General features: G+C 30.2%; 5 protein-coding genes and 1 non-coding gene across 13 annotated transcripts in view; 5 read left to right on the top strand and 1 right to left on the bottom strand.

The window, feature by feature from the left end:
• Window positions 1-7,323, top strand: part of LOC126741717 (ecdysone-induced protein 74EF) — a 224,318-nt gene extending 216,995 nt beyond the window's left edge. For 4 of the 6 annotated variants that reach the window (XM_050448260.1, XM_050448257.1, XM_050448258.1 and 1 more), the window contains one exon: window positions 247-7,323. In XM_050448260.1, coding sequence (XP_050304217.1) covers window positions 247-358 — 112 coding nt within the window. In that variant the 3' untranslated portion in view covers window positions 359-7,323. The remainder of the gene's footprint in view (window positions 1-246) is intronic. The other 2 variants (XR_007662298.1, XR_007662297.1) reach the window with 2 other exon arrangements.
• A 10,272-nt stretch (window positions 7,324-17,595) lies between these two features.
• Trnal-caa (transfer RNA leucine (anticodon CAA)) lies at window positions 17,596-17,711 on the top strand. Its single transcript has 2 exons — window positions 17,596-17,633; window positions 17,667-17,711. It is a non-coding gene; the product is annotated as a tRNA-Leu (tRNA).
• A 98-nt stretch (window positions 17,712-17,809) lies between these two features.
• LOC126741543 (serine/threonine-protein kinase mos) lies at window positions 17,810-21,616 on the top strand. Of its 3 annotated transcripts, none has more exons than XM_050448000.1 (5): window positions 17,810-17,996; window positions 20,397-20,656; window positions 20,712-21,115; window positions 21,167-21,337; window positions 21,390-21,616. In XM_050448000.1, exons 1-5 carry the CDS (start codon window positions 17,872-17,874, stop codon window positions 21,531-21,533), a joined length of 1,104 nt encoding a protein of 367 aa, XP_050303957.1. In that variant the 5' UTR covers window positions 17,810-17,871; the 3' UTR covers window positions 21,534-21,616. The 3 variants fall into 3 exon arrangements, with proteins under 3 accessions (XP_050303957.1, XP_050303959.1, XP_050303958.1); XM_050448002.1 differs by having other exon boundaries at window positions 17,811-17,996; window positions 21,167-21,319; window positions 21,380-21,616; XM_050448001.1 differs by having other exon boundaries at window positions 17,811-17,996; window positions 21,167-21,319.
• Window positions 21,617-24,214: 2,598 nt separating this feature from the next.
• LOC126741542 (organic cation transporter-like protein) lies at window positions 24,215-35,544 on the top strand. The gene is made up of 8 exons (XM_050447999.1): window positions 24,215-24,348; window positions 25,664-25,863; window positions 25,916-26,208; window positions 26,257-26,478; window positions 34,283-34,507; window positions 34,559-34,662; window positions 35,011-35,183; window positions 35,234-35,544. The coding sequence occupies exons 1-8, from the start codon at window positions 24,315-24,317 to the stop codon at window positions 35,468-35,470; spliced, it is 1,488 nt and encodes a 495-aa protein (XP_050303956.1). The 5' UTR covers window positions 24,215-24,314; the 3' UTR covers window positions 35,471-35,544.
• Window positions 35,545-46,602: 11,058 nt separating this feature from the next.
• Window positions 46,603-59,404, top strand: LOC126741435 (barH-like 2 homeobox protein). The gene is made up of 4 exons (XM_050447840.1): window positions 46,603-46,857; window positions 51,390-51,591; window positions 58,830-58,925; window positions 58,980-59,404. The coding sequence occupies exons 1-4, from the start codon at window positions 46,788-46,790 to the stop codon at window positions 59,191-59,193; spliced, it is 582 nt and encodes a 193-aa protein (XP_050303797.1). The 5' UTR covers window positions 46,603-46,787; the 3' UTR covers window positions 59,194-59,404.
• Window positions 59,405-66,201: 6,797 nt separating this feature from the next.
• On the bottom strand, window positions 66,202-67,441 carry LOC126741330 (uncharacterized). Its single transcript, XM_050447733.1, has 2 exons — window positions 67,060-67,441; window positions 66,202-66,998 (listed from the first exon to the last, which is right to left on the bottom strand). Exons 1-2 carry the CDS (start codon window positions 67,138-67,140, stop codon window positions 66,663-66,665), a joined length of 417 nt encoding a protein of 138 aa, XP_050303690.1. The 5' UTR covers window positions 67,141-67,441; the 3' UTR covers window positions 66,202-66,662.
• Between the last annotated feature and the right edge of the window lie 4,001 nt (window positions 67,442-71,442).

Raw genomic sequence — 71,442 nt, forward strand, 5'->3', positions numbered from 1 at the left:
TTCGTCTAGGATTAACAGTTTTCGAGTAAAATTGATTTTTCTTCTATTTGTTCAAATATCTCAGTTTCTATTGGTCCTATAAAAAATTCTATAGAGAGACAATTTGTAGAATTGAATATTTACAACAAATTGTTCTAAAGCATTTATGGCCTACACTTACCGCTTTATGAGATATTCAAGTCCTAAAAACCTAACTCTCCAGTTCTACCTGTAAACCATTAAAAAATCAATTTTCTTCCCTTTCAGATACTACTACCAAAGGGGTATTTTAGCCAAAGTGGATGGGCAACGTCTCGTATACCAATTCGTAGAAGTACCAAAAGACATCGTAGAAATAGACTGTACGGGGGCGGCGTGAACTTAAAAACACAACTGCCAATAACTGCCCTAATACTCAGCCCTACTACTAAATCTGCCCAGTCGAAAGTACAATTATGGTTCTTAAAGACTATTTTGATAAGCATAGTTTACATACAACGTAGCGGCAAATTGTGAATCTTACAACGAATTAAGAGGATCCAGAGTTTATTTAGGAGAATTTCTTGATGGAGGGATATCGTGGGCCCTGTTGACCATCTACCACCCCTCCTAACGCCCGGAAGACTGCAAAAAAGAATTTTACGTAGAAGATTTTTTTGTACTGTAGATCTCCTTATTTATAACAAGTAACGCGGTTCGAAAAGTGTGAGACGAAAAATATTGATGAATTTTACTATTAAAGGTTGTGGTAATTTATAAGAGTTTAATCATTTGTTTTTTATGGGTTTGTTACTGGATGGATGTCTGAGGACCAAAATGCGTTTTTTTCCTTGTCAGCCCGTGAGTATATTAGATAAATATATATTTTTTGGAAATGTGGTTTAACAAAAAGGTGAATTTTTGAATTATTTTTTGTGTGGTTCTCATATTTAGAGCACCCTATTATATTGTTTAAAAAATAAATTATTGTAAAAAGGATTTTCCAGTTTCGATAAGAGTATTTTTAAAGTGTTGGCAGTTCCGGTCATAACAGAAATAGGAGCTAACTTCCTTATTTTAAATAAGAGGCTGTATATATTTGTGCATTTTTGGATTCTCCGTAAAATTCTAAGACATTTAATGGTCACATGATATACTTTGGAGAAGTACTTTTTGAGATATATTGTATTAAAGAAATATCATATTTTATAAGTTGACGTTGGTTTTCGGTATAATTGTAGTATGCTGTTTTTAATGTTATTAAATAGTGTTTTTCAAGGTGGCCTGAATAATTAACAAAATTTTCAAATTAGTAGCACTTCCGGTTTTACCGGAAATAGGTGCTTAATTTCCTATTTTTAATAGGAGACTCTATATATTTAGATCTATATATATTTGGCTTCTACATGAAATTTCATGAAGTGTATGACGTTTATTTCCAGTTTATCAATATTATAGACATTTCAAAAATTCCTAAAAAATAAGTTTAGGTCCAAGTAAAGACCCAGAAATTAAGAGTCAAAATTACCCGATGAAAAAAATTATAATTGACAAAAACGCTTTTGAAAATTCTCAAAAAAAATATTTAGGACCGCTGTATAGGATTGAAATTTTGTATGTTTTAGCCAAGGGCTTATACTAACTTTTTTTAAAGAATCATTTTTTTCTAAATCTACAGGATGTCCCAGAAATTAAGAGTCAAATTTATCCAATGAAAAAAATACAATTGACAAAAGCACTTTTGAAAATTTTCAAAAAAAATTATTTAGGACTGCTGTATAGTGTTGAAATTTTAGTATGTTTTAGTCAAGGGGTTATACTAACTTTTTTTTCAAAACCAAATTTTTCTAAATGTACAGGATGTTCCAGAAATTAAGGGTTAAAGTTATCCAATGAAAAAAACTACAATTGACAAAAGAACTTTTGAAAATTCTCAAAAAAAAAATAATGGGACCGCTGTACAGGGTTGAGATTTTAGTATGTTTTAGACAAAGGGTTATACTAACTTTTCTTTTAAAATCACATTTTTTCTAAATGTACAGGATGTCCCAGAAATTAAGGGTCAAAATTATCCATTGAAAAAAACTACAATTGACAAAAGCACTTTTGAAAAATTCTCAAAAAAATATTTAGGACTGCTGTACAGGGTTGTAATTTTAGTATGTTTTAGTCAAGGGCTTATACTAACTTTTCTTAATGAATCAATTTTTTTCTTAATCTACAGGAGGTCCCAGAAATTAAGGGTCAAATTTATCGACTGAAAAAAACTACAATTGACAAAAGCACTTTTAAAAATTCTCAAAAAAATATTTAGGACCGCTGTACACGATTAAAATTTTAGTATGTTTTAGTCCAGGGCTTATACTATTTTTCTTAAAGAATTACTTTTTTTCTAAATGTACAGCATGTCCCAGAAATTAAGGGTCAAATTTATCCAATGAAAAAAACTACAATTGACAAAAACACTTTTGAAAATTCTCAAAAAAATATATTTAGGACCCCTGAACAGGGTTAAAATCTTAGTATGTTTTAGTCAAGGGCTTATGCTAACTTTTTTTAAAAAATTTTTTTTTTCCTAATGTACAGGATGTCCCAGAAATTAAGGGTCAAATTTATCCAATGAAAAAAACTACAATTGACAAGAGCACTTTTGAAAATTAAAAAAAATATATATTTAGGACTGCTGTACAGGGTTGAAATTTTAGTATGTTTTAGTCAAGGGTTTATACTAGTTTCTCCATAAGAATTAATTTTTTTTATGTACAAGATGCCCCAGAAATTAAGAGTCAAAGTTATCCAATGAAAAAACTACAATTGACAAGAGCACTTTTGAAAAATTTTAAAAAAATATTTAAGACCGCTGTACAGGGTTAAAATTTTAGTATGTTTTAGCCAAGGGCTTATACTAACTTTTCTTAAAGAATCATTTTTTTTCTAAATCTACAGGATGTCCCAGAAATTAAGGGTCAAATTTATCCCTTGAAAAAAACTACAATTGACAAAAGCACTTTTGAAAGTTTAAAAAAAAATATTTGGGACTGCTGTACAGGGTTGAAATTTTAGTATGTTTTAGTCAAGGGTTTATACTAACTTTTTTTTAAAACAAAATTTTTCTAAATGTACAGGATGTCTCAGAAATTAAAGGTCAAAGTTATCCAATGAAAAAAACTACAATTGACAAAAGCACTTTTGAAAATTCTCAAAAAAATATTTAGGACCACTGTACAGGATTGAAATTTTAGTATGTTTTAGCCAAGGGCTTATACTTACTTTTCGTAAAGAATCAATTTTTTTCTAAATCTATAGGATGTCCCAGAAATTAAGGGTCAAATTTATCCAATGAAAAAAACTACAATTGACAAAAGCACTTTTGAAACTTCTCAAAAAAAATTATTTAGGACTGCTGTATAGGGTTGAAATTTTAGTATGTTTTAGTCAAGGGGTTGTACAAACTTTTTTTTTAAAACCAAATTTATCTAAATATACAGGATGTCCCAGAAATGAAGGGTCAAAGTTATCCAATGAAAAAAAACTACAATTGACAAAAGAACTTTTGAAAATTCTCAAAAAAAATATTTGGGACCGCTGTACAGGGTTGAGATTTTAGTATGTTTTAGTCAAGGGTTTATACTAACTTTTTTTTAAAACAAAATTTTTTCTAAATGTATAGGATATCCCAGAAATTAAGGGTCAAAATTACCGAATGAAAAAAACTATAATTGACAAAAGCACTTTCGAAAAATTTAAAAAAAAAAATATTTAGGACCGCTGTACAGGGTTGAAATTTTAGTATGCTTTAGTCAAGGGCTTATACTAACTTCTCTTTAAAACTAAATTTTTTTTAAATATACAGGATGTGCCAGAAATTAAGGGTCAAAGTTATCCAATGAAAAAAACTACAATTGAAAAAAGCACTTTTGAAAATTCTCAAAAAAATATTTAGGACCGCTGTACAGGATTGAAATTTTAGTATGTTTTAGCCAAGGGCTTATACTAACTTTTCGTAACGAATCAATTTTTTTTTAATCTACAGGATGTCCCAGAAATTAAGGGTCAAATTTATCCAATGAAAAAAACTACAATTGACAAAAGCACTTTTGAAACTTCTCAAAAAAAATTATTTAGGACTGCTGTATAGGGTTGAAATTTTAGTATGTTTTAATCAAGGGGTTATACTAACTTTTTTTTTAAAACCAAATTTATCTAAATGTACAGGATGTCCCAGAAATGAAGGGTCAAAGTTATCCAATGAAAAAAAACTACAATTGACAAAAGAACTTTTGAAAATTCTCAAAAAAAATATTTGGGACCGCTGTACAGGGTTGAGATTTTAGTATGTTTTAGTCAAGGGCTTATACTAACTTCTCTTTAAAACTAAATTTTTTTTTAAATATACAGGATGTGCCAGAAATTAAGGGTCAAAGTTATCCAATGAAAAAAACTACAATTGAAAAAAGCACTTTTGAAAATTCTCAAAAAAATATTTAGGACCGCTGTACAGGATTGAAATTTTAGTATGTTTTAGCCAAGGGCTTATACTAACTTTTCGTAAAGAATCAATTTTTTTCTAAATCTATAGGATGTCCCAGAAATTAAGGGTCAAATTTATCCAATGAAAAAAACTACAATTGACAAAAGCACTTTTGAAACTTCTCAAAAAAAATTATTTACGACTGCTGTATAGGGTTGAAATTTTAGTATGTTTTAGCCAAGGGCTTATACTAACTTTTCGTAACAAATCAATTTTTTTTTAATCTACAGGATGTCCCAGAAATTAAGGGTCAAATTTATCCAATGAAAAAAACTACAATTGACAAAAGCACTTTTGAAAATTCTCAAAAAAATATATTTAGGACCGCTGTACAGGGTTGAGATATTAGTATGTTATAGACAAAGGGTTATACTAACTTTTCTTTAAAAATCACATTTTTTCTAAATGTACAGGATGTTCCAGAAATTAAGGGTCAAATTTATCCATTGAAAAAAACTACAATTGACAAAAACACTTTTGAAAAATTAAAAAAAAAATATTTAGGACTGCTGTACAGGGTTAAAATTTTAGTATGTTTTAGTCAAGGGGTTATACTAACTTTTTTTTTTTAAACAAAATTTTTCTAAATGTACAGGATGTTCCAGAAATTAAGGGTCAAATTTATCCAATGAAAAAAACTACAACTGACAAAAGCACTTTTGAAAATTTTCAAAAAAAAATATTTAGGACCGCTGTACAGGGTTAAAATTTTAGTATGTTTTAGTCAAGGGCTTATGCTAACTTTTTTTTAGAAAAATTTTTTTTCCTAATGTACAGGATATCCAAAAAATTAAGGGTCAAAATTCATCATGTATCGCATGTGACCCCTCTCATTAGAATTTCACGTAGTAAAAATATACACGGTGTCGATTTAAAAATAACAAAGTTGCCATTTACTTTCTGTTTATCAACATTATATGTTAATTTCTAAAGGCAAATAAAAATGTTTAAAAGATCGCCTGTTCTATTTACATCATTTTCAAGAAAACAGCTATTCCAGAAATACGTGCTAACTTCCTTATTCTATATAGTACACCTTGTATATTTTTACATATTTGGATTCTACGTGAAATTTTAAGAAATCTGATGGGTCACATCACATACTTTGGCAAAATGGTTTTTGAGATAAAAACAGTTGAAAACCATAAATGTTTTAAAATTTTTCCAAAAACAACTTTTTAATTTAATTAAAATCCGGATTAGTAAATAATTGCTAAAAATAAACATGAAAACTATTGCTTACTTCTTTAAAACAATTCGATTTTATAACCTTTAATTTTTTTAAAATTAATTATATCTCGCAAACTCTTTGAGTAAAGTATGGCATGTGACCCCTCAAATTTTTTAAAATTTTACGTAGAAACCGAAGATACTAAAATAAATACGGTTTTACAAAGACAATTTCGAAATTAACTAGTTTCTTCCAGTAAAAAAATATTATTTTTACTGGATTACCTTATATATTAATACGTCTTCATATTCTATGTAAAATTCCATTAATTTTGAGGGGTCACTCGATATACTTTAATAGACGGGTTTTTAAGATATAAGTCCTTTTTATGATTTTTAACCGCTTATATCTCCTGAACCGTTTGACGAAAGTATATCATGTGACCCATCAAATTTCTTGGCATTTCACGTAGAATCCAAAAATGCAAAAATATACAAAGTGTACTATATAAAATAAAAGAGTTAGCACCTGTTTTCTGTATATCAGAAAGTGTTGCATAAAAATCTAATAACATATAAGGTGTCCCATATAAAATAATCCAATTTTCTACTAATAAAGTTTCAAAAAAAAATGTTTGTTAAACCACATTGTACGTGCAATATACATACATTACTAACTTATAGTCCATAAAACTACTTAAAGTACAAAACCAAGTCAAATTAAGTTCATCCACAGTTTTTTTGGTGCTCGGTTTAGGAAATTTTACAAAATGGAAATTAGACTGCGTCGGTGCCTACGGAATGAAACAAAAAAAACTTATAGGAAGATTGTTAGGTTACGATATTATTAATAATGATTATTGCTCTCTTTTCACTCAATGAATTTAGAAAAAGAAAAAAAAATGATCTCCCTTATAAAAATGTACATAAATGTGTACTTATTCATGTCATGTCAATGTCTAAAATTGTTCTTTTTATTTGTTTATTTATGTGATGGTACTGCCACGATTTAAATATTTTTGTATATTCTTGTATAGTATTTATTAATTTTTTTTATTTAAAAGGTGAATTTTCAAATTAGCAGCCCCCCCTTCACTCTCACCATACGTACCTAAAAACGTGTCTTTTTTAGAGAAATTTACCCCAGCAAATCGACAAAAGTTCAAATTAAAAATCAGGTGTTTTTTATATAATAAATTATATCGAGAAACGTTTTTTATACATAATGATAGATTTAGTAACTGTTAAATGTTCTAAATATAATGTGTTACTTAAATGGGATCTAATATACAAAATTTAAACCCATAAATGTTGTCCTCTATATCTATACAATGTCCCATTTTCGATGTTACGATGGAATATTCCTAAGTGTCCCTACTATATTATAAATTAATTAAATGAAGATTGCTAAATGTAAATTTATATCGGTGATAAATGTTATATATAAATAATTGTTTGTAAATATTAGATAGATTTTTATCGTATTGCAAAAACAGAACACTATTTTTCAGTACGTTTTATTTTTGTGGACGGACGAGAGGTGAATAATTGCGTTTTTAAATAACTATTGTAAATGTTTATATTTAAATTAAGTGAGTACTTTTATTATATATATAGTTTATGTAATATTTTTGTCTTTACAAAATAAATAACACTAGAAAGTACTTCTGTTCTTTTTTTTGAACATTCTTCCAACCGTTACCAAAAATTTTCAATACTTTTACGGCAAAATGACGATAAATATAAATAAATAAACCCAATAATAATTTCACATTTTTCTTAGTAATTGTATTTATAAAAATAAAAATAAAATAAACTTTATTGTATGACATAAAATAAGAATACCATACAAAGGTGGAAAGTACCGGTACGCGTATTTTAATAACCACCGTGCTTAAATATCTAAACCTAAAACTAAGACTGCTAATATTCCTACCTATTTATTCATACATATGTATGTAAGAAGGAGCAATAAATAAAAATAAAAAATAAACTGCTTCACCAACGATCTATTTAAAAAAAAAAGTAATTTAAACTTAAAAGTTCCTATATCATATTATAGGCTAAACATAAACAAAGACATCTAAAGCTAAAAGGTCGAAAACTATAAATCTTTCAATAAAAGTTCGTCAGCACATCACTTGAATACCCACTAGAAAATCCAAATAGAGGTTCTTTTGTCGTTTCTTTTGCCTGCTTGACGCCCAAGTTCTATAAAATGCTCACACGGCCAGACTGACAGAAAATTCGCTCTCGAGTTTTCCCTCATTTCTAGCAACATTGCCAGAATGAGAGACCTGCAAACCTCGCCTTGAAGATTAGACTTCAACATCTGTAAAAGAAAAGATTTCCGCACAGCTAATGTTATAACAAGCACAAGGAAAAACAATGTTTGGCGCATAGCAATAGAATTACCAAACTATTTTAGCATAATATAGCGATTTGACATACCAAAATAAAATTTTTAGCACACAGCAATAAGAAAAGATATTTGCACTCAGCAAAATAAAATTTTAGCACACAGCAAAATACAATTTAAGCACACAGCAATAAAAAAAATATTTGCACACAGCAAAAATAAAATTTAGCACACAGCAATAAATAAAAATAATTGCACTCAGCAAAATAAAATTTTAGCACACAGCAATAAAATAAAAAACGTTTGTTGTTACTCTAGTACAAATAAATAAATGCTCACACAGAACATCTGACTGTCAGCTCACACAGAACAGCAGTCGTATCTTCCGAGAATTCACCGGGTCAAGTACGAATCATGTCGATCGCCACAACTCTTTTCTTATTCGTTGCTAAGTTTTTTAATTCAAATCGTTCGTTTGGAAGAACTGCCGTTACTTCAAATGGACCATCATATTTTGCATCCAATTTAGCCAGGTAAGAGTTACCAGAAGGATGGTAAACAAAATCGCCAACCTTTATTTCTTTAGCGCATTTTCGTTTTTTATCAAATAACTTCTTTGAGTACTCAGCCTGTTGCTTCATATGTTCGTATGCCAGTTTTCTGTCGCTCTCCAATGCGGAGTTATTTTCAGCCCTTACGGCAAAATGTTCTGTTATAGCCTTTATGTTTTTATCGTCGCCGTTTTCACCCGTCAATAAATAAAATGGAGAAAATCCAGTACTTTTTTGTTTAGTTGAATTTAAAGTATGCTGCAGTTTTGCAATAACGTTTGGCCATTCTGCCTTATTTTCAATTTCAGTTCGTATTAGATTTAAAACGGTTGAAACATACCTCTCAACCTGACCATTACCGCGAGGGGCACTTTTAGCAATAAGATGTTGATTTATTTTTAAGTCTGATAATAACCCTTTTACCGACCGATCTGTAAAATTTGTGCCCCGATCAGAAATAAATCTGCTAGTATTTCCAAAAATATTTAAATAGATCTTTAACTGGCAGCACATTTCCGCTCCAGAGAGGGACTTAAGCGGGACAAGAAAAATGTATTTTGTAAAAGCGTCAATTAGGAGTAAAAGGTACTTATACCCTTCAATTGATTCTGGGAATGGCCCAACACAATCGGCATGCACGGTGTGAAAAGGAACAGGGAGTTTATGAATGGGATGCAACTGCCCTTGTTTTGGGCCAGAATATTGTGTTAGTTTTAAGGAATTACAATCCGTCACTATTTTAAAAGGAATCCCTGTCAGGTAAATTCTAAAGTGTTTAACGGAATAAAACACAGCAAGCGTTTCGAGCTCGTACGAGTGGTAATTTGACTCATCCCTAGAAGCACGCTTAGAAAAATATGAAACAACTTTTAGCTCTTTCCCATGACGTTGAAATAAAATTGCTCCATAACCTATTGAACTAGCATCTGTGTGTAGCTCTGTTTCCAACTCCGTATTAAAAACTGCTAAGAGAGGTCTCTGACTAAGAAAGGCACAAACATAGCTTTTTGCTACTTCCTGTTCTACCCCCCAATTAAATTTTACATTATTTTTTTGTCAAATTTGTAATATAGGCTGTACGAGATGCAAATTCTGGGATGTATTTCCTAAAATATCCAGCTAGGCCCATAAATTGCCTTACCTGCTTTACATTCTTAGGGTCTGGGGCATTTAAAAGTGCATTGACCTTATGTTGCCCTGGTCGGACACCACTAGCCGATATTTTTTGACTGATGTTTCAAAAAAACGACATTTTTTGATGTTTAAAGAGAAACCAGCAGTTGCTAAGGCTGTTAAAACTCGCTCTAGCTTTATTAATTTTTCCTCGATCGTAAGAGAAGTAATTAAAATATCATCTAAATAAATTAAGCAGTCTTTATCCCGCAATTTTCCTAAAGCATTACAAATGGCACGCTGAAACACAGCGGGTGCATTCGAAAGGCCAAAAGGGACCCTCAGGTACTCATAGTGGCCATCTGGGTTAATAAGCGCGGTTTTCTCGATAGAGCCCTTGGCCACCGGAATTTGGTGGAACCCAGAAGCCATATCAAGTGTAGTAAAATACTTATTTTGACCTAGCCTGTCAAGTTGTTCATCGATTCTGGGAAAGGGCCACTTATCTTTTATTGTAATTTTATTGAGAGCTCGATAATCACAGTACAATCGGGAACTACCATCCTTTTTATGGACTAAAATAACAGGGCTGGCATAAGGAGAATTGCTTTCACGAATAATTTTATTTTTTAATAAATCGTCTATTATAGTCTTAAGTATCTCCCTTTCAGAAAGAGGCATACGATAAGGACGATAACAGATTATTTTGTTCTCAGAAGGCTTGATTTCAAATTCGGCAGTTTTTACTGCAGAAACAGAGTTCCCGGTTGTAATATTTGCTGCAAATTTTGTAAGCATTTTCTTTAGGTCTTCTAAATAATTACCTTGCAAAGGCGACAAAATATTGTCAGAAAAATTTGTAAATGAATTTATTGAAATCGAATCGGCTTTACAGGTAGGACTTTCCAAATAGATTCTGGTACCGCTAGATTCGGTGCAAATTTTTACGCCCTTATAATTTAAAAGATCCGTACCTAAAATAGCGTCAAAAGATATGTCGGTGTCATCAACTATACAAAATGTTATTTTAAAGGCAGTCCCATTATTTTCAATATTTATTGTAGTTTTTGCTAGAGATGAAACAAAGCTACCTCCAATTCCCTTTATTAAGGAAAATTTGTCTCCATGTGGCAACTTAATTTACCAGCAATCTCTTTAGAAAGTAAACTACACTCAGCCCCGGTATCAATTAGACAATTTACTTCAAAATCTTGAATTTTAAATTTTGTACAAAATTTGTCATCTAGCTCAATACAAAAAGTAATGATATTAAAACCTTTCTGCTTTTCTTGTTTAAGTTTTTGAAAACATTTATCAGCGGTATGGCCAAGTTTATTGCAAAAATTACATTTTATTTTAGAGATAAATGAGCTATCAGCTTCTTTCTGTATAAAATTTAATTTTGCATTTTCCGGACACTGCCTTTGTAAATGACCAGGCTTACGACAAAAGTAACACAATTTTACACTGGGTCCACTCGTCATACTGTCAGTGTTCGGAAAACGCCGTCAATCGATTGTTAAAATTACTGGTTGTAGATTGAGCAACTTCATATGATGCAAGTAAAGTCAATAAGCTTGAAATTGAATCTAGTCTACTATTAAAAGCAGCAGTCTTAACGTGAATATCATCTAAGTCGCCTATAACCAGTTCCAACAATTGTTTTTTAGTAAAATCAAAATTAAGGGCTTGAATTAAAGAAATTTTTGTTCTGGCATACTCACAATATGAGGTGGCGCTTCGGCTGGTATACAGGCTGGCCTTAAGAAACTTTTCGTTTAGATTCCTCTTTGGAGGATAGAAACTACAAATCTCCTCCCTAAAACTTTCCCATGATTTTTCAATTGGCTGCCACTTGTTATACCACTGTCTCGCTTCTCCCTGAAGTCCAGAAGCTGCTCTCGTTAATTGTTCAAGGGACGACCACTTAAATGTATCACCCAGCTTTTCAATTTGTTCACACCACTTGCTAGCTCCATCGCTATCACTTGGACAAAATTTCGGAATTTCGATAGCGGTCACAGGACTCGAATTACGACACGACACGTCTCTTAGTTCTTTAAGTGTAGCCGCCAACACTTCCGTTAATTGCTCCATTCTCGTAATTATGGTTTAATATAATAAAATTTCAAGTATTTTTCGCGGCCTCTTTATACTTGCGGATTAATACGCGAATTCTATCCCACTTCTGATGTAAGAAGGAGCAATAAATAAAAATAAAAAATAAACTGCTTCACCAACGATCTATTTTAAAAAAAAGGTTATACAAGCCAACTCGCTAATGCGTACAATACGACGTACCGTCTCAATCTGCTTTTTCTTCATCTCGCATGCCTTAAACTTAAAAGTTCCTATATCATATTACAGGCTAAACATAAACAAAAACATCTAAAGCTAAAAGGTCGAAAACTATAAATCTTTCAATAAAAGTTCGTCAGCACATCACTTGAATACCCACTAGAAAATCCAAATAGAGGTTCTTTTGTCGTTTCTTTTGCCTGCTTGACGCCCAAGTTCTATGAAATGCTCACATGTATATATTCAGTAAAATAATTATGTGTCACAATAACTTATTTGATATATTGCTCTCCCTTATATAGTCCTTAACTTTATGCTAAAAGGCAAGATATTATAAGTATAGATCCCTGTGTAGGCAAAACAAGATTTACAAAATTCAGTGCGATACTGAGGAATAGAAAAAATATTTTTATGGCGAAGATCTACTGAATGGGCATCTCCACGGCTCATCAAAAACTCCGACAAATAAGCAGGCTCTTTGAGATTTTTTACTTTATATACTAGACTGCTAAGATTTGCAAATCTTCTCTCTGCCATATTTAAAGTATAAATTTCTGAAACATGCTGACTAACATGATCCCTGCGTGAAAGATCTTTAGTAAACCGCACACATGAATTTTGTATTTTTTGAATTTTATATTTGTTAATTTCAGTTAGGAATGGACCGTATACAATATTAAGGTAGGCAGGTATACTAAGTACTAGGCTTTCAGTAAGAATTTTTTTACTAATTAGGGGTAAGACATTTTTGAATTCATACAGAATTTTGAGTTTGTGATATGATTTTTGACATGAGCATCAAATTGCAACCTGCAATCCATGTGCAAACCAAGGTTTTTTACTTGATTAGTCCAATTAATTTCAGAATCGTTAATTTTAAGTTTTACAGCTGTGGCAGTTTCTAAGTTTATCTCATTTTTAGAAAACAATATAGCCTGTGTTTTTTTAGAATTAATAAATAAGGAGTTTTGACTAGCCCAAAGAGAGATACGCTCCAAGTCATCATTAATGAAGGTTAAAGCAGTGGACAACTCATTAGCCGGGGTTGAACTATAGATTTGTAAATCGTCTGCATACATATGGTATTTACAGTGTTTTATGTGTTGAATCAAATCTGATGTAAAAAGTGTAAATAAAAGTGGCCCCAGGATAGAGCCCTGAGGCACACCCCTGCCCACAACCCTCCAGCTTGAGATGCTCACTGCTCCCTCAGCATCTGTAATTCTTACTGCCTGTTCCCTATTTCCCAGATAGCTGCCAAACCATCCATTAGCCTTTAGGTTATAATGATTTAATTTAGCTACTAAAAGATCAGTGTTTAAAGTATCAAAAGCTTTGGTCATGTCAATGAGCACTGTTGGGCAACAGTGACCATTATCAAAGGACCTTGCGATATCACTAGTTATTTTCAACAAGGCCGTGGCACAACTGTGGTTAGCCCTAAATCCCGACTGATATTTAGGTATTATACATTTAGGAAGAAGATAATCTAGTATTTGGGTTTTTACAATTTTTTCCATTATTTTGGATGGAGTGGGCAGTTGGCAGTAAAAAATGAGGATTCATTTACAAGAATTTTTCCATTTACCTCCTCACCTATAGTGAGGGTAATTATTCATAAAAAATGGCATTTAATAATTCCAGGCACTCCTGTCACGTGTAATACGGTGGAATTTAAAAAATACCTGAGATGCCATAAACCTCCATCTGAGATCCATGAATCCTTGACGATCGCTATGAAAAGATGTTTTACGTCTCTAGTGGGTTTAACTACTTCAGAAAAGTGAAATTTCATGATGATCCAAGGCGTGCATGGACCATGAAATGCGGTAGAAACCAATGAAATGCACTTTTGACCCACTTTTTGAACTTTAGGCCCATCTGAGACTCATGAATCCTTGACGATCGCTATGAAATAGTACTTACGTCTCTAGTGGGTTTAACTACTTCAGAAAATTGAAATTTCATGATGACTCAAGGCGTTCCTGGACCATGAAATCCGATAGAAACGATAAAATTGCTCTTCTTACACACTTTTTGAACTTAAGACCCATCTGAGACTCATGAATCCTTGACGATCGCTATGAAATTATGCTTTACGTCTCTAGTGGGTTTAACTACTTCAGAAAAGTGAAATTTCATGATGATTCAAGGCGTGCCTGGACAATGAAATATGGTAGAAACCCGTAAAATGCATTTTTTACCCACTTTCTGACCCTCAGACCCATCTGAGAATCATGAATCCTGGACGATCGCTATGAAATGATGCTCTACGTCTCTAGTGAGTTTAACTACTTCAGAAAAGTGATATTTCATGAGGATTCATGGCGTGCCTGGACCGTGAAATGCGGTAGAAACCATAAAATTGCACTTTTTACACACTTTTTGAACTTCAGACCCATCTGAGACTCATGAATCCTTGGCGATCGCTATGAAATAATGCTTACGTCTCTAGTGGGTTTAACTACTTCAGAAAAGTGAAATTTCATGATGATCCAAGGCGTGCATGGACCATGAAATGCGGTAGAAACCAATGAAATGCACTTTTGACCCACTTTTTGAACTTTAGGCCCATCTGAGACTCATGAATCCTTAACGATCGCTATAAAAAAATGCTTTACATCTCTAGTGGGTTTAGCTACTTCAGAAAAGTGAAATTTCATGATGATCCAAGGCGTGCATGGACCATGAAGTGTGGTAGAAACCAATGAAATGCACTTTTGACCCACTTTTTGAACTTTAGGCCCATCTGAGACTCATGAATCCTTGACGATCGCTATGAAATAATGCTTACGTCTCTAGTGAGTTTAACTACTTCAGAAAAGTGAAATTTCATGATGATCCAAGGCGTGCATGGACCATGAAATGCGGTAGAAACCAATGAAATGCACTTTTGACCCACTTTTTGAACTTTAGGCCCATCTGAGACTCATGAATCCTTAACGATCGCTATAAAAAAATGCTTTACATCTCTAGTGGGTTTAGCTACTTCAGAAAAGTGAAATTTCATGATGATCCAAGGCGTGCCTGGACCATGAAATGCGGTAGAAATCATAAAAATGCATTTTTTACCCACTTTATGACTTTTAGGCCCATCTGAGACTCATGAATCCTTAACGATCGCTATGAAAAAATGCTTTACATCTCTAGTCGGTTTAGCTACTTCAGAAAAGTGAAATTTCATGATGATTCAAGGTCTGCCTGGACCATGAAGTGTGGTAGAAACCAATGAAATGCACTTTTGACCCACTTTTTGAACTTCAGACCCATCTGAGACTCATGAATCCTTGACGATCGCTATGAAATAATGCTTACGTCTCTAGTGAGTTTAACTACTTCAGAAAAGTGAAATTTCATGATGATCCAAGGCGTGCATGTACCATGAAATGCGGTAGAAACCAATGAAATGCACTTTTGACCCACTTTTTGAACTTTAGGCCCATCTGAGACTCATGAATCCTTAACGATCGCTATAAAAAAATGCTTTACATCTCTAGTGGGTTTAGCTACTTCAGAAAAGTGAAATTTCATGATGATCCAAGGCGTGCATGGACCATGAAATGCGGTAGAAACCAATGAAATGCACTTTTGACCCACTTTTTGAACTTTCGGCCCATCTGAGACTCATGAATCCTTAACGATCGCTATGAAAAAATGCTTTACATCTCTAGTGGGTTTAGCTACTTCAGAAAAGTGAAATTTCATGATGATCCAAGGCGTGCATGGACCATGAAATGCGGTAGAAACCAATGAAATGCACTTTTGACCCACTTTTTGAACTTTAGGCCCATCTGAGACTCATGAATCCTTAACGATCGCTATGAAAAAATGCTTTACATCTCTAGTGGGTTTAGCTACTTCAGAAAAGTGAAATTTCATGATGATCCAAGGCGTGCCTGGACCATGAAATGCGGTAGAAATCATAAAAATGCATTTTTTGCCCACTTATGACCTTTAGACCCATCTGAGACTCATGCATCCTTAACACTCACTACAAGATGATGCTTTACGTGTCTAGTGGTTTTAACTACTTCAGAAAAGTAAAATTTCATGATGATCCAAGGCGTGCATGGACCATGAAATGCGGTAGAAACCAATAAAATGCACTTTTGACCCACTTTTTGAACTTTAGGCCCATCTGAGACGCATGAATCCTTCACGATCGCTATGAAATAATGTTTACGTCTCTAGTGGGTTTAACTACTTGAGAAAAGTCAAATTTCATGATGATTCATAGCGTGCCTGGACCACGAAATGCGGTAGAAACCATAAAATTGAGCTTTTTACACACTTTTTGACCTTCAGACCCATCTGAGGCTCATGCATGTTTGACGATCACTATAAGATGATGCTTTACGTCTCAAGTGGGCTTAACTACTTCAGAAAAGTGAATTTTCATGATGATTCAAGCCGTGCTTAGACCATGAAATGCCATAGAAACCCCAAAAATGCATTTTTTACCCACTTTCTGATTTTCAGACCCATCTGAGACTCATGAATCCTTGACGATCACTATTAAATGATGCTTTACATCTCTAGAGAACTTAACTACTTCAAAAAAGAATAATTTCTTAATTTTTAAGAAAATACTTTAATTCTCTGGAAATTCCTCTAAACATGAAATTTCCACCAACCGCCTGGAGAAAATTTGGAAGTGTACCCACTGCATTTATCCTAGAAAACCGAGATTAATCAAACAATTTTTCTGAATGTTTTCTCTTAATTTCCTATTAAACCCTCAATTTTCAAAGAAAATTCCACAAATTTTCCTGGAAATCGAATGTCCAACTGCCTGGAAAAATTGTTTTTAACTCTTAGACCAATTTCCTCATCATAAAATGGCGGTAGGAAAATATCAAACATTTTCCTCTCTAACTGAACAAAGTTCGCATCTACTTCCGGCCTAACCGGAAATCACCTCAATTCCCTAATTTTCCGCTAGAGGTCTCTCATATGTACCTCAGATTAGGAAAGGCATCTATTTTTCCTCGTCTAAGATATTGACAACTTTCACCTTTCTGTCAAGTGTCAAGTTTGTTATTGTTCTACTATATGAAATGTCAAGATAGTTCAAGGCGTACCTGGACCATGAAATGCGGTAGAAATCGACAAAACCCAACACTTTCCGACCTTCAAACTTGACCTTGATGATCAATATGAATTGATGTTTAACTTAAGTAGGTTTATTTCCGTAAGAACAAACAGATTCGAGCCTTAAATGCGGTAGGAACTCAACCAAAATAAAAAAATTCAGTCAGCGTAACTGGTTGCGCCATCTCATATCGGTTTAATGTATTACATATATATATACATAATAAGGTCAATAATAGTACAGTTTTCTATTTTTCGGTAAGTCGATTAGCTCGAGGATTTCATGGCCAAATAGAGATGGCGCTTCAGAAGTAGGCTGCAGATCTATAAGCTTGTATGGGTTTATTGATTTGAAGCTGCTATATATTGTCAATATTAATAAATAAGCGTCATTGGTGGGTTAGGTTTTAATAGAAATTAATTCTGTTATAATTTAATAATAAAAAATTGAACAATCCATGTGATTTTATTAAGCAAATAACCTCACTTATGATATAAACCAGATTAGTGGAATCGGATTCCATGTCAGGATGGCCGAGCGGTCTAAGGCGCCAGACTCAAGGTTTCCTTGCCTACTCTGTAGGTGTATCGAGCGTTCTGGTCCTCTCTGAGGGCGTGGGTTCGAATCCCACTTCTGACATACTTTTTTTTAAAATTTTTTCTTCTATTAAAACTATTTTTAAATTCTATGCACTTAAACATATTAACACTTTTTTTTGTTAAATATTCGTATTATTGTCCGGTTTATAGTTGTGTTACTTTGTTGGTAAACGTTTTGAAGAGTGTGTGCGTGTGGAAAAATGGCCGCAATGAAGAATATCGCTTCAATATTGTCGCCGAAGTTTTTATCGCCATTATCGCCCTCACGGGGTGTACTCAATGTGACGAAAAGTGAGGGAAAAGTGACCTTAAGGCACCTAGAAAGGTATGTGTGACTTACTATATTATGAGTAAAATAAGAAGTGTTTTTAAGGTTTTCAAGGGTCTCTTTAGGTTCAAAATATTTTGAAACTGATAGTGTGTACTTCCGGTTTACAGGGGTATTTTCGTTATTTCAAATGGGACATGCTACATTTTTTTACATGGCTGAATTCTACGTGAAATTTTATGAATTTTGATGGGTCACATACCATACTTTGGTGGAATAGTTTTAGTGATATACGCACTTAAAAATTGTGTTTTTTTCACTTTAAAGGGCTATAGAGCCAATACTATTTAAGATAGAGAAAAACGGTTTTTACATTTCTGTTTTAACTTTTTAGGAGCTATTTAGTGAAATAGCGGCACTTCCGTATATACCGGAAGTAGATTTTATTTTCGTTATTTTAAAAGTAATCACTACATTTTATTTCATATTTAGATTCTACGTAAAATTTCATGAAATTTGATGGGTCACATGCCATACTTTGGTGCAATAGTTTTAGTGATATATGCACTTAAAATAGTGATTTTTTTACTTTAAACGACTATAGAGCCAAGACTATTGAAGATAGAGCAAAACGGTTTTTACATTTCTGTTTTAACTTTTAAAGAGCTATTTAGTGAAATAGCGGCACTTCCGTATATACCGGAAGTAGATTTTATTTTCGTTATTTTAATAGTAATCACTACATTTTATTTCATGTTTAGATTCTACGTAAAATTCCATGAAATTTGATGGGTCACATGCCATACTTTGGTGAAATAGTTTTAGTGATATATGCACTTAAAATAGTGATTTTTTTACTTTAAACGACTATAGAGCCAAGACTATTGAAGATAGAGCAAAACGGTTTTTACATTTCTGTTTTAACTTTTAAAGAGCTATTTAGTGAAATAGCGGCACTTCCGTATATACCGGAAGTAGATTTTATTTTCGTTATTTTAATAGTAATCACTACATTTTATTTCATGATTAGATTCCACGTAAAATTCCATGAAATTTGATGGGTCACATGCTATACTTTGGTGCAATAGTTTTGGTGATATACGCACTTAAAAATGGTGTTTTTTTTCACTTTAAACAACTATAGAGTCAAGACTATTGAAGATAGGGGGAAACGGTTTTCACTCTTTTATTTTAATTTTTTAAGGCCTATTTAATGGAATAGCGGCACTTCCGTATAAACCGGAAGTAGATTTTATTTTCGTTATTTTAATAGTAATCACTACATTTTATTGCATATTTAGATTCTACGTAAAATTCCATGAAATTTGATGGGTCACATGCCATACTTTGGTGCAATAGTTTTAGTGATATACGCACTTAAAAATTGTGTTTTTTTTCACTTTAAATGACTATAGAGCCAAGACTATTAAAGATAGAGGGAAACGGTTTTCACTTTTTAGTTTTAACTTTTTAAAACCTATTTAAATGCATAGTAACACTTACGTATACAACAGAAGTAGATTTTATTTTCGTTATTTTAATAGTAATCACTACATTTTATTGCATATTTAGATTCTACGTAAAATTTCATGAAATTTGATGGGTCACATGCCATACTTTGGTGCAATAGTTTTGGTGATATACGTAGTCAAAAATTGCCAAAAAACTGTTTCACTAAAATATTGATAAAATAAATTTTTTGAGGAATAATAAAATGCTGAAATATAATAGATGTTCCTCCAGGTTAACCGGTAGTGCCGTGCCATGTTAATAGATTAAATCATTATTTTCAACTTTGTATATCTCCTAAACCGTTTCAGAAAACTATAAAGTGTGACCCCTCAAATCTAATGGAATTTCACGTAGAATCTGAAAATGCTATAATAAATAGGGTGTTCTATTGAAAATAAAGAAGTTAGCAGCTACTTCCGGTATATCCGAAAGTACCAGTAACTTGAAAACATTATAAAATGAAAGAGCGTGTTTCAAAACTTATAACTTATATCTAATTCCTGGAAGAACTCTCTTCAAATGCCTGGAATAAAATTATGCAGAATATTCAAAGCAATTTTCTTATTTAGAGTATATTTTTATATAACGGATTGAAAAACAATTTTATATAATAAAAAATCAAATTTTGTGACTTTGACGTCATTCCAGTACTTCCTCTAAAGAAGAAAAATATGAAAAAATATTCTAAATTCCCGGAGAACTGTATAAAACATAACGTATAAAAATAAATAAAATCACCATTTTCACCGGATATATCTCCCAAACTCTTTCACCAAACTATATCGTGTGACCCTTCAAATTTAATGGAAATTCATAAAGAATCTGAAAATGCAATAATCAATAAGGTGTCCTATTGAAAATACCGAAGTTAGTAGCTATTTCCATTATATTGAAAACACTATAAAACGAAAGATAGACATCGGATTTAGAAATTCTCATTTTTAGACCCAACGTAGTAAAAAAACTAGATTTTTCACAAAAAATCGAAGATCTTTGGCCCACGTCGAACCTAAATGTTCCAAAAATTAAAGTTGAAAAATCAGAGGATCCGGTTATAACTTTAACCAATCCGAGTGCGTTCCTTTTGGATATAAATACCCCGAATAAGAAATATTTGGCTCAAAACGGATTGGACAAGTTCAAAAATCGCACCACGATATTAGGAAAAGGCACCTTTGGGACAGTTTTCAAAGGAAAACATAAAGGTAACATTTCCCTATAAGCCCTTAAAGAAAATTATACATTTTTTATTCATTTTAGACCAAACTGTTGCTGTGAAGCTCATCCCAAGGCATTCCAGCAAACAGGAACAAAACGCCCTCAATTTATATCACGAGAACATCGTACAAACATTAGAAATAATCGAAAATTCTGAATATCAGAATTACTGTTTGGTCATTATGGAATACCTACCGAAAACCAAAAGTTTACAAGACCTTCTCGCGAACTTAAAAGAGTCGAACAGCATTTTTGACCCGAAAATATTCAAAAAAACCACCCAAGACATCACCAAGGGGTTGAAGTTTCTACATGACCACGGGGTGATGCATCTGGACCTGAAACCAAAAAACATCTTAGTAGACCCCGTAGGTCATGCTTGTAAAATTTGTGATTTTGGAAACTCCGCTCGGGTCACCGATCGGATGCAAGAGTTCACTTATAAAGTAAGAAAAATCCACTTTTCACCCCTAAAATGTGACACAAAAACTTTTTAGGGCACAATCATTTATACTGCCCCGGAAATACTTCTGGGCCAACCCCCAACGGTGAAAAGTGATATTTACTCGCTGGGGTTGGTTTTTTGGCAAATCATCTTCTTGGATACACCCTTTAAGGAGTTTGAAAATGTCGAAAGTATTATTTATAATGTAAGTGGAGTAGAGCAAGTAATATCTGTTCTTCTTCCTCTTTCTTCATTTTTTCATTAGTCATTTTTAGGTTGGAAAATTTAATTTAAGACCCAAAATCGATAAAAATCAATGTGATACTGCAATGGAAACAATTCTTACTAAATGTTGGGATAGTTTGCCTGAGTCTAGACCTAATGCTCAAGAGGTCGTAGAGATGCTGTTAAAAGCTTAAGAAGTTTGTTATTGTTTTTATAGTTATATTTATGTTGTTTTATATAGGATAAGTTTAATAAAAATAAATAAATTTCATGAAAATCGAATTTTTGCCTCGGATGCTGACGGTTCAACCGTCAAGGACAAATGGCTGCATATCTTTGTTACTATTGATTTTGTAATGTTTTTGATAATGACTAAAATTGAAGAGAATGGAATTTCTTTTAAAAATAGTTTCCCACATATTCTAAAATAAAGTTTCATGAATTAAATCCCGACTCAAATCGTCAACCTGGACTAATTGCCTGATATCTCAGTTGCTTCTAACAAATAAATAATAATAATAATATCTTTATTTAGCAAGAAGCTACATTCAATAAAAATATAGGTGATATATAAATAAACTAAAAGTGTAACAATGTGATAAGTTTTATAGATATCAAAATTTATGAATATTGAATTTCCTTTAAAAAACTCTTATATAAGTTTTAACTACTATTAATAGTTTTGAAAATATCTTGAAATAAAGTGTGCATGAATTAAATCCTGAGTTAAACCGACAACCTGGACTAATTGCCTGATATCTCAGTTGCTTCTAACACTGTGATAATTTTTATAGATATCAAAATTGATGAATATTGAATTTCCTTTAAAAAACTCTTATAAAGCTTCTAACTACTACCAATAGTTTTAAAAATATCTTGAAACAAAGTTTTCATGAATTAAATCCTGACTTAAACCGACAACCTGGACTAATTGATTGATATCTCAGTTGCTTCTTACACTGTGATATTTTTTATAGATATCAACATTGATTAATATTAAATTTCCTTTAAAAAACTCTTATAAAGCTTCTAACTACTACCAATAGTTTTAAAAATATCTTGAAACAAAGTTTTCATGAATTAAATCCTGACTTAAACCGACAACCTGGATTAATTGCTTGATATCTCAGTTGCTTCTAACACTGTGATATTTTTTATAGATATCAAAATTGATTAATATTAAATTTCCTTTAAAAAACTCTTATAAAGCTTCTAACTACTACCAATAGTTTTAAAAATATCTTGAAACAAAGTTTTCATGAATTAAATCCTGACTTAAACCGTCAATATGGACTAATTGCCTGATATCTCAGTTGCTTCTCACACTGTGATATTTTTTATAGAAATCAAAATTAATGAATTTTAAATTTTCTGTAAAAAACTCTTATAAGGCTTTTCACTACTATTAATAGTTTTAAAAATATCTTGAAATAAAGTTTAGCATGAATTAAATCCTGACTTAAACCGTCAACCTGGACTAATTGCCTGATATCTCAGTTGCTTCTCACACTGTGATATTTTTAATAGATATCAAAATTGATGAATATTAAATTTCCTTTAAAAAACTCTTATAAAGCTTCTAACTACTACCAATAGTTTTAAAAATATCTTGAAACAAAGTTTTCATGAATTAAATCCTGACTTAAACCGACAACCTGGACTAATTGCTTGATATCTCAGTTGCTTCTAACACTGTGATATTTTTTATAGATATCAAAATTGATTAATATTAAATTTCCTTTAAAAAACTTTTATAACACTTTTAACTACGATTAATAGTTTTGAAAATATTCTGAAATAAAGTTTGCATGAATTAAATCCTGACTTAAACCGTCAACCTGGACTAATTGCCTGATATCTCAGTTGCTTCTCACACTGTGATATTTTTTATAGATATCAAAATTGATGATTATTAAATTTCCTTTAAAAAACTCTTATAAAGCTTTTCACTACTAATAATAGTTTTAAAAATATCTTGAAATAAAATTTAGCATGAATTAAATCCTGACTTAAACCGTCAACCTAGACTAATTGCCTGATATCTCAGTTGCTTCTCACACTGTGATATTTTTTATAGATATCAAAATTGATGATTATTAAATTTCCTTTAAAAAACTCTAATAAGACTTTTAACTACGATTAATAGTTTTGAAAATATTCGGAAATAAAGTTTGCATGAATTAAATCCTGACTTAAACCGTCAACCTGGACTAATTGCCTGATATCTCAGTTGCTTCTTACACTGTGATATTTTTTATAGATATCAAAATTGATGATTATTAAATTTCCTTTAAAAAACTCTTATAAAGCTTTTCACTACTAATAATAGTTTTAAAAATATCTTGAAATAAAATTTAGCATGAATTAAATCCTGACTTAAATCGTCAACCTGGACTAATTGCTTGATATCTTAGTTGCTTTTAATTCTATGATATTTTTGCTAGATATCAAAATTAAAGGGTATTAAATTTCCAAAATATTGTCATTTATTGACATGCATTAAGACCCGATTCAAACTTTCAAATATCCATCAATTCAAAAATCCAATAACTCATGGGGTCAGAGGACTATGAGTTCATTAAGACACGAATAATCACGTGCCTTTTAAAAAATAAATTAATCTTTAACCACCCCAATAGCCACTTCGTGGGGTATCAATTGATTTCCAAAGAATAATAACGAGGGTGTATATGCGAGGGATGTTTCTAGCCAATTAGGCATTGATTCGGACATAATTGACGCACACTTTGATCCTTATTCGAAAGGGCAGATGTGAGTAGAAAAGCCCTTAGTATGTTTTTCTTTATTGTCATATGTTTCCATTTTAATTAGGCTTACCTATGGCGCGATGCATACTTTCACTTCCTATCCACCTGTATTGACCATTTTCACTGTCGTCTTATAAGTAGAAAGTGCAATTTGTGCGTGCATTTGTAGGACTTGACTTGTACGGATTTCGGGTGAATTGTGAGGTTATGACTATGCAGGTTGATGAGGTTTTGAGTGAGGGTAAGTGTGCCCTAATAGAAAACAACGTTTAACTCTGGTAGATGGGGAAAAACTTTTAAAGGAAGTGTTTTTATGATAGTAGGACCCAAATGTTTCATAAGAGTTTTTTAAAGGAAATTAAATATTCTTCAATTTTGGTATCTATAAAATATATCATAGGATTAAAAGCAACTCAGATACTAATCAATTAGTCCAGGTTGCTGGTTTGAGTCAGGATTTATTTCAGGTAAACTTTAGTTCAAGATATTTTGGAAACTATTGATGGCACCCAAAAGTTTCATTAGAGTTTTTTAAAGGAAATTTAATATTATTCAATTTTGATATCTATAAAAAATATCATAGGATTAAAAGCAACTGAGATATTAATCAATTAGTGCAGGTTGCCGGTTTGAGTCAGGATTTATTTCAGGCAAACTTTAGTTCAAGATATTTTGGAAACTATTGATGGCACCCAAAAGTTTTATTAGATTGTTTTAAAGGAAATTAATATTATTCAATTTTTATATTTATAAAAAATATTATAGGATTAAAGGCAACTAAAGTATGAAGCAATTAGTCCAGATTGACAGTTTGAGTCAGTATTTAACTTATGCAAACTTCATTTTAGGATATTTTAAAAACTGTTAATGGTGCCGAAAAGTTTTATAAGAGTTTTTTAAAGGAAATTTAATATTCTTCAATTTTGGTATCTATAGAAAATATCATAGGAATTAAAGCAACTGAGATATCAATCAATTAGTCCAGGGTGCCGGTTTGAGTCAGGATTTATTTCATGCTAACTTTAGTTCAAGATATTTCGGAAACTCTTAATGGTACCCAAAAGTTTTATAAAAGCTTTTTAAAGGAAATTTAATATTATTCAATTTTGATATCTATAAAAAATCTCATAGGGTTAGAAGCAACTGAGATATCAAACAATTAGTCCAGATTGATAGTTAGAATCAGAATTTAATTTATGCAAACATCATTTCAGGATATACTGGAAACTATTAATGACACCTAAAAGTTTCATAAAAGTTTTTTAAAGGAAATCTCATTCTCTTCAACTTTGGTCATTATTCATTTCAAATTTTGTTTTTCAACCAGTGGAAAACGATGATTGCTTCATTTTTAAAACGCTGTAGAGCCAAGACTATTTAAGAAAGAGAAAAACAGTTTTCAATTTTCCATTTTTATTTTTTGAAGCAGGACTTCCTTAAATACCAGAAGTTAATATTGTTTTCAATAGGACAAAACACGTATAAATTATGGCATTTTTAGAGTCTGATCTACGAATTTAAATGCAAAGAAGCCTGGAAACTTTTTTTTCTTTTAGAAACAAACTCCTTAAAAGATCAACGTCAGGACGTAATCAAATCAACCGTGGGAGATTTCGGAAGATGGCAATTGAAAATTTCAGTTCTGATGGCATTGGTAAAGTTCCCTATAGCGTGGTTTCAGATGAGCATCGTGTTTTTGGCACCACCGATCACTTTTTGGTGTAAAAAGTCGACGAATTGGTCGGACGACAGTCAAGTAAACCGACTTGATCGTCATAAATTAGTTTTATTATTTCGGAAATTTTTAGCTTGGCTCTTGCCTCGTAAATAATTCAAAATGTGACCAATTTACTTATGACAACTCCTCCATGTTCACCACGACGATCATTACTGAATGGGACTTGGTGTGTGATAAGGAGAAACTGGTTGATGTCTCACAAGTTTCGTTGATGTTTGGTGTTCTTCTGGGCAACATAATATTTGGGATATTGGCTGACAAAAAAGGGAGAAAAACCATTCTGATCCTATGCCTCCTTATGCAGTCAATGTTTGGCGTTTTGGCAGCTTTTAGTCCGTTTTTTTGGCTGTTTTGCGCTTTAAGGTAAATAATAGTCATCCTTTGCCATAATATGTAAATTGATTTTTTAAGGTTCATGCTTGCTTTGGCCAACGGAGGTACCATGGTGACCTCATTTGTTATTTGTATGGAAGTTGTTGGTGGTAAATGGAGAACGATCGTGCCCATTTTGTATCAAATTCCATTTGGGTTTGGATACTCATTGCTATCTTTTTTTGCTTATTTTATACGTGAGTGGAGGTGCTTACACTTGACTTTAAGTGTGCTGTCTATGACTTATTTAGCTCTTTATTGGTAAGTATGTATATAACTCAGAAACTGTGAAACGTACACGAAGAGTTTGGACATAGATTCTTTATAAAAATTGATTTAATACGTGTTGTAGAATTTTTTGAAAAATATCCAAGATTTTGAAGAAAAAATTCTTTTTTAAGGATGAAATTTTTTTTAATACAAAGTTATTGAACTGTCTATAATCAATAAAAAATGAAAGGTACACGTCTGAAAATTTATACATTATAATCTTTCACAAAATATATTGGAAACTTATTCCAGGATTTTTTTTAAATTTTTCAAAATTTTGAAATATATGATGATTTTTTTATATTAAAAATTCAGCAAATTTTTCATAACTCAAATACCATAAAACGTACAAATATGTAAATTTGTACGTAAATTCTTTGATAAAATTGATTGGACACCTATTTTAGGATTTTTTGAAAAAAGCAATTCTTTTTTGGGGATTTTTTTTTTTAATTAAAAATTGTTGCTATGTTCATAATATAAAAACCATGAAAGGTACACGTCTGGAAATTTGTATATAAATTATTTATCAAAATTGACCTATTAGAATTTTTGGAAAAAACTTTTTTTTTGAGGACGTTTTCTTTTAATAAAAATTTAACAAATTGTCCATAACTCAAAAGCCATAAAATTTTTGATTTTTGTCGAAAAATGTAAAATTTAAAAAAATAATGTATTGTGACAAATTTTTTTTCTTTTAAAAAATGGATTAATTATCCATAACTTAAAAACCAATAAACTTACATGTCTGAAAATGTAAACATTGATTTTCTATTAAAATTAGTTGGATACATATTTGAGAATTTTTTAAAAAATATCTGAAATTTCGGGAATTTTTTTTTAAGGAACACATTTTTTTTATTAAAATGTCAACAAACTATTCAAAACTCAAAAAGCATGAAATGTAGTGTACACATATGAAAATTTGTATATAAATTCTTTATCAAAATAGATTATACACCTATTTTTGGATTTTTCAAAAAAAAAATGAAAATTTTGGAAATTTTTTTTTTGAGGACCAATTTTTTTTTTATTGAAAAGTCAACAAACTGTCCATAACTCAAAAACCAGAAAAGGCATTTGTATAAATTCTTTTATTAAATTGATTGGATACCTATTCTACGATTTTTCAAACAAACTCCGAAATTATCTAAAAAACTTTTTTTTTAGTAAAATTTCTTTATTACTAAGTCTGTGTCAAAATTAATTAACTGTCAATAACTTAAAAACCATGAGACGCACATGTCTGAAAATTTTTACGTAAGTTCTTCGATAAAATTGATTAGGCACCTATTTTAGGATTCTTTGAAAAAAAATCAAAATTTTGAAAAAAAAATTTTTTGAGGAAAAAGTTTTTTTGCCTAAAAGTCAACAGTCAACCATAAAACAAAAGCCATAAAAGGTAGATGTTTAAATATTTTTTATATAAATTCTTTAAGAAAATTGATTGGAGAAAATTGAGTCTAGGAATTTTCAATTTGAGTAAAATTTCTTTATTACTAAAAAAATAATTAACTGTCAATAACTTACTATGAAAACTATGAGACGCACATGTCATCTAAAAATGTTTACCTAAGTTCTTCGGAAAAATTTATTAAACGCCTATTTTAGGATTTTTTGAAAAAAACTCAAAAATTTGAAAACAAATTGTTTCAAGGAAGATTTTTTTTAATTAAAAACTCAGCAAATTGTCTATAACTCAAAAACCATAAAATTTACACATATGAAAATGTGTACATAAATTCGTAATCAAAGTTTATTGGATACCTATTCCAATATTTTTCAAAAGAAAAAAAAAATTAAATTATTTAGGACAACTTTTTTCTTTTAAAAATTTGGTAAACTGTCCATAACCTAAAAACCAATAAACTTACCCGTCTAAAAATTTAAATACAGATTTTCTATTAAAATTGAGTGGATACGAAGTTTTGAAAAAGAATTTTTTTTTTACTTAAAAGTAAACACATTATTTGTGACTAAAAAAGTATGAAATGTACATACAGGGTGTTTCAGAACTATGGGATCAAACTTTAGTTCAGTGCAACAGTAGAATCCATTTGAGTATATGAACCCATGTCCGGAAATGCGCCACTACCCCACTACGGCCCTAAGACGCGTTTAAATTTAGAAAAAATATTAATTACCTAAATAGGATCTGATGTATTTATTTTTACCTTTTCTATATGATACCATCACAACAATTGTTCAAAATGTCTTCCTCCAACCTCAATACACCTATTTAAACGCCGCACATGATTTCGGCGGACTACACTAAAAATTTGATCCTCGTTTTGAATGATTTCAAATGCTGCTGTTATTCGTCCAATTAAGTCTAGCTCTGATTCTACTGGAGTTTCGTAGACTAAAGACTTTACATGTCCCCACAAGAAAAAATCGAGCGACGTTAAATCGGGTGACCTAGGAGGCCAAGAAAATGCTCCACCTCTGGCAATCCAACGGTGCCCAAACCCTATACTCGCGTACTTGTACAGCAAAGTGAGCCGGCGCTCCATCATGCTGAAGCCACATTTGCTGTCTAACGTATAGTGGAACATTTTCAAGGAGTTCTGGGAGAACTTTCTCCAAGAAACGCAGTTAAATAGGTCCTGTTAACCGTTCCGGTAGAAGATATGGTCCAATTAAATAATCATCAACAATGCCTGCCCATACGTTGACAGACCAACGATTCTGATGTTTTCTTGGAAAAATTGCATAAGGATTTTCTTCGTCCCAAACATGGCTATTCCTACTATTAAAAATACCGTCTTTTGTGAAAGAGGCTTCATCGGTCCACAAAACATATCGTAAAAAATTTGTTTGTGCAATGATGTGATCCAGAAGCCATCGACAAAATTGAACTCTAGGATGATAATCGGCTGCAGTCATACCTTGAACTTTCTGGAAGTGGTAAGGATGGAGTTGTTGCTCGTGTAGTACCCGCCAGACAAAAGCGTTACTCGTTTTCTAATTGTTAGCGACGTCACGTGTGCTATTTGATGGTTCATCGGCAACTCTTCTTCAAATTCAACCGTTCTTACGGTTCGAGCAACACCAGTATTATGCATCTTGGTCTTAAACATGCCTGTCTCAGCGAGCCGCCGATGAACCGCAATAAACTTTTTGTATCCAGTGCTGTCGTTCGGGATAACGTTTATGATATAACCGCGATGTTGCTCGTGCATTGCAGTTTGTTGCTCCGTATGCCAAATGAAGACCACAGGGAAAAAATGTGCAAAGTCACTATTAATTGAATTTGAGAAAATAAAATTTTAAATTTGAAAACGCTATAAATTTTTTAATAATTTTTTTAAAATTTTGATTTTGGAAACAATTATTATACCGTATACTAGCTTTTTAAATTATGTAATGAAATTAAAAAATATCAATTAGTTTTTTAAATTTTATTACAAAACCAACCAAAGTACAAAAAAAACAGGAAAAAAACGTGCAAAGTCACTTTGTTTTAAATGTTACCGTATTTACTATATTGGTGTTTAGCGCTTATTTTTTGTTGTTTTAACGGGCTTTTCTCTTGTGTTAATTTTAGGGATTTTCTTTGCGGGTAGTACAGGTTTCTTTGCGGGTAGTACAAGATTGTCGTAAAAGAAAAACGTGCTCTCGTCACAAAATTTTTCCAGTTGCTGTAGATCTTTGTATTTTTCTCTTGAAATAGGAATTTTACCTAAAAAAATATTTTATTAACAAAAACACTATTATTTAAAGGAATTACAAAACAAACTTACCATTATAAGCTCGTGGTGGATAGTAAAACTCCTTTTCAGATAAAGGTGGGCCTCGTATGAGTTTGGAGACTGGTTTAGTTACGATGGAAGTAGTCCAAGATCCATTATAGGTTTCACGATGAAGAATCATTCTTGGATGATTCACAGTGACTTCCAACTCTCTTATTGGTCGACTCAGAAACGGACACTTCTTTACATACAAAGGAGACAAAAATGCCTTCCAGTCTCTTATAAGGCTGTCGTTAACATCTTCTATTTTATAAGGTGTTGGTTTAACTCTAGCTTCCTTGAAAACCCGAACCCAGTCTGAAGGTAGTTCGGTCTTGGATTTGCAGTTAATTATACCCATATTTTTGTCACACTCCATAAATGAGTGGCCCCTAATCGGAAATACAACTTTGATAGTTTGAAACCTCTTTTTTTGGTGGACCAGGTAGTGCAAATAGCGAAACACTGGAAAGTTCTTATTTTGTCCTCCACAAGAGTCGCAAAAAATTATTAAAATCTTAACGCTACTAGGAAGATGATGAGTAACATAATCTTCTAAAAAAGAACATACCTCATTAGAACCCTTCTTAGCTACTTCTTCTGAATAGGTATAAAATACTGAATCAGCATCCGAAAGTCTATGGATGTTAAAAGAATAAAAAGATAATTGACGCTTATAATAGACGTCATTAGTCGTTATGTTCGGGACTGGTAAGTTTTTTTGGTAGTCCATGGCCACCGCTTCTATCTCTATTGATTTCCTACTTTGAAGTCGAGCTTGTCTCTTCCTAGCATAAAAGGCTTCTGTTTTTTTCTTATGAAGTTCTTTCTCTAATGTAAGCTTTCTTATTTTGCGATTTAGGAACTCTTTTATTTCCAAAGTGATGTTTTGGGTAAGCCTTAAATTTAGCGACTTTAATCTAGCATTGAATTCATCGCACTTGGAACAGGTGTCAGAGCGGGGATATCCAAAACTGATATTAAAATCAGTCGAAAAAATAGTTCTGTAAGTTTCGTAAGACACAGATTTATCTGGATGTTTTAATTTATACATTGAGTGCATTTTGCGAATGTTCAAATCTTCAGGTAAGTAAATTTTCTTTGACTTTTTATTGCTATAATGACTAGACCTACCCTTAAACGAACGAATATGAGAAATAACACAGTTTTTTATATCTTCTTTAAGTGCACGATGTTTATAGGATTGTTTCCCCCTGTTGTCCTTAGGAGCAACTCCTTTGACTAGAAGTGAAGTGTGAATAGTCTGAACTCTTCTTAGTGTAATTCCAAGTGAACAAAATGCTTTAAGGCATACTGGAATGTCGACTGTTCCTTCATTACGTAGCACTCTTACCTTATAAAAGTAACTAGCCTGCCGGAAGTGACTTTCTTCTTCTGGGCGGCGATTTCTTCGTTGGAAAACAGGACTTAGAAGAATAAGGCCACACAGATAGGCACTTTGTTTGTCCCAAGAACCTATTAAGATGTTTAATAATTTTAGCCCGTTCATTAGGTAAAACTTTTTCAAAGCACTGAAATCGCTTACAATGACAGTCTGGCCCTACTTCATGACTCTGTAAGCGTATTTTTTTTGAAACATTAGACATACGACCAGTTATTTTACGTTTTTTAGATAGTCCACATATTTTTTTATCTAATTCGTCACCACTAGTGTCACTCGCCATGTTCACTCAGTTAAAATAATCGGCAGACTGACCTACGAGCTTAAAAAAACAATATAATTTTCTCAACCCAACACGTTTTTTTCTGACTTAACACGTTTTTATCTAGTATCGCGATGACATTGCACGTTCTTTCCCTGCATAGTTATTTAAAAACTGCAAATATCCAGTGACACAGTGCGTTTCTTGCTGGTATTAATTGGTTATATGAAAATATTCTTTGAAAGGAAACACATAAACGTATTATCTTAATTTTTATAAAATACTGACTTTGCACGTTTTTTCCCTGTACTCTTCAAATGCATATCCGCCAATTCTTGATTGGTAAAGTTTTCCATTAGCCATAAATGTTTAAAAATTGTAAGCTATAAAATTTTTAAACATGACATGGATATGCGTCGATTTTAAACAATAATTGTTGTTATAGTATCATGTACAAAAGGTAAAAATAAATGCAGCAGATCCTATTTAGGTAATTCATGTTTTTTATAAATCTTAACGCGTCTTAGGGCCGTAGTGGCGTAGTGACGCATTTCCGGACATGGGTTCCTATACTCAAATGGATCCTTCTGTTGCACTGAACAACCCCCAGAAGTTTGATCCCATAGTTCTGAAACACCCTGTATATAAAAATTTGTACATAAATTCCTTGTCAAAATTAATTAAATACCTGTTCCAAGATTTTCTCAAAAAAAAATTAAAAATTTTGAAAAAAAAATATTTTTGCTATAAGGAATTTTTTTTTAGAACTGTCTATAATTTCAGAACCAATAAACGTACACGTTTGCAAACTTTAAAGTGGGCTCTTTATTAAAATTTATTAGGATTTTTCGAAAAATATCCGAAATTTTGTAAATTTTTTAAAAAGTCAACAAACTAACTCAAAAAGCGTGAAACATACAGGTCTAGAAATTTACATATATTCTTTGATTTAATTAATTATTATTATTTCATTGGACATCCCAAGCAACACATCATATATGATTATCTTTAAATATATATTTATTCAACGCTTTTTTAGTAATTTTTGGTTCTGGTATATTTCGTCTGGTATATATCGATCGTATATGGTCAAGGTATAATTATTAAACTGTAGAATATACGTATATTATATACGATTCTGTTTACAAAAGGTAGAAAATTACGGCATATAAAAAATGTAAACGGGATTTACATATATAATTTTTAAAGCCGATTACTACACCTGAAATATTTGATAAAATTCGTCTGAAAAATCACTATTTTTCGTCCATATTATCCAATCTAATAACGCTGTTTTTATACTAAATATTTATGTATAAAATTATAATAAATTTAAATAAATTATATAATGAATATTAAATTAAATATTCATTATATATTTTCTGCAAAAACTTTGTTTTTCATCAACACAACCCTTAGCCCCCCACCCACCCCAACATTTGCCCAGTAAGAAATTCTTTTGAAAAATCCCCGTTTTTCGTCCATTATATCCAATCTAATAGCACTGTTTTTGTATTAAATATTTATTAATAAACATTAATAATATTAATATCCAAGTATATTAATAAATATTTAATACAAATAATATTTAATAAACTGTATTATTAGATTAAATTTTAATGATGAAACCAGTTGTTATTCATGTGTATTATTTTGGAAAAAAAAAAATTTTTCAAAACAATTCCTTACTGGTAAGTTGTGTGGGGTGGGTAAGGGTAGGGTTAATAAAAAACGTGTTTTTTTTGTAGAAATAATTTTCATGAGAAAAAATGTTTTTTTTTTTTAAGAAAATTATAGGTGTTAAAAAAATCTATAATTTTCTCTTTTCACGTTTTCGAGTGTTTACGATAAATCTTATTGCTAAACGTTAATCTCCTGATGTCCTCCGAAAAAAATATCTACATCGGTAGTAAAGTTATAAAAACAATCTCATTCCAATAAAAACATTTTTTAATCGTCTTTAAATAGTATACATTATAGCATACATAAACGTTTAACTTTTATGAAATAATAATTGCATAATATTAACATATAATTAACCTTCTTATTAAACGCGAATAAAACATAAACATAATATTAAATTCCTCAACGTATATCACGCGGACATTTTATCAGATATTTATCGTCGAAGTTCAATGTACACTTGATCTAAACTAAATATAAACGTTTATTTAACTATCGTGAGTTGCTTGGGATCTAATTCATGCATTAAAAAAAAAAGCCGGAAATTTTGAAAAAAAATTAACATATTTTCAACTCAAAAACCATAAAACTGACATGCCTGAAATTTTTTACATAAATTCTTTATTAAAATTGATTAGACACCTTTTCCAGGGTTTTTCCAAAAAAGTTTAAATATATACCCATAAATTCCCATTCAAAGTAAAACCCTTTTATTAGGTTCATTCCAGAGTCCCCACGTTGGCTCCTGGCTGTGGGGAAGCACCAGGAAGCTCTAATAATCCTAGAAAATGCCACCAGAGACACCAAAACTGAATGCGATATTAACTTAATCATGACCAATTTATCAAACACTGCATCCACAAGTAGTGGGAAGAGGAGTCTGAAAATGTTGTTTTCACGTGAGGAGTTGAGGAGCCGAAGTCTCTTATTATCTGCCACCTGGTTAGAAATGTTATAATTGTTATACATTTTAATAATTTTTCCTTTTTATAGGTTCATTGCTGGAGTCACTTTTTACGCGTTTATCCAGCACGTCGGCCATATTGGTCATAATTTGTTCCTTACGGTAGCAGTTGGAGGATTCGTTTCTTTACCAGGTGAAAGCTGGAATTTTCAGGTTTTATGAAGAACTTATCAACACAAATCAATGGAATTTTGTGCCAATTTATTTGACGAATAGTTAAATGAACAGTCCAATGAAATCAGGGCACTTAAAGGCATTTTTTATTCGCTGGAAGAAGTTACATAGAAGCAAGATTCCAGACAGTTGATTTCGTTCGAAAAAAATATTGCAAAATGTCTGGGATTTTTATTTATTTACTTTTTCCCAATTTTCTAGAAAAAAAAATCCCAGGCTCTTTTAATTTATTCCCAAACAGTTAAAAACACTTTTTCTAGACACTTCAATGTACTTTTTACTACCTGGAACAATTTCCGTCTTTCAGGAACCCTCCTGTGCGTCCTAATAATAAACAAATTCAGCAGAAGACAAACCATTTGCTCTTCCTGCTTAGTGACAGCATTATCCTCCCTACTGATTCTGGGCTTCCCGAAGGGGGAATACCACCTGGATTGGCCCAGATTGCTGCTCTCCGGAGCAGGAATCATTGGACTTTCAGTAAGTTTTCTCATAACATGTACTCTTAAGAAATGTCCTTTTTCGTTTAGATTTCCATACCTGCCATGTATCTCTTCACCGGTGAGTTGTACCCCACGATATTCCGGAACTCCGGGGTGGGATTGGCGATGATGTTCAGTAGATTGGGTTCTATGGTGGCGCCCCTGTTGATCTCTTTGCAAACCGCTTACGAGATCCTGCCCTTGACGGTTATTGGAGTTTTGGCGTTTCTTCAGGCCGTTTTGGTGCTGGTTTTACCAGAAATGCATGGGACAGAGGACTTTTGAGGATCGAACTCATTTGATATTTTTATTGTATTTTTCTAATATATTATTTGAATTAAAACACTGAATGAGTAGTATGATAAAACTGTCTGGAATATAAGGAGAGCTTACATCTGAAAGCTTTGCAAGAACGTTCAGCGTCTTTGTAGACATAGAACATATTTTTATATAGAAATTAAAATCCTCTAGTCAAAATTTTACTTTCATATAAGGTGTAATATCTTCTTTTTTGATTAACAGATTTGCTTGATTTTGGTCTTGATAGTTTTAGAAGAACTTTCTGCAGCTTTTAAGATATAAATGATTCTTTGACTGACTTTATGTTCAAGTTTATATAAATCATTTAATTGAGCCTCCTTTTTGCATAAAGTACAATATCTTCACCTCTAATTATTAGATTTACTTAATTTTGGCCTTGAAATCTTAAGAGGAACGTTCTGTACCTTTGAAGATATAAATTATTCAAATTGGTTGCATAGAAGTGCTATTACATACAAATTTGTTAAAATCCTTTAGTTAGAACCTAGTCAGCTCCAGTCAGAGATTGGCGCATTAGAAAATAGGAGACTAAGTGGCCTATAATTCCACGATTATCCATCTAGACTATAAAAAATAATAATCAATACTCAATTGAATGTAATAAAAATCACAAGCTTAACAATGACAATTATGTGTCTAAATAATAAATCAATGGTAACTAGAATGAGAAAAATATGTATATGTCTTAATTAATTAATATTCAGCTACCTGGACTATAGAAATCACGAATCAATACCCAATTGCTTGAAATGGGGAGAATTTCGAATGGACTTCAAGACAAGAGAATCAAGCAACTGAATCATTACTTACTTATCTGGAATTAAAAAAAATGATGAATCACAAGCTTAAGAATAACAATTAAGTGTCTGATAATTAATCAATATTTAACTGCCTGGACTATAGAAATCATGAATCGAACCCCAATGGCTTGAAATGAAAAAATCCCCAATCAAGCACTTTAAGATCAGAGAGTCAAAAATTTGAATCATTAATCAATTCCTTGGAATAAACAAAAAGGCCACATATTTACAAATACCTGATTCATGATTCAATACTCAATTATGTAAAATACAGAAATTATGAATCACTACTCAACTGCCTGTAATAAAAAAAACTATGAATTCCAAGCTTGAAAATCATAATTAAATGTCTGAATATTAAATCAATAGTTAACTGCCTGGACTATAGATATTATGAATCAATGTCCCACTACCTGTACTATAAAAATTATTAATCAATATTATACGGATTAATAAGTTATATTAAATTAATAAGTTTATAAGTAATATTAATTAATATTATACGGATCTGGTATTTTTAGGTAATTTAAGTATCTAAATAATGAGTCACGATCTGTCTAGACTATAAAAATTATGAATCAATACTCATTAGGATGGAATAAAAAATTTATCAATCACAAGCTTAAGAACGACAATTATGTGTCTAAATAATGAATCAATACTAGATAATAAATAAAGAATTAAATGCTTGAATCATTTATCAATACTTAATTGCTGGGACTAGAAATATTACGGATCAATACCCGTACTGCCTGTATCATAAAAATTATCAATCGTAAACTTAAGAATAATAATTAAGTGACTAAATAATGCATCAATACTCAAATAATAAACATAAAAAAATAATGAATCAATACTCAATTGTCTGGAATTAATAAAAATCATCAATGATTACTATAGAGCCGGAGAGTCAAGAGTCATTAATGAATAACTGCCTGGAATAAAAAAACTATGAATCCCAAACTTGAGAATAACAATTAAGTGTTTGAATATTTAATCAATATTCAACTGTCTGGACTATAGAAATCACAAATCAATTCTCAATAGTCCTAAATAAAAAACTGATCATTGACTTATAAGGCTCAAGATTTAACTACTTAAATTATTAATCAATACTTAACTGCCTGGACTATAGATATTATCAATCAATATAGTACTACCTGTACTATAAAAATTATTAGTCAATATTCCACTGAATAGAATGGAAAAATTATGAATTACGGATTTGGTATTTTTAGGTAATTTAATAAGTCACGATCTGTCTAGACTATTAAAATTATGAATCAATACTCAATCAGATGGAATAAAAAATTTATCAATCACAAGCTTAAGAGTGACAATTATATGTCTAAATAATGAATCAATACTAATTATAATAAAAAAAATGCCAATTAAGTATCTGAATCAATACTTAACTGCTTATACTATAAAAATTACGAATTACTACTCAATTGCCTGGAATAAAAAATTCATGAATATTGAATATAAGAAATGAAAATTTAATATATATCCAGGTGCCTGGACTATAGAACTCATAAATCAAAACCCCAATGGCTTGAAATGAAAAAATCTCAAATCATGGGCTTTAAGATCGGAGAGTCAAAAACCTGAATTATTAATTAATTCCCTGGAATAAACAAAAATATTAATGCCACATATTCACAAATATCTGATTCATTATTCAATACTTAAATATGTGTAATACAGAAATTATGAATCACTATTCAACTGCCTGGAATAAAAATATCATAAGCATGTTTAAGAATGACGATTTAGTTTTTAAATTATGAATCAATCTTTAACTGCCTGGACTATAGAAATAATGAATCAATATTAAACTAATTGGTCTATGGAATTCATAAACAAATACACAATCATCTGGAATAAAAAATTGATGAATCACTGACTCATGAAGATGGAGAGTTAATTGCTTAAATCATTTATTATTGCTTAATTGCCTGGACTAGAAATATTATGGATCAATACCTAACTGCCTGTATCATAAAAATTATGAATTATAAACTTAAGAATGACAATTAAGTGTTTGAGTTATGAAAAAATCATTAATCAATACTCAATTGCCTGAAATAAATAAAAATCATAAATTAATCGACTATAGACTCGGAGAGTCAAAAGCCTGAGTCATTTATGAATACTTAAATGCGTGGACTAAAAATATTATGAATCAAGGCTGAACTGCCTGAAATAAAAAAACTATGAATCTCAAGGTTAAAAATCATATTTAAATGTCTAAATATTTAATCAATATTCAACTGTCTCGATTATAGAAATCACAAATCAATTTTTAATAGTCTTAAATAGAAAACTGATCATTGACTTATAAGGCTCAAGAGTTAACTACTTAAATTATAAATCAATACTTAACTGCCTGGACTATAGATATTATGAATCAATGACCCACTACCTGTACTATAAAAATTATTAATCAATATTCCACTGAATAGAATGGAAAAATTATGAATTACGGATTTGGTATTTTTAGGTAATTTAATGAGTCACGATCTGTCTAGACTATAAAAATTATGAATCAATACTCAATCAGATGGAATAAAAAATTTATCAATCACAAGCTTAAGAGTGACAATTATATGTCTAAATAATGAATTAATACTAATTATAATTTAAAAAAAAATGCCAATTAAGTGTCTGAATCAATGCTTAACTGCTTATACTATAAAAATTACGAATTACTACTCAATTGCCTGGAATAAAAAATTCATGAATATTGAATATAAGAAATGAAAATTTAATATATATCCAGGTGCCTGGACTATAGAACTCATAAATCAAAACCCCAATGGCTTGAAATGAAAAAATCTCAAATCATGGGCTTTAAGATCGGAGAGTCAAAAACCTGAATTATTAATTAATTCCCTGGAATAAACAAAAATATTAATGCCACATATTCACAAATATCTGATTCATTATTCAATACTTAAATATGTGTAATACAGAAATTATGAATCACTATTCAACTGCCTGGAATAAAAATATCATAAGCATGTTTAAGAATGACGATTTAGTTTTTAAATTATGAATCAATCTTTAACTGCCTGGACTATAGAAATAATGAATCAATATTAAACTAATTGGTCTATGGAATTCATAAACAAATACACAATCATCTGGAATAAAAAATTGATGAATCACTGACTCATGAAGATGGAGAGTTAATTGCTTAAATCATTTATTATTGCTTAATTGCCTGGACTAGAAATATTATGGATCAATACCTAACTGCCTGTATCATAAAAATTATGAATCATAAACTTAAGAATAACAATTAAGTGACTGAGTAATGAAAAAATCATTAATCAATACTCAATTGCCTGAAATAAATAAAAATCATAAATTAATCAACTATAGACTCGGAGAGTCAAGAGCCTCGGTCATTCATGAATACTTAAATGCGTGGACTAAAAATATTATGAATCAAGGCTCAACTGCCTGAAATAAAAAAACTATGAATCCCAAGAATAAAAATCATAAATAAATGTCTAAATATTTAATCAATATTCAACTGTCTCGATTATAGAAATCACAAATCAAATCAATCATTGACTTATAAGGCTCAAGAGTTAACTACTTATAATATTAATCAATATTTAACTGCCTGGACTACATGTATTATGAATCAATGTCCCACTACTATATCCCTATCCTATATTATAAAAATTATGAATCAATACTCAATCGGATGGAATAAATCATATATCGGATCAATCATAAGCTTAAGAATGACAATTATGTGTCTAAATAATGAATCAATACTAGATACCAAATAAAGAATGAAATGCTTCAATCATTTATCAATACTTAATAATTGCCTGGACTAAAAATATTATGAATCAATGGCGAAGTGACTAGAAGGAAAAATTATATAAATTACGGATCAATATTTATATCAATATTTATTTGCCTAAACTATAAAAATTATCAATCAATCCTCAACTGCCTGAAATAAAAAATTGATGAATAATTAACTTATAAGACCAGAGAGTCAATTAGTTGAAGCATTAATCAATACTTAAATGCCTGGACTATAGATATATTATTTAAGTATATTATTATTATTTAAGTGGCTAAAATGAAAAAAATCATGAATCATGAACTTGAAGAAGTTCAATTAAGTATTTGAAAAATGAGTCAACATTCAACTGCCTGGATTAGAAAAATAATTATTTAATTCATATGCCTGGACTATAAAAATTATTAATCAATACTCAACTGCCTATAATATATTACATTATTTATATACATTATCATATTGAAGCCTAATGTATAACATCTTTTAATTTTTTTTAAAAACCTCTTATTTACTTAAATAGTAATCAGAGAAGCTTCGCATATGTACATACCATTTTATTACTTGTATGTGGTTTTGGGAAATTATCTATTAATTTATTAACACATTCCTACTAGAAATTTTATTAGAAACTTCCTATCCTAATATATTTAATAATTCTTTATTCTTTTCGCAGTCACGCCCAATTTTAATAATTAACAAGACTTTTCCCGAATATGCAAATATAAATATTCATGGTACGTTAAATCAATATTCACGCTGAGCATTTAGGTTAACGTACAGGGGGGCCTTCGGTAGCACACTTCGAAATGTTGTTGAAACGTTCCAAATAAGAGAATTCTCGAGGTGTATTTGGATTTTTCCTGGATTTTCCTGGAACCTTTCCAGGCCGACCCTGTAGGGTTAACAGTCGCCCAAAACCACTTACCCACCCAGTTTACTTGTCATTTATATATTCATAGTCTCGGCTGTGCTTTGCTAACTTCTTCAATCCGTATCTATTACCATGTAAATAACGTCATTGGGGATTCATGTTATTCGCAGTCGCGTATTTTACAGCCCCTTCACATTTTAACAGGGGTGCGGTTTGCCCTTACATGAGTACACTTGTACCTTGATTTTTTATTTATTTTTGTTTCCGATTGGCTGTTAATTTCAGGAGCTAATCCAGGCTTTTAACACAGTGTAAATACTGAATATCTTTAATTTATTCGGAAGACTGATGGTCAATAAAGTTATTGATCAATACTCAACTATCAGCAATATCATGAAATTATAATTAAAACTTAAAATTTAATCTTAAAAATGTCTCTTATAACAGTGATACTTTCGCTTTGCCAAGTAGGTTCATAAAAACGTGCAAACATCATTTTTTTAAATCAATTTATGTTTATGAATAAGTTTTTTGATAAATCAATCAACTAGATTTGTGAATTTTTCATTAAATATTTATAATTTTTATAGTCTAGGCAGTTGGGTATTGATTCATAATATTTACATGCAGTTGCCTTTCCGGCCTTATACGTCAATAATTAATGATTTTTTATTCCAGCCAATCGAAGTATTGATTTATAACTTTTTTAGTCTAGGCAATTTAATATTGATTAATAATTTTTATAGTACATGCGGTTAGATATGGATTAATAATATTTACAAGCAGTTAGGTATTGAATAGTGATTTATGTTAGTTGACTTTCTGGCCTTATAAGTCAATGATTCATAAATTTTTTATTTCAGGCAATTGAGTAGTGATTAATTATTTTTATAGCCCAGGCAGTTGACTATTGACTCATTATTCAGACACTTAATTGACGATCCTCAAACCTGTGATTTATGATTTTTTTATTCTAGTACGTTAACTATTGATTAGTAGTTTTTATAGCATAGACAGATGAATATTTATTAATAATTTCTATAGTCCAGGCAGTTAAGTATTATTTAACAATTCAGGCACTTGACTCTCTGGCCTTGCAAGTCTGCATTTTTTATTCTAGGCAATTGAGTATTGATTGCTAATTAATTTTTATAGTTTAGGCAATTGAATATTGATGTGTAATTTTTATAATACAAGCAGATGAATATTGTTTGATGATTCAGGCATTTGACTCTTTGACGTAGCAGTCAATGACTCAAGAATTTGTTATTCCAGGCAATTGAGCGTTAACTTATGATTTCTATAGTTCGATCAGTTGAATATAATTTTTTTATTCATAGTTGTGGTTCATAATTTTTTATTCCAAGTAAGTTGAGTATTGAATATTGATTCATTATTTTTTCAGGCAGTTAGGTATTAATTAATGATTTAAGTAGTTGACTCTCTGGCCTTATAAGTCAATGGTTCATAAAGTTTATAGTCCAGGCAGTTGAATATTCACTCATTATTCAAACACTTAATTGACAATCTTCAAATCCGTGATTTATGATGTTGTCCATTCTAGTATGTTAACTATTGACTAGTAATTTTTGTAGCATAGAGAGATGAATATTGATTAATAATTTCTATAGTCCAGGCAGTTAAGTATTATTTAACAATTCAGGCACTTGACTCTCTGGCCTTGCAAGTCTGCATTTTTTATTCTAGGCAATTGAGTATTGATTGCTAATTAATTTTTATAGTTTAGGCAATTGAATATTGATGTGTAATTTTTATAATACAAGCAGATGAATATTGTTTGATGATTCAGGCATTTGACTCTTTGACGTAGCAGTCAATGACTCAAGAATTTGTTATTCCAGGCAATTGAGCGTTAACTTATGATTTCTATAGTTCGATCAGTTGAATATAATTTTTTTATTCATAGTTGTGGTTCATAATTTTTTATTCCAAGTAAGTTGAGTATTGAATATTGATTCATTATTTTTTCAGGCAGTTAGGTATTAATTAATGATTTAAGTAGTTGACTCTCTGGCCTTATAAGTCAATGGTTCATAAAGTTTATAGTCCAGGCAGTTGAATATTCACTCATTATTCAAACACTTAATTGACAATCTTCAAATCCGTGATTTATGATGTTGTCCATTCTAGTATGTTAACTATTGACTAGTAATTTTTGTAGCATAGAGAGATGAATATTGATTAATAATTTCTATAGTTCAGGCAGTTAAGTATTATTTAAGAATTCAGGCACTTGACTCTCTAGCCTTGTAAGTCTGCATTTTTTATTTTAGGCAATTGAGTATTGATTGCTAATTAATTTTTATAGTTTAGGCAATTGAATATTGATGTGTAATTTTTATAATACAATCAGATGATTATTGCTTGAAGATTCAGGCATTTGACTCTCCGACGTAGCAGTCAATGACTCAAAAATTTGTTATTCCAGGCAATTGAGCATTAACTTATGATTTCTATAGTTTGATCAGTTGAATATAATTTTTTTTATTCATAGTTGTGGTTCATAATTTTTTTATTCCAAATAAGTTAAGTATTGAATATTGATTCATAATTTTTACAGGCAATTAGGTATTAATTAATGATTTAAGTAGTTGACTCTCTGGCCTTATAAGTCAATGATTCATAAATTTTATAGTCCAGGCAGTTGAATATTCACTCATTATTCAGACACTTAATTGACAATCTTCAAATCCGTGATTTATGATTTTTTCCATTCTAGTATGTTAACTATTGACTAGTAATTTTTATAGCATAGACAGATGAATATTTATTAATAATTTCTATAGTCCAGGCAGTTAAGTATTATTTAAGAATTCAGGCACTTGACTCTCTAGCCTTGTAAGTCTGCATTTTTTATTCTAGGCAATTGAGTATTGATTGCTAATTAATTTTTATAGTTTAGGCAGTTGAATATTGATGTTTAATTTTTATAATACAAGCAGATGATTATTGCTTAATGATTCAGGCATTTGACTCTCCGACGTAGCAGTCAATGAATCAAGAATTTGTTATTCCAGGCAATTAAGCGTTAACTTATGATTTCTATAGTTCGATCAGTTGAATATAATTTTTTTTATTCATAGTTGTGGTTTATAATTTTTTATTCCAAATAAATTGAGTATTGAATATTGATTCATAATTTTTACAGGCAATTAGGTATTAATTAATGATTTAAGTAGTTGACTCTCCGGCCTTATAAGTCAATGATTCATAAATTTTATAGTCCAGGCAGTTGAATATTCACTCATTATTCAGACACTTAATTGACAATCTTCAAATCTGTGATTTATGATTTTTTCCATTCGAGTGAGTTTCCTATTGATTAATAGTTTTTATAGCGTAGACAGAAAAATATTGATTTCTATAGTCCAGGCAGTTAAATATTCATTATTGATTCAGGCATTTGACTCTCCGACGTGTAAGTCAATTATTCAAGAGTTTTTTATTCTTAGCAATTGAGTGTTAATTTATGATTTCTATAGTAATTTTTTTTATGGAGATATTTAATTGTTATTTTTAAGCAGGTAATTTAAGATCTTTGAGGCTCCAGCTGAAAGAAAAAATTTGTGTTTGAAACATTAAAATGTCGATAACTCAAAAACCACTAATTTTATAAAAAACTGTAATGATCAAAATTGTAAAATGGAAAATTTTCTATCAAAAGTGTTATAATTTTTCTTATTTTATTTTACATTTTTTGAGAAATTCGAAATTAAAACATTAAAATGTTTATAATTCAAAAACCATTAATCTAACGAAAAAACTGTAATAAGCAAAATTATAGAATGAAAATTTTTCTATCAAAAGTGTCTCTATAATTTTTATCATTATTATAACAGTTTTTGAGAAATTTGACTTTGAAAAATTGAAATGTTTGTAATTCAGAAACCCCTATCCTTATGAAAAAACTGTAATAGCCAAAATCGTACTATGGGAAATTTTCCGTCAAAATTATTTTTATAACTTTTTCTCCCTTGAGTCTTCGGTCTTATTCAGGCAACTGAATATTCATTCCTTATTAATTTTTATCGTTCAGGCAGTTGAACATTGATTCACAACTTTTATAGTCCAGGCAGTTAAATATTAATTAATGATTTATGATTTTAACAGCTTAGGCAATTGAACACTGATTCATAATTTCTATAGTCCAGGCAGTTGAATATTGATTTGTAATTTTTATTTTAACTGATGATTCGGGTATTTGACTCTCTGACGTATAAGTCAATTACTCAAGAACTTAATTTATGATTTCTATAGTTCAATTAATTGAATATAATTTTTTTTATTCAGAGATTCAATTGTCATTCTTAAGCTTGTGGTTCATTTTTCTTTAGTGATTTTTTCATTCCAAGTAAGTGGAGTATTAAATGTTGATTCATAATTTTCAATGATTTCTGAATTTTTTATTCCAGGAAATTTTGACCAGGCAGTTTTGATTATTGATTTCCATAGTACAGCCAGTTGAGCATTGATTCAGGCACTTGACTTTCTAAACCTGAAGTCCTTGATTCAAGATTTCTTTGGTACAGGTAATTCATAGTGCATTCATTATTTAGGTGCCTTAATAGAGAAATCAGAGAAAAAATTATTTAAATACAACTAAATAAAAACCCGTTTTAAAGAAAAACAATTTTCCTTAAAAGGTAGGTGAGAATGAATGTATTGATAGATGTAAACAAAAACATGTATACACTCTATTGTTCTATAAATAATTTATTTAAAATATTATTTGATTGTTGTTATAGAAAAACTTGTTTGTACAAATATTTTGTGAAAGTTATCATGATACAGTGTATTTAAATAATTAGAAAAATATGAATAGCTCAATGCTCAATCCTGGATATCATTTTTCTTGGATCTCGATAGAGTGATTCATATCAGTTAAGTTGATTCATAATTTTTACAGCCTAGGTGGTTGAATATTGATTAAAGACAGGCACTTGAATCTCCGACCTTATGAATCAATGATTAATGAATTTTTTACTCTGGGTAAAAGTATTGATTCAATATTTTTATAGCAGTTCAAAATTGATTCATAATTATTACAGTGTAGCCAGTTGAGTTTAAAAAATGATTTAGGCGCTTGAGTATTGACTTGTGATTTCTATACTTTTAATAGATGAATATTGATTGACTATTTAGTTACTTAATCATCATTCTCAAGCCCGTGATTCATAATTTATGCTTCAATTATGAATTAATTCTTAACTGATTTAAATGAAAAATCTTAAATTTGAACGTCTGTAAAGACAATCTATACTCAATTGCCTGGAATGTAAAAATTACTTTTTACCTAACCTAAAATCTGAGCATCCTAGCTCAACAATCAAAATGGCGGACGAACGCCATATTGAAAAATCAAAAATATATTAACTCAATTTTTTACAATAATATATCGAGTTAACCCTTAAAGAAACAGGATAAAAACAACTCCGTTCCGTATCCACGCGTGGATAAACTGCCCTTAAAAATTTCCATTAAGGCACCCAAGAGTCTCCATTGGTCCTCCACGTACAAACGGGGCGGCGTCACCCGAGTTTAAGGGTGGAGTTTAAGGGTTAGAAACGGGGGAGGGTGAAACAACCCTTAAACGGGATGGTTAAACTCGCATATGGTTTATACGTTAGCGACCGCTTATTTCTCACTTTTCCTGTTTATCCCGGATTTTCCTTGGGGAGGTTTAGTGTCAGTTTTAACGTCGGGGGTGTGTTGTTTTTACGTGAGGAGTTTAAGGTGGTGATTGTGCCAGGGTAAGGCAGGATGCAGGAGAACCACAAGTCGTTCATGATTAAGGATTTGCTCGGGGATGTGTTGACCAATTCGGCTCGGGGTGAGTTTTTTTTTCAAAATTCCAACAAAAAAATGGTTCTTAAAGAAGTTGTCGGTTTTTTCGTGAATTTTTGACTATAGCTGACCTTTTTTGTCTTGTATTTTTTATCAATATTTGTGAGCATGACTTTTTTTAATTAGGTGTAGCGATAGAACATCTTTAACTAAACGAACATATGAGATTCCTTCAACTGCCTGCAAAATATAAAAATTGAATGATTATTCCAGGCAGTTGTAACCTATTTTTAACTTAATGAATTAATTAATCTTTGTGGATGGGTTAAATAAATTAAATGCGATTAAAAGCAAAAAAATGATGAAAAAGAAGACTTTTTTTTCATTTTTCTACCTAAAAGCCCTTTGAGTTGACAATTCTTATTTTTGATTTTGTTCCAAATACGTACTTCTTTTCGATTTAAAAAAATATAAACGAAATGCCTGGAATAAAAGAAAAATGATTTGTATACCTCCAAAGCAACTACTTACCTTTTTTAAAAAAAATAAAAAAATTACTCTGGATGTGATGATAAATCGCGATAGCTGTCAAAAAAGGCCTTAAATTAAAAATGAATAACTTCATGTTCCCTATATGAAATTCCTTCAATAATAATGAATATTCCAGGCAGTTGAAAGGATTTGAGGATTTTCATAAAACAAAAAGCATAATAGCTACAAATATTATCAAGATTCTTAAGTAGTAGTTTCTAAGAAGTCAGTTTGGTCTTCACTTGATTCATTTTATCGGTAATCTTCAATCTATGAATCAAGTTTTCTTCTAAAACCCAGGCAGTTGTAGAGTGATTCAGTCGATTGACTCTCTGACCTTAAAATCAGTGATTTTTTATTTTTTTATCCCTTACTATTAGGTTATTGAATAATCAGTCACTTGATTATCATTCTTAAGGCTACCAATCATAATCTTTTTATTCGAGGCAGTTAAGTATTGATTAATAATTCATATAGTCCAGGCAGTTGGCTATTAATCAATGATTCATAATTTTTATAATTCAAGAACTTGAATATTGATAAATTATTCAAGCACTTTTTATTCCGGACAATTGAATATTGTCTCTAATATGAGGTTTCTATCGACTAATAGTTTTTATAGCGTAGACAGATAAATATTGATTTCCATAGTCCAGGCAGTTAACTATTCATTCAGGCATTTGACTCTCTGACGTGTAAGTCAATCATTCAAGAGTTTTTTATTTATAGCAATTGAGTGTTAATTTATGATTTCTATAGTAATGTTTTTTATTGAGATACATAATTGTTATTTTATTATTATATTTAATTATTATTTTTATTAGGGAGTTAATTAATTTATGATTTCTGTAGTAGAGGCATTTGAATATTGATTAACGTTTCATCAATTCTATAGTTCAAGCAGTTGAGTTAATATTTACAAGTTCATTGAATCGTGATGTTTTTGGGTATTTGAATATTGATTATTGATTCATATTTTATACAGTCCAAGCAGTTGAGTTTGGTTGGATTAATTATTCAAACAATTTTTAAATGCAATAATTTATTGTATTTTTATTCCAGGCAGTTTAGTATTGATTCATAACTTTAATAATTCAAGCAATTTATTATTTTTGTTTAATGATTGAGAATGTCTATAATCCAAGCAGTTGATCATTGAATAATATTTAAACATTCCATTGATTCATATTTTTTTTATTCCAAGCCGTTGAATATTGATTCACTTTATCGCTATTCTTAAGCCAATGATTCATTTTGACTCCAGGTAATTAAAAATTGATTCATAGTTTTTCTAGCCCACATAGTGGAGTATTTATTTTATTGTCGTAATTTATAAGCCTATGATTCAAAATGTTGTAATTGAGGGCCGTTGAGTATTGATTATTAATTCAGAGTTTTTGCTGTGCCAGAGTTAAATATTGAACCTTATCATAATTTTTAAATCAATAAATTCATCATCTTTTTAAGCGAGGCAGTTGAATATTGATTCACTTTATTGTCAGGCCTACAATTTAAAATGTTGTAATTCGAAGTATTAATCAAAATCAATGGTTCATGATTTCTCATTTCAGGATATTGATTGATTGATATAGTTCAGGCAGTTCAATATTGATTTATTAATGATTTTCGATTTTTACAGTCCAGGAAGTTGAGTATTAATTAATTATTTAATGTTGACTCTCCTGCCTGAATATCCGTGATTCTTAATTTTATTATTACAGGTTGTACAATATTGATTAATTAGACTCAGACACATAATCGTCATTATTAAATCTATTGAATAATCATCTTTTTTTTATTATGATTTAAGATTTTGTAAAGGTATGCCATTAAGTATTGATAAACATTTATTATTTATGATTTTTTATAGGAGGTAGGAACTTGATTTATTTTTGATTAATATATTCCAGGAGGCTGAATAATTGAAGAATGATTTAAAATTATAACAATCCAAATAGTTCAGTACTGATTTGCTTTATCGTCTTTCTTGAGGACGCCATTAACAATTGATTATTCTGATATTTTGTTCTAGAAAGTTGATTAATTTATGATTTTCGTAGTCCAGGCAGTTGAATATTGATTAATTATTTCTTTAGAATTTCCACAATCTAGGCAGTCGAGTATTAGTTAACTATTCAATCACTTCACTTTCCGGACCTAAAATCCGTGATTCTGAAATTAATTATTATAGGCCGTTGAATATTGATTGATAAATGATTCAGAATATCCATAGTCCAGAGAGTTGAGTATTGATCGATTATTCAGATAGTTTATCGCAATGTTTAAATCAATTGATTCATACTTTTTATGGCCTAGGCTGTCGGATATTAATTTATGGTTTATCATGTCTATAGTCCAAGAAGTTAAGTATTGATAAATAATTCACCATTAGACACTTAATGGTTATATTTAAGTCAATTGATTTTTTTTATTACAGACAGTGTTGAGTATTGATTCATGATTTGCATATTCCAGGCAGTTAAATATTAATTATTAATGATTAAGATTCTCTAGAGTCTAAGTGGTCAAATATTAATTAATTCAGATACTTAATTGTCATTTTTAAATCTATTGATTCATGATATTTTTATTATAGGCAGTGGAACTTTGATTCAATTTATTGATTACATTAAGTCTTTGAATTTCTTTTTTTTATATTTTAAACAGTTTAATATTGATTTATGGTTTCTATAGTCGAGGCAGTTAAATATTGATTAATGATTTAGAATTTTTACTCTCTAAGCAGTTGACAAGTATTGACTTACTTTATCGTTATTCTTAACCCTATGATTCATGATAGTTTTATTCCAAAAACATAAATATTGATCTGCTTTTTCGTTAATAGTCTGTGAATCAAGACTTTTATATCCAAAAGAGTTGAATATTGATTTATGACTACTATTGTCCAGACCGTGAATCATTGATTAATTATTCAGATTAGTTATCATATAATTTTTAATTTATTTGAATCTTGATCATTATTTAAAATATTCTAGGAAGTTGAGTATTGATTAATCATTTATTATTTTCATAATCCAATAGTTGGGTATTGATTAATTATTAGTAACAAATATATTACAATTTTTAGGTAGTGATGTTTAAGAACAATATTTCATCGTCAAGGTAACCGCTCACTTCAAAGTCCAAAATCTCAAGAACTATTGAGGCTATTCTCATGAAATAAAAAGCATAATATTCAGAAAAATATTCTTAACAAATATTGATAAAGGTTCAAACTAGTTTAAACAAAATTTACAAAAATATTTTAATTCTTAGGCAATGATGCACGACAGTCCAATATAGCCGTTAATTAAATTCTCCAAATATCACAGTACATGCATCTCTGTGATAAATCTTTCAATATCTCCAAGTCTTGTGAAAAAAAATATCAATGATTTCTTGAATAACTGTTAAAGAAAACTTAAAAGATTCCAGTAATTCAAGAATCAAATGTATAAAAGAAACGAGTAGTTGAGTAGTGATTCTTAAGCTTGTGCTTCAACATTTTAATATTTGAGACCATTATATATATAATTTGTTTTTTTCTAATAGGTGATTATTGATTAATGAATCAAAATGTCTATAGTCGTAGATATTGATTTTGTCATTGATTTATAATGCAGGCACATTAGTAGAATTTTATTGATTTTCAAAATTTTTTGATATATGTATGTTCTTTTATTTTTTGCTTATGCAGCTTTTTGAAAAAAAATTACAGGGTGTCAAAAAACACGTAAATTATTCTTAATAAAATTATAATCTTTGATACGAAACTAGACGTTTCAGCCCTCTTTTACCAACCCTACACAAAGCAAATTGTCTTAACATTAAAACAACCGAGAGCACCAAGGGACTTGAGGCTAAAAAGAGCTAAAAACAAAGCGAATTACCCCACAAGACATAAAAAAAATCCTCGTTTTAATTGGATCGCATTTCTATTGTCACACTTGTCTATTGTTAGGGTTGTTACCACCTCGTTTTGTCTTTGTGGTTTCCGGGAGGGTCTAAAGGGTCAAAAAGAGAAGCAAAAAAATCTTTTTATTGTAGATTTTGACTTGGACTCTGAACCGTCATCTATAGACGAGCAGCATATCACGATAAACCATGAGGCTTTAACAGGGGACGAAAGTCAGTTTCTTCCCATCCAGATTGGGGGAGATAATGTGGATATGGTGAAGTCGAGGAAGCCCAGAAGACGAAGAACTGCATTCACGCATGCCCAGTTGGCTTTTTTAGAAAGAAAGTTCAGGTAAGAAGATCTCTAGTAATAAATATTGAGTAAAGTTCACTTGGTAAGTTCGAAAATGCATTATTTTATTGAAAACGTCATGATTTTTGTTTAGAGTTAGGGAGGTGTCTTAATTAAGAAGGTAACTTTTATGCATCAATGAAAATTTTTAAGAACTTAATAGTTCTTTAAAAAAAATCGTAATAAACTTCTTTCCTCATCAATTTAGTGATTTTTTTTTAAATTTTGAAAAACTCTCAGAAGTTTTTTGATTTTAGAGATTGAGAGTGCTTTAAAGATATGGCCAATTGCCTAAGATAATGCATCAATATTATTATTATATGATTTTAGAGATAAAGCTTTCATTTAGAAATTAGCAAATGCCTCAAATAATGAAGCAATTTTTATTAGTCAATATGTTGTTTTTTAATCAATAATTTTTTATTAATGTCGAGATTAAAAATCAATATTTATTAAATCATAATTTGTTGTTTGTCTATTATTTCAGTGTTTTAAAGAATCTTAAAAAAAATATTATAGAGAAGTTCTTTGTTCTTAGAAATAGTGACGTGATTTAAAAAAAAACCCAAATTCTCTAACCAATAAATTAACTTTGATGCATCAGTGATTTTTTTTTGAAAAATCAATAGTTTTTGAGAAACGTTACTAATTTTTCCTGTTTTGTGAGATTTTGTGAAAATGTCAAAAATTTATTGATTTTAAAAATATAGCTTTATTTAGAAATTATCAAATGTTTTAATTATGGAAATAACTTTGATGCATCAATAAATTTTTCTGAGAAATCAATAGTTTTTGACAAAAATTTAAATTTGCTTTCCTTTCTTGTCATTTTAATGTTCTGCGAAATTATTATGTAAAAAGTCTTCACTTTCAAATTCAAAAAGCAAAGATTTTAAAGTTAGAGCCCTGATTTAAAAATTAACAAGTGCTCAATTAATGAAGCAACTTTTATGCATCAATAAATTTTTTTTATAAATCAATAGTTCTTAAGAAAAATTACAATTTACTTTTGTCTCAAGTTATTATTTTCAAAAACGTCAACGAAACGTCAAAATAAAGTTTGTTGAAAAATCAATAGTTTTATAGGAAAATCATTGCTTTTTTTTCAGTACTTTGTAAAAATGTCTGTAGAGATTTTGTAAAAACGTCTTTGCTTTTAAAGGTAGAGCCCTAATTTAAAAATTAGCAAGTGCCTCAATTAATGAATCAACTTTTATGCATCAATAAATTTTCTCTATAAATCAATAGTTCTAAAGAAAAATCACACATTAATTTTGATGCGTCAATAAAGTTTGTTGAAAAATCAATATTTTTATAGAAAAATCATTCCATTTTTTCAGTATTTTAGTGTCTTAAAGATTTTTGAAGAAAGATCAGAAGCTTTTGTTTTTGAAATACAGCGTGATATAAAAGAAAATAAATATTTCAGTCAATAAATTAATGATGCATCAATAAATCAATTTTTTTGAGAAATCAACAGTTATTGAGAAAAATCAAAATTTGCCTTTTCTTCTTGATGTTTCAGGAGATTTTGCAAAAAACGTCTTAAATGCTTTGCTTTTAAAAATAGAGCCCTGATTTAGAAACAAGCAAGTGCCTCAATTTATGAAGCAACTTTTATGCATCAATAAATTTTTTTTCAAAAATCAATAGTTCTTAAAAAAAATATCAATTTACTTTTTTCTCTCAATTTAGTGTTTTAAAAAATTTCGACGAAACATCTAAAGTTCCTTGCTTTTAGAGATAGAGACGTTATTTAAAGACAAGCAAATGCTCCAATTAATAAATTAACTGTAATAAATTAATAATTTTTTTTTGAGAAATCAATATATTTTGAAAAAATCACGATTTGCATTTTTAAAAACTATTTTAGGATTTCAAGGAAATTTAAAGGGGTCCAAAGTTGTTTGCTTTTTTAAAATAGAGATGTGATTTAAAGGCAAGTAAGTCCATAATCAAGAAATTAAATTTGATGCATCAATAAAATCTGTTAAAAATCAATAAATTTTTAGGAAAATCATTGCTTTTTTTCATTTCATTTCAGTGTCTTAAGGTAATTTGAAAAATGTTCAGAAACTTGTTTTTAAAATAACCCCGTGATATAAAAAAAATAAATAGTTTAATCAAAAAATGAAACTTGATGCATCAATAATTAAAAAAAATCAATAGTTTTGAAAATTAGAAATTGCTAACTTTTTCTGCTTTAGGATATTTTGAGAAAACGTGCCTCAAATATATAAGCAACTTTTATGTATCAATAATTTTTTTTCAAAAATCAATAGTTTTTGAGAAAAATCACAATATACTTAGAGATAGAGACGTAATTTAAAGAAAAGCAAATCCTCCAATCAATAATTTCATTTTGATGCATCAATAATTTTTTTCAAAAATCAATAGTTTTTGAGAAAAATCACAATATACTGTTTTTTCTCAATTTAGTATTTTAGAAAATGTCGACAAAAAAACGACGAGCAAATGCTCCAATTAATAAATTAACTGTAATAAATCAATATTTTTTTTTTGAGAAATCAATAGTTTTTGAAAAAACCACGATTTGCATTTTTAAAAACTATTTTAGAGTTTTAAAGAGGTCTAAAGTTGCTTGCTTTTTTAAAATATAGATGTGATTTAAAGGCAAGTAAGTACCCCAATCAATAAATTAAATTTGATGCATCAATAAAATCTGTTAAAAAATCAATAAATTTTTAGGAAAATCATTGCTTTTTTTTCATTATTTCAGTGTCTTAAGGAAATTTGAAGAATGATCAGAAACCTTTTGCTTTTAAAATAACGCCCTGATATAAAAAAAAACAAATACTTTAATCAATAAATGAAATTTGATGCATCAATAATTAAAAAAAAAGAAATCAATAGTTTTTGAAAATTACAAGTTGCCAACTTTTTTTGATTTAGGATATTTTGAGAAAATGCGCCGCAATTATATAAGCAACTTTTATGTATCAATAAATATTTTTCACAAATCAATAGTTTTTGAGAAAAATCACAATATACTTAGAGATAGAGACGTTATTTAAAGACAAGCAAATCCTCCAATCAATAATTTAATTTTGATGCATCAATAATTTTTTTTCAAAAATCAATAATTTTTGAGAAAAATCACAATATACTGTTTTTTCCCAATTTAGTATTTTAGAAAATGTCGACGAAAAAACGACGAGCAAATGCTCCAATTAATAAATGAACTGTAATAAATCAATATTTTTTTTTTGAGAAATCAATAGTTTTTGAAAAAACCACTATTTGCGTTTTTAAAAACTATTTTAAAGTTTTAAAGAAATTTAAAGAGGTCTCAAGTTGCTTGCTTTTTTAAAATACAGATGTGATTTGAAGGCAAGTAAGTGCCCCAATCAATAAATTAAATTTGATGCATCAATAAAATCTGTTAAAAAATCAATAAATTTTTAGGAAAATTATTACTTTTTGTCATTATTTCAATGTCTTAAGGAAATTTGAAGAATGATCAGAAACTTTTTGTTTTTAAAATAACGCTGTGATATAAAAAACAAAACTTTAATCAATAAATTAAATTTGATGCATCAATATTTAAAAAAAAATCAATAGTTTTTGAAAATTACAAATTGCCAACTTTTTCTGCTTTAGGATATTTTGAGAAAACGTGCCACAATTATATAAGCAACTTTTATGTATCAATAAAGTTTTTTCAAAAATCAATAGTTTTTATGAAAAATCACAATATACTGTTATTTCTTAATTTAGTATTTTAGAAAATGTCGACGAAAAAACGACGAGCAAATGCTCCAATTAATAAATTAACTGTAATAAATCAATATTTTTTTTTGAGAAATCAATAATTTTTGAAAAAACCACCATTTGTATTTTTAAAAACTATTTTAGAGTTTTAAAGAGGTCTAACGTTGCTTGCTTTTTTAACATATAGATGTGATTTAAAGCAAGTAAGTGCCCCAATCAAAAAATTAAATTTGATGCATCAATAAAATCTGTTAAAAAATCAATAAATTTTTAGGAAAATCGTTGCTTTTTTTTCATTATTTCAGTGTCTTAAGGAAATTTGAAGAATGATCAGAAACTTTTTGTTTTTAAAATAACGCTGTGAAATAAAAAACAAATACTTTAATCAATAGTTTTTGAAAATTACAAATTGCCAAGTTTTTCAGCTTTGAGATATTTTGAGAAAACATGCCTCAATGATATAAGCAACTTTTATGTATCAATAATTTTTTTTCAAAAATCAATAGTTTTTAAGAAAAATCACAATATACTGTTTTTTCTCAATTTAGTATTTTAGAAAATGTCGATAAAAAAACGACGAGCAAATGCTTCAATTCATAAATTAACTGTAATAAATCAATATTTTTTTTTTGAGAAATCAATAGTTTTTGAAAAAACTACGATTTGCATTTTTAAAAACTATTTTAGGGTTTCAAGGAAATTTAAAGAGGTCTAAAGTTGCTTGGTTTTTTAAAATAGAGATAAGATTTAAAGGCAAGTTAGTGCCCCAATCAATAAATTAAATTTGATGCATCAATAAAATCTGTTAAAAAATCAATAAATTTTTAGGAAAATCGTTGCTTTTTTTTTCATTATTTCAGTGTCTTAAGGAAATTTGTAGAATGATCAGAAACTTTTTGTTTTTAAAATAACGCCGTGATATACAAAAACAAATACTTTAATCAATAAATGAAATTTTATGCATCAATAATTAAAAAAAAATCAATAGTTTTTGAAAATTACAAATTGCCAAGTTTTTCAGCTTTGAGATATTTTGAGAAAAACTGCCTCAATGATATAAGCAACTTTTATGTATCAATAATTTTTTTTCAAAAATCAATAGTTTTTGAGAAAAATCACAATATACTGTTTTTTCTCAATTTAGTATTTTAGAAAATGTCGACAAAAAAACGACGAGCAAATGCTTCAATTCATAAATTAACTGTAATAAATCAATATTTTTTTTTTGAGAAATCAATAGTTTTTGAAAAAATTACGATTTGCATTTTTAAAAACTATTTTAGAGTTTTAAAGAGGTCTAAAGTTGCTTGCTTTTTTAAAATATAGATGTGATTTAAAGGCAAGTAAGTGCCCCAATCAATAAATTAAATTTGATGCATCAATAAAATCTGTTAAAAAATCAATAAATTTTTAGGAAAATCGTTGTTTTTTTTCATTATTTCAGTGTCTTAAGGAAATTTGAAGAATGATCAGAAACTTTTTGTTTTTAAAATAACGCCTTGATGTAAAAAAGAACAAATACTTTAATCAATGAATGAAATTTGATGCATCAATAATTAAAAAAAAATCAATAGTTTTTGAGAAAAATCACAATATACTGTTTTTTCTCAATTTAGTATTTTAGAAAATGTCGACAAAAAAACGACGAGCAAATGCTTCAATTCATAAATTTACTGTAATAAATCAATATTTTTTTTTTGAGAAATCAATAGTTTTTGAAAAAACTACGATTTGCATTTTTAAAAACTATTTTAGAGTTTTAAAGAAATTTAAAGAGGTCTAAAATTTAAAGAGTTGCTTGCTTTTTTTAAATAGAGATGTGATTTAAAGGCAAGTAAGTGCCAAAATCGCATTAATAAAATCTGTTAAAAATCAATACATTTTTAGGAAAATCATTGCTTTTTTTCATTATTTTAGTGTCTTAAGGAAATTTGAAGAAAGATCAGCAACTTTCTGTTTTTAAAATAACGTCGTGATATAAAAAAAAACAAATATTTCAATCAATAAATGAAATTGAATGCATCAATAATGTTTTCAATAGTTTTTGAAAATTACAAGTTGCCAACTTTTTCTGTTTTAGGATAGTTTGAGAAAACGTCATAACTTCATTAAATTTAAAGATCAGACTCTGATTCAAAAATAGGCAAGAGCCTCAATTATGTAAGCAACTTTTATGTATCAATAAATTTTTTTCAAAAATCAATAGTTTTTAAGAAAAATCACAAAATACTTTTTTCTCTCAATTTACTATTTTAAAAAATGTCGACGAAACTTCAAAAGTTTTTTGCTTTTAGAGATAGAGACGTTATTTAAAGATAAGCAAATCCTCCAATCAATAATTTTTTGATGCATCAATAAAATTTTTTAAAAAATCAATAGTTTTATAGGTAAATCATTGCTCTGGTTTTGGTATTTTGTAAAAATGTCGGTTAAGATTTGATAAAAACGTCTTAACTTTTTTGCTTTTAAAGGTAGACTCCTGATTCAAAAACTAGCAAGTGACTCAATTAATGAAACAAGTTTTGTGCATTTACAATTTTTTTTCAAAAATCAATAGTTTTTGAGAAAAATCACAATATACTTTTTTCTCTCATCTTTAGTGTTTTAAAAAATATTGACGAAACGTCAAAAGTTCTTTACTTCTAGAACTAGAGACGTTATTTAAAGACAAATGCTGCAATCAATATATCATCATGATTTGCTTTTTTAAAAATTATTTTAGAGTTGATTGCTTTTTTAAAATATAGATATGATTTAAACGCAAGTAAGTGTTCCAATCAATATACTAATTATTACTATTAATTAGGATGCATCAATAAAATTTGTTGAAAAATCAATAGATTTTTAGGAAAATCGTTGCTTTTTTAATTTACTGAAGTAATTTTGAAGAAAAATCAAAAGATTTTTGTTTCTGAAATAAAGTGGTGATATAAAAAAACAAATAATTTAATCAAAAAATTAAATTCTATGCATCAATGATTTATTTTTACAAAATCAATACTTTTTGAGAAAAAACCATAATTTGCCTTTCTTTGTCTGTCACTTTAGTGTTTCACGAGATATTGGAAAATTTATATTATTTTGATAGATAAAGCCTGACACAAAATTTATCAAAGGCCTCAATTAATGAAGCAACTTTTACACATTAATAATTTTTTTTTGAGAAAATAACAAGTTGCCAACTTTTTCTGGTTTAGGATATTTTGTAAACACATCATTATAGATTTTAAAGATAATGCTCTGATTTAAAAATTAGCAATTATAGAGGCAATTTTTGTGCATCAATTTTTTGGGAGAATTTTCTGTTATTTTAGGAGATTTTGTAAAATCGTCTTTATAAAACTAGCGAGTGCCTCTTTAATTCATAAGCAACTTTTATGCAAATTTTTTCAAAAATCAATACTTTTTACGAAAAACTCATAATCTCATAATATAATGAATTTTCAAACTAAGCAATGTAATGTGAACTATAGTAATAAATGCAATTCTCAATTCCCCTATAATAGGTGCCAAAAATACTTATCGGTGGCAGACCGAAGCGATGTGGCAGACGCCCTAAACCTGAGCGAAACCCAAGTTAAAACCTGGTATCAGAACCGAAGGTAAGTCATCTCTTACCTCACAAAAGTAAGTTTAACCCAAGGTGTTTTTTCAAGGACAAAATGGAAAAGACAGAACCAACTGAGACTGGAACAGTTGCGTCATCAGACGTCAGTGGAAAAAGAACTTTTGAACGTCCGGAAACCTACGGATCAGCAAATCTGTTGCCCTCCGGTACGTTATGGAGCACAAAGTCCTTGCAGTTTTCTCAGTTCTGCTGCTGCCGCTATTTTTCATAACGTCACTTACGTCCACGGATGCCCTTTATAATAAATGGGAATCAAAAATCTTTATTTGTTTTTTTTATGTTTAGTAGCAAGTACCAATTATTAGCTTTAGATAATTTTATATGTATTAGGTTGTTTCAGTGCTCGTTTGTTAATTTTATTGTTATTTTGTTAAGGAAATTGTATATATTAAGATAGAATTGTATATAAATTCAATGATATTTAATAAAATAATTATTTTAGTTGGGTTTTAAGGGCTTATTTTATGGTTCCTGAATATCATCAGTTTCTCCCATACACATCAATACACGGCCTTTATTTACACATTTAAACTACTATAAACAGAGATAAATTAAATATGTTGACGATTACTAACTGCATCTCAAATATTTGATAAAATGATTCGATATCACATAAATGCCACTATGTAGCATACAATACACCTAATAGTAATAATGAAATATCATTCACAGGGAAATTTAGTAGAAAAAAGGAGAAAATGCATTAACGTGTATGACACACAAAAATATACCACGCCGCGTCAGTAAGGTATGTGTAAGTTATTTTATAATAGTTTTAAGTGCAACAACCATGGTATATAGTAACAAAAGTATAAACAGGTGAGTTCCTTTTATGTTTTCTGTTTATAGTAATCGGTTCCTTTCGCCTTTTTCAATTTTCATCCACATTATTTTTATTATTCTTATTGCACCCAACAATTGGTTTTATAACACGGTATAAAATAAAACAAAAATACACACAATATACAACCCATACTATTTCAATAAGGATATTTTCCTTAGTTTGATTAGGCTTGTTATTTTTTGCAACATCTTATGTTCGATGTCCTCAATAATTATGAAATTCTAAAATACATCCAGAGGGATTTAAGGGAGGTGTTCAAGTTAAAATTATAAAACAGATTTTTTTTTAAATTGTCTAATGTCCTCTTTTATGCCTAATACTGGACCCAATTTTTTATGTGTTACTGCACTTATGAAATTATAGAAAATTATTATTTAACAATGATTTCTAATTTTGGGTTTCAAGGATGTTTTAGATATATTAACTTAAAAAAAGAACACACATTATCCTTTTTTGGATCTGCTTTTATAGATTTTTCCATTGTTTTGAAAATTTACTGCATAAGAACACCCTGCACAAGTACTTATACCAGTGTCTCAAGTAGAGGTATTAACATTTTTTATTATTACTTTAAAAAATATTTTAGTTTTTATTTTATTGACAATTGGGCAAAAAGATATGTCTTGAATTAAGGTTCGATGGCTTTAAACCGTAATAACCTTAATATTACTAATGCAAAAATTGGTCGTATAAACGTTAGATCTTTAATTCCTAAATTTCAGCTTATCAAAGACTATATCCCAAGTAACAATTTAGGTTCTAAAAAGGTTATGAATAACTCCTAGAACCTGTTTAAGAAAAATTATTGACTATGCCATTAAGCACAAACAAAGTTATTTATTAGCCCGCATAACCTCCTGTAGTAAAAAAAGGCCCAGCCCTAAAGAGGTTGTCGTTGCCAATAGGCCCTGGCCAATTTGAAACCAGATCGCATATCACAGAACCTATAAAGCTAATAGAAATAACCTTTATCGAACCCGAAGATGCCTAAAAGTAACCTGTGTAGAACCTGAAAGCTTTTACGCCTACCTGTTTACAACTCTTTAGCAAAGTCCTTTTAGACTTTTAGGTGGTTATATAGTTTAGCCTGTTCGCCGGCTTTTGGCATTTTAGATACATATTGAAGTATTAAAATTTTGCCATTTAGTTTTAAATATTATACAGCCAGGGTAAAAATAAGACAAATCCAAAATAAAAAGCAATGGCGACATTTTCAGTAAGTATGACTTTATTTTAGAAAAAAATATATTATACTGGAATAGATGACCGATTTTCATTGCGCACACCAGTTTCTTGAAAAAGTTGGGTGTAATTTAACTGTAAAACACGCGCGCCTTTGATATCTTACAAATTAAACATTATTCAGTGCCAATAAAAAAATAAAAAATTAATATATTTTTATTTCTGAGATGCTTTAGTGATAATATGTACCTAAATGCTCCAGTGTCTTTATATATTATCTAAATTGTTTACATATTACATTATTTTTGCCTGTATTTGAATAGCTTATAAAAATGGAAGAATTACATTTTTTCTTCAAAATAGACGCCTAGCAGGGTATGCTTTTAAGCTACTATAATAACTTAAGTAAGTACCAAAAGCTATGTCGTAGGACAAAAGGCTTAAAAAAATGCCAGTGGGTTTTAAAAAAAGCTAAAACAGGGCTAACTAGCATCTTCCAGGACTTATAGGCCACTTTTAATAACCAATTAGCTGGCAAAGTCTGGGCGAATTTCAATAAATGGCTTTTAGGCATTTAGTAGGATCTATTGGCGGGTCATTCTCATTTAACTTTGATATTTGATGTCTTCAAGAATTTTTTCTTCAGGTTTTGTTTGTTAGTGTCGATTAGATGTTTTAAAATAAAAACTAAACACGGATTAATCACATGTTTAGGAAATAATATATCTTGATTTTATCAATGTAATTTTATTTCATTTTAAAGTCACAAAATGTCAAGGTTCGTCACGGTCTCTTTCTTAGTTGCTTTCATACTATCATGATTTTTCGTTAAGGAATTGTTTTTTACTTAGGCTTTACTTAGATAACTAAAAAATATTGATTTAATTTTTAACTTTTCGCCTATAGGAAACACGTCTTTGCTTTTCGTATTTATTAAATTCTTTCAAAGTATTGTCTCTAAAAAATATGTCAGGTTCGTCACTACTATTAAGAAAGCGTAAAATTCTTATATGGACCAATTTACTATTTCCAGTTAACCACCTGCTTGCTAAATGAAACCATAGTGTCGCTACGCAGTGTAAAGAAAGTGTTTTTTTAGTTAAATACTGTGTTTAAAAAAGTGTTTTCTTGTGACTTTAAGGTGAGTATGTTTATTGCTTGTCAGTTACGTCACGCAAATAACTTTAAATTTCTTTATATTTTCTTAAAACTAATTATTGTATTTTGTTAACCAAAGCAAACTAAAAGTTAGGTTATGTTTACAATAAAATACCGGTCGCCGGTCATAGTCAAATAGTCTTATTTTTAATAAAATGTCAGGTTCGTCACGGTCAGCTGCGTTACTATTCTTTCGTAACGCAGCTGACAAGTTCGTGACGAACCTGACGTTAAAAGTAGTAAAGTAGACATTATTTTCAGCAATGCCGTTAACACCGGCTGAACGTGCAAGGCGTTATAGAGAAAAACTGAAAGAAAACCCCGAAAAAAGACAAGAATATTTGGAAAAAAGCCGAAAGAGGGCAAAGAAGTCCAAAAAGTCTATAGAAGAACTTTCCGATAGGGAGCAGCGTTACCAAAGAAAAAAATGGAGATTGTACCAACAGAAAAGTCGGCTGATAAAAAAACATGAACGTGAACAGGACCAATTTCTTCAGCAAAATACTCCACCGGGAAGTCCGATACCCCTGCCCGATCATATTCCTATGGAAGATGTTGGAATAGTAAATGAACCTCCAAGAAATCAATCTTACTTAGAGGCTAACAGGTCTTCCGGAAGAAAGAGACTTCGCAAGGACAGAACTGCTGCATACAGGAAAATCAAGCGCTTGGAAAAGGACTTGGAAAAAACAAAGCAGTCTTTACGGAAGTATAAGAAACGTTGCCAGCGATACCAGAAAAAGAATGTTGTGGCAGGGAGTCAGAAAAGTGAAACAGCTAGTCCTTACAGTAAAGCCATCCAAGATACCAAAGGATATAATGTTCCTGAAACTGTAAAAAAAACTCTAGTTTTTCATAATGCACTAGTTGCACAAATAAAAGACAATTACTCAAAAACAAACAACGAAAAAGAAAAGCAAATTATTTCTAGAGCCACTAGTGGAACCATTGTCAAAAAATATAAATTTTTAACAAGAACTAAAAAGGTACTCCAATGTCATTCTTCAACTACAATGTCAAAAGGGAAAGGAAGATGTCGACTTACTTTACATCCACTTCATAAAAAAATACGAGACTTTTTTAATAGAGATGACATAACTACGTTAACACCGGAAAAAAAACAAACAGTAACACGAGGCAAGATCAAATATCAGAAAAGATTGCTAAAGGAAACCCTTAAAAATCTTTATGAAAAGTTTTGCAAAGAGTTTCCTTGTAGTAAAATTAGTTTTGCGACATTTTGCAGGCATAGACCTTGTTGGGTTGTGAAACCAAAACTTTCCGATAGAGATTCTTGCTTGTGCAAAAAACATTCCAATATACAGCATAAACTGGATACTTTAGTAAAAGAAAAAATATGCACAGAACGCAACATCGAAAACGTATGTAAGCTGGTTACGGGTGATGTAAAATCAAAAGATTGCATGAAAAATATCTGCCCAAAATGCCAAGATCAGGCCGCTATAATCCTCGCGGATATTAAAGATCCAAATAAATTAGTTAATTGGAACTTTTGGAGACTTGAAAAAGAGGAAAGGAGCAAATCAGGCAAAACATTTTTTGTTAATAAAACAAAGCTTATCCGTGAATCTGGAATGCTAAAGAACCTATGCACAAATTTTAATGCAGAACTAAAAACAATGTTCTGTTGGCATGTCTTTAAAAAAATCATCAAGCCAGTCAAAGGCAAAAATGTATTTCTGAACTAACTTATGAAGAGGCTGCTGTACATATAGATTTTTCTGAAAATTACTCATGCAAAATGAGTTCAGAAATACAGGCAATGCATTTCGGTTCCTCACACAACCAGGCCAGTCTCCATACCGTTGTAGTTTACTATGACAATAAACCTCCTGAAAGTATATGTACCATTTCTTCCTGTACTCGGCATGACCCTCCTGCTATTTGGGCCCACTTACGTCCTGTTTTAGAAGAACTAAAACAAAATGGTGTGCAAACTGTTAACTTCTTTAGTGATGGCCCAACATCACAATACCGCAACAAGGACAATTTTTTTTATTTGAATACATATTTTAGAGATTATGGATTTTCAAATGCTTCATGGAACTTTTCAGAGGCTTCGCATGGTAAGGGTGCTCCGGATGGTGTTGGGGCTGCAGTCAAAAGAGTAGCTGATGGACTTGTCTGTAAAGGGAATGACATTCCAGATGCAGAAGCCTTATTTAGGCTTCTTCAAGGAAAAGTAAATGTGAAACTTTATTGGATCGATTTAGAAGATGTCATTAACTTTGATTCCAAAAAAGAAATAAATAATCGTTACAAAATGACTAAAGGCATTATGAAAGTAGGTCAAATTATTTTGAAAGATTCTGAGTCCGATTTATATGGACGCGAATTATCGTGTTTTTGCAAGAAATTGCCTACAACATGTGATTGTCATTCATTGCAACGGATGTATTATCAAGACTGTGAAACTGTAGATTCAGACGATAACCCAGAAGATACCACTCCTCAACAACAGCTTCAACAACAACAATTTTTACCTGTGACCTTTGAAAATGTAAAAATTGATCAATGGCTGCTTGTTAAATATAACAATGTGATATATCCGGGCGTTGTTACTGATACAAATAACGATGAATCCTGTGAAGTTAAAGTTCTGCATTCTGTAGGAGTCAATAAATACATTTGGCCAATCAAGGAAGACAAGATCTGGTATAAATTTGAAGATATAGTGGGTTCTATTGAAGCACCTACTAATGCAACTAAACGAATTTTACAGTTTAAAACGCCGTTTTGGCTTGAAAATGGGGAAGGCATCAACTAATTTAACCTAAGTATTTTATTATTTGTTATGAGTTACTTAAAATTTAAAGTTTATTTTGTTATGTTTGGTTAAATTTAGAATTTACATTTTTGGTTAAACGTTTTCGTAATTGGAGCCATTTAATAAAAAAAAACAATTATTATTTAAATGTGTTTGTTTTCTATCAATTTTTAGCATCATTGTCAGGTTTGTTACATCAGTGTCAGGTTCGTCACTATTTAGAAAAACACATAAAATATGGTATTGCTTTTTATAGAAAAATAGAAACTAAAAAAAAATAAATTACCCATCGGCTTCTTGCAATAATTAATGTTTTAAAAAGAATTCTTAACCTGGGTCTAAGGCTAATTTTCTGACTTTTAAGAAATAGTGACGAACCTGACAAAGTTCAGTAAGCAGAATCACTCAAAAATGGGTAAAATAAAAAAAAATTTGCACTGCTTTTGCCAAATTGTGTTATAAAACATGATTAGAAAATGATTTGTTTGTTTTTTTGCATAATATTAAATATTTTGTAATGAACGATTTTCACTATTGGTTTAACGACTTTAAATGAGAATGACCCTGGCATTATTTATTACTACGCGGGATTTCTTTAGTCTTCTTTATTGCAATTCAGTTTGCGTTTGGTTTTGGTGGTTCCAGTTACTGTGAAAATAAAAGTGTGTTTTTTTATCGTTCAAATTGCATACAGGGCTGTATTTAGGTACATAAAAAGGTAAGTTCATTTTAGTTCATATAATAAAGATAGGCAAAGCGATTTTGATAAAGATAAATACAGATTGTTGCAAGTTTAGAGGTTATGAGTACCAAATCATTTTTCTCTTAACACACCCATGCAATATTTCAATTCAAAGTATATTAGCACCACAAAAAAATTGAAATATAATGATTGTAAGATTGTATATATTTCCAATAAATTAATACGATGTGAATCCCCGAAAATCAACACTGTCAGATGTTATTTGCTGCCAACAATCGACGACAACCAACCTAATGCGAGGCGATCCGGTGTTGCCATGTCTTGTTGCTAAAGGACCGTTTATACTTAATATTAACGCTAACGCTATGGGATCGTTTAAATTTTTTAGTAACGTTCGGATTCATGCTTATTTGTGCTGTTGAGGATAAACGTCACGAATAAGTCGTGAACGTTCACAACACTAGTCATAACAAATTACATTTTTTATTTAATTTTACTCTTTTTTAATGGGTTTTGACTTTTTAAAGTTAAAAAAAAAGCTTTAACAATAAAGGTAATTTATGTTTAGATTTATATTCTTTATAAATTTTGGATTTTTTTATTAGTAAATTTAATAAATACAAAAATGTAATACATATAAAAAGCAGATTTTTAAATATTTAAAACTTAAAAATTGTATAGTATTGGACTTCATATTTTGGCACAGATTTACAGAATACTGTAAAAAATTCTGTAAATCTGTGATTTTGATATGTTTTTGGTTACTGTGAGCAATCATACCTACTTTAATCCTTGTATTAACACTACATTTTTGTCTTTCCATAATATATACCAATTATCATTGGCTTACATGACATTTCATTGACATTGAACAGTATGGGCCAAAATTCGTATTTCGAGGAGTTGAAAATCGGCAATCCGTCGATGTTAATATTTATAGACATATTTTGGTTTTTTTCTATGTTATGATATATTTCTTGCAAGCACTTAGTTAATCCATTATGCCAATATTGACCTCCCGCAATATCCCGTAAATTTATTTTACATGGAGTAGCCAAAAAAGTTCTAGGGTCCTTCGGAAACTTGACCTCTGTATTTTTTTTTTAATTTTTAAAAGATCTTTAATGGCAACGTGTCTAATGTTAGATTTTAGTGCCCAATCTTTTAAATTTTGACTAAAATCAAATTTCTTAAAGTCATCAATTTCATCATCTTCATTCCAATCCATCGATGAACTTGGTTGTTCTGAAGCCGGTTTTTCTGTTAAGCCACTGGTACTGGCATCGTGAATATCTGATTCTAGAGGGTCAGGTTCAATGCCGCCATCAGTTAAATAACGAGAGTTATCTTCTTCCGGTGTATCTATTGCAAACTAAATTTTTTTTTACGTTATAAACTACCAAAATTGTCAATATTTTATTTGTCATATTTACCTGACCAGTTGTAATTCGTTGGAAATTTCGCTTCACTTTTCTTTTAAAATTACAACTTCTTACAATTTTGTGCCAAGACATCTCTGTATTCTAAGCATAAGTGACATAGGATTTAATCGTCGCGACTGTCCACAAACTGTGTTTTATTGTGACTAGTTGGTTAAACCTTATCCCATAAAGTTATCTTATTATCCATATGACTTTTAGCAAGTCCTTTAGGTGTTAAAAAATGCTATATTTTCCGGAATAGGCCGTATAAAGTGCCAAATAGTTAGGCAATTGATTTAAGATCATATGGTTCTGAATAGGTAATTTTAATGCTAAAATCGTTCTATATTGGAATTTTGATTGCCAAATTAATGCTGAAATATAACCTCTCCAAAACCTTATTATCTCAAACAATCAAGCCCTCATTTATTGCCATAACAACATTATTGTTGACACTTGACTAGAACTAATTAGATTTTTAATTTACCTAAGGTTCCTAGTTCCTATTAGCACAAAATTTAACCTAAATAGTTCTATCAAGCAAGCCAATGACTATTGCAGAACCTTGGTGCGGCTAAAAGGCAACTTTAAAAACCAACTGCTTGAGAAAATGTTACTTGGGATCCTACTAAATAAGTTTGACATTTTTGCCGTCACAGAATCTTGGCTCTCGGGCTTTATTGATGATGAGATGTTACAAATTGAAGGTTTTCGCTTGATTATGCGCGACCTTACCATAGGTAGAGGAGGCGGAATTGTAGTCTATGTGAGAGATACCATAAAATATTCTATTTTAAATGATTTTGACTGCAATTTTTCTAAGCAAATATGGATACAGTTTAAAACTAAGCACCATAGGTGTTTTCTATAGGCCCCCGGGTCTTACTAATATAAATGATTTTATGACTGAGTTTGAAACTAACATTTGTAGATATCTTTTGTCGTGTGACAATCTCCTCTGTCTTGGCGATTTTAATATAAACGTAAATAACTTGGAATCTATCCATACGCAAAGGTTTCTTTCTCTACTTCAGGCATACAGCTTAAGTCAAATTATCAATGAGTTCACTCGGCCTGGCTGAGCTGGAAACGGCTCCCTCTTAGATTTGATTATATGCTCAAACATAAATTTTGTACAGAATAGTAGTGTTGATTCAAATATGTATATCACGCGGATATTTTATTCGATATTTGTCGTTAAAGTTCAGCCAAAAAGAAACGATTATTTAACTAGCGTGTGTTACTTAGGCTGTAGCGCAATACAACCAAATATTGGTACAATAGACTATGTAATGGAGCGACTGAAAACACGTCTTCATCAGTTGAACATACTGATAAAACGAGACATAATGGCAGAGCGATGAAAGGTGAAAAAACTAACGGTTGTCCATATTTGACCATTAAAACCTATCTCAGGCCCCAATATAAAAAAGATGCTCTCCTATGTCGTGAATTTAAAATGAGCATTATTAGCTGCAGTTTTTCACATTCAACCTTGATCCATAACACGAGCTTCTATTAATTTAGGACCATTATCAGACCTTATAAAAAGAGGAAAAATCACTATTCAGCTGCTTGGAAAAACATAAGAGAGTGATAACCAAAAAAAAAATAGTTAATTGAACATCAATTGTGAATTAATTCGCCTAACATCTAACATCGAAAACGATTTATTCAGTCGCACATAGCTCGTCGCTAAACCTCCCCGTTATTTATCCAACAAAGGGCGTCATTTCCTGACAAATGTCTCCTTGATTGGCCCTAATTTGACACCCGGGCGCAAATTTGCAACTATTATATCCCTTAACGAGGCCCATTACTCAAAACCCGAGATTGCCCCGGCCCGTAATGTATTCAAAACATCTTATTTACTCCCGCATAAACTAACACGCCCTTTGTGGATGATCGGGGGGGCCCTTTTATTTCTGATTTAAGTGGGACGTGTCGCATTGATTCTGTTTATCACTAGTTTGTTTTTTCTGTTTTGAAATTAAGAGAAATGAAACGTTTTGCAGCGGCTTAATCCTTTCTCTATTTTTCTTAAATTTTTAAAAATAAAAATCTCGTTATCTCTAACCCTAAACTAAAGCAAAAAAAAAACAGGAATAATCACTTGGACGCGTGCACCCACTCGAGTGCAGGACCTTTTCATCCCTAAGGCAGGACATCGTTATTTCGCTGCAGGATCCGCTCGGCATTGTGGTCGTTATATAGGAAAAGTGTTTTCCAAGTTGCACTCTCTCTCGTCTTGTTCGGGGGTGACTTATAATTAACTTTATATTCCTTTATCCATTGATCGATTGTGATTAGAGTGTTTAAGAGTCTCTGGGAGTCGTTTTGCGGAATCGTTTTTTCTTAATTTAAGCCCTTTTCAAGGGGTGGACTTGTGTAATAATTAAGTTTTTATATAATTTATCTAGTCATGAAGAACCAAATGGAACCTAAACTAAGGCAACTAAGTTCTTCTAAGAAAATTTTGCTGGGTAATTGTGGAAAAACTGATAAATCGATGATCAGAATTCAAAAGATTATTTCATATTCTTCTCCTTCTAAATTCAATCAGACTATCCACAAGGTTGTACCTCTTTCAGAATTTGAGATATGGCACTTTTGGAGTTAAAAAATAGAAAATTTCTCCTTTTCAAAGACCTGTAGATCCTTAAAATTAATTCAAACCCTAGTCCTAAAAATTTGCTACTAGTGTAAGTACGTTTTTCCAAATTAAAGAAAACTGAACATTTTTTGTTTGAGCGAAAAATGTTGATTTCTCAACTTTGGAGAATGCTTGTGAGAAAACTAATAGATCGATCATCAAAATTTAAACGATTATTTCATATTTCCTTCCTTCTCAATACAATGAAGTTATTCAAAAGGTCGTACCTCTTGTAGCTCTTGATATTGAGGCATTTTTGGAGGTCAATTTTGAAGTCAAAAAATTTGTTCATTTCAAAGACGTGTAGTTCCCTCAAATTAATTCAAACCCTATCATAACCTAGTATTTTCCCGATATGTAGGGTAAACACTTGCTACTAGTGAAGTTTTTTTAAATTAAAAAAAAAACAATTTTTTTTTTACTGAAAATTTTCTGTCTGGCCGAGAATTGTTGATTTCTAAACTTTGGAGGATATTTGTCTAATAAATCGATCATCAAAATTTAAACGATTATTTAATTTTTTTTCTTTTAAGTATAATGAAAAAAATATTCAGAAAGTCGTACCTCTTGTAGTTTCGGAGATATGGCAATTAAAGGGGTCAATTTAAAGGGTAAAATTTAAAAAAAAAAAAAAAAATTCATATTGATGCAATCAAAATAAATATTCTCAAATTCCATCATAAGTCAGGATTTTCTGGAGCCAAAAGCCTAATGCTAATGTAGTTTTTTTAAATAAAAAAAAAAAATATTTTTGTAAACGTTTGGCCGAAAAATTTCAATTTCCTAACTTTGGAAGAAAATTGTGAGAAAACTAATGAACCAATAAACACATATCCAACCACTTCTCCATACGCTCACTAAACTGAACGCATTGCAACTATTCAGAAGGTTGTACCACTTTTAGTTTCCGAGATACGGCAATTTTATAGGTCAATTTTGAGGTTCAAAATAAACTAAAAAAAATAAATAAATTTGGAAATATTTAAAATGACGTGAAGAGTTCAAAAATTCTATCATAAGCCAAAGTTCGATGCTAGTGTGTTCGATGTAGTGAATCACAATTCCAACTATTATTCGATATTCTCTTAATCCAAAAGGTCCTAACTCTCACTTCAGCCAAGTGTGAAATTTCGAAAAAACCTTTAAAATAATTTTCTCATTAAAAACACCAAAATTATAACGATTCGTTTATATGCGTTCTCCACATTTTTTCCACGGTTTTTTATTTTTCAAACCCTCGACACGGCTCGGTCCAATTAAATTTGCTTTAGCCTCATTACGGCGACTTTTTGAGTCGGATAAATTTTCATTTAAAAAGATGCGCCCGCGGTATTATTTCCGCCTACTTGAAGTAACTAACGTTACCGCGGACGCGGATCGTCCGGTCGAATAATCGAGATCAACCATTACTTCCACTGCCTATAAGTCTCACATTTTTTAATCGATTTTCATGGAAATTTGTGATATTGAAGCTGAATTCTCCCTTAGAAACTTACTCTCGAGAAAGTAGCCAAAATTTATCTTTGGAGCCCTAGAAACTATGCATAGCAAGCATGAGTTAATAGCCTTCACCAATTTGTCAAGATCAGCCTTTGACCTCCTTAAATTTTTCAATCGATTTTCATGGAAATTTGTGATATTGAAGTTGAGTACTCCCTTAGAAACCTACTATCCATAAACCAGCCAGAATTTAACTTTAAGGTCCTAGAAACTATGTAAGGTCAGCATATATTAATCGCCTT

This window comes from Anthonomus grandis, chromosome 10, assembly GCF_022605725.1.
Source record: "Anthonomus grandis grandis chromosome 10, icAntGran1.3, whole genome shotgun sequence".
Classification (NCBI taxonomy): Eukaryota; Metazoa; Arthropoda; class Insecta; order Coleoptera; family Curculionidae; genus Anthonomus; species Anthonomus grandis.

What these genes read in the sequence shown, in the direction of transcription:
- LOC126741543 (XM_050448000.1), top strand. Translation starts at nt 17,872, where the DNA reads ATGGCCGCAATGAAGAATATCGCTTCAATATTGTCGCCGAAGTTTTTA. An exon ending in TTTCAAAGGAAAACATAAAG is followed by an intron (nt 20,657 to 20,711) that starts GTAACATTTCCC and finishes TATTCATTTTAG; the next exon opens with ACCAAACTGTTGCTGTGAAG. An exon ending in TGCAAGAGTTCACTTATAAA is followed by an intron (nt 21,116 to 21,166) that starts GTAAGAAAAATC and finishes AAAACTTTTTAG; the next exon opens with GGCACAATCATTTATACTGC.
- LOC126741542 (XM_050447999.1), top strand. Translation starts at nt 24,315, where the DNA reads ATGACTATGCAGGTTGATGAGGTTTTGAGTGAGG. An exon ending in ACTTATTTAGCTCTTTATTG is followed by an intron (nt 26,479 to 34,282) that starts GTAAGTATGTAT and finishes CCCTTTTATTAG; the next exon opens with GTTCATTCCAGAGTCCCCAC. An exon ending in CTCTTATTATCTGCCACCTG is followed by an intron (nt 34,508 to 34,558) that starts GTTAGAAATGTT and finishes TCCTTTTTATAG; the next exon opens with GTTCATTGCTGGAGTCACTT.
- LOC126741435 (XM_050447840.1), top strand. Translation starts at nt 46,788, where the DNA reads ATGCAGGAGAACCACAAGTCGTTCATGATTAAGGATTTGCTCGGGGAT. An exon ending in GTTGACCAATTCGGCTCGGG is followed by an intron (nt 46,858 to 51,389) that starts GTGAGTTTTTTT and finishes TTTTTATTGTAG; the next exon opens with ATTTTGACTTGGACTCTGAA. An exon ending in ACCTGGTATCAGAACCGAAG is followed by an intron (nt 58,926 to 58,979) that starts GTAAGTCATCTC and finishes TGTTTTTTCAAG; the next exon opens with GACAAAATGGAAAAGACAGA.
- LOC126741330 (XM_050447733.1), bottom strand. Translation starts at nt 67,140, where the DNA reads ATGTCTTGGCACAAAATTGTAAGAAGTTGTAATTTTAAAAGAAAAGTG. An exon ending in AACGAATTACAACTGGTCAG is followed by an intron (nt 66,999 to 67,059) that starts GTAAATATGACA and finishes AAAAAAATTTAG; the next exon opens with TTTGCAATAGATACACCGGA.